Raw genomic sequence first — 72,089 nt, 5'->3', positions numbered from 1 at the left:
AAGAGAATGAATGAATGTTGCACTTCTTCCTTGGTATGATAGGTCCCTGAAATTTCATGGGTCTTATCTCCTACCTGTTGTCATGCAAATATTTTATGAGGGCATAAGATATTCACAATTTTGTCTGGCCTGATGTCATTAATTTAGTGGGCCAGCATGATGTACTGTGAGATTTCTATATGATCAAAGTTCCTACGGATTATATGATGATTGACAGCAGAAGAGTTGAGATAGCTCTGAGGAAAGACAACACAGATATACTGCTTTACATGTCAAGTTAAATTGTACTATTTTTGATAATTCTTGCTGATTTACATGAAGAAAATCTTATTTTCCAGGGAAGGGACTATGTTGATTTGCTAAAGCAAAGATATCCAATCTTCCACAGATGCTACAATTTTTTATAACTTCCTGATTAACTTTGTGGTAATCTATACTCGTTCCACAAGACCTGGAGTGACCTTGACATTAGGTAAGTTAAATGGAAATGGCTCCAATCCCTGCAATTTTTTCCCCAGAGTTGCAGTATTGGTTTTTGTTTATGATTTTGCTATCAAGAAATACTTTCAGGGACTTAACTTAGTCCTTTGTACCATAGTAGCTCCCATTCCATAAGAACCAATGTGCAGTTATGTAAAAGAATATTTCCTCCAGCTACATATTCAAGACCAGTAGAAATAAACACAGAATTAATTTGCGGATAAACTACCCACTATGACATGGATTTGGACTAAACTCTATTTATTAGATGACTTCTATAAGTTTCCAAACTGGCCTTTTAAATCTGTATATTTTCCTTTGTCTAATGCAGGGTCACCCTGGTAAGTAACTGCAGACTCCCTATAGGGAAAAGTGAGAGACCTTTATGCTTCATTTTCGTTCTTTAAAAAAATTTTTTTTTAAAATTTGAATTCAATTTCCAGCACCATTTATTGAAGAGATTGTCTTTTTTCCAGTGGATAGTCTTCCCTCCTTTGTCGAGTATTAGTTGACCATAAAGTTCAGGGTCCACTTCTGGATTCTCTATTCTGTTCCATTGATCTATGTGTCTGCTTTTGTGCCAGTACCACACTGTCTTGATGACCACAGCTTTGTAGTACAACCTGAAATCTGGCATTGTGATGCCCCCAGATATGGTTCTCTTTTTTAAAATTCCCCTGGCTATTCCGGGCTTTTCTGATTCCACACAAATCTTAAGATGATTTGTTCCAACTATTTGAAGAAAGTCCATGGTATTATGATAGGGATTGCATTAAATGTGTAAATTGCCCTGGGTAACATTGACATTTTCACAAGATTAATTCTTCCAACCCATGAGCATGGAATATTTTTCCATCTCTTTGTGTCTTCCTCAGTTTCTTTCAGAAGTGTTCTGTAGTTTTGAGGGTATAGATCCTTTACCTCCTTGGTTAGGTTTATTCCTAGGTATCTTCTGCTTTTGGGTGCAATTGTAAATGGGATTGACTCCTTAATTTCTCTTTCTTCAGTCTCATTGTTAGTGTACAGAAATGCCATTGATTTCTGGGCATTGATTTTGTATCCTGCCACACTGCCGAAATGCTGTATGAGTTCTGGCAATCTTGGGGTGGAGTCTTTTGGGTTTTCTATGTATAGTATCATGTCATCTGCGAAGAGGGAGAGTTTGACTTCTTCTTTGCCAATTTGTATGCCTTTTATTTCTTTTTGTTGTCTGATTGCTGAGGCTAGGACTTCCAGTACTATGTTGAATAGCAGTGGTGAGAGTGGACATCCCTGTCGTGTTCTTGATCTTAGGGGCTTTCCCAGTGCTTCCCCATTGTGAATGATATTTGCTGTGGGCTTTTCGTAGATGGCTTTTAAGATGCCGAGGAATGTTCCCTCTATCCCTATACTCTGAAGAGTTTTGATCAGGAATGGATGCTGTATTTTGTCAAATGCTTTCTCTGCATCTATTGAGGAGATATGGTTCTTGTTTTTTCTCTTGCTGATATGATCAATCACATTGATTGTTTTACGAGTGTTGAACCAGTCTTGCATCCCGGGGATAAATCCCACTTGGTCATGGTGAATAATCTTCTTAATGTATTGTTGGATCCTATTAGCTAGTTTCTTGTTGAGAATTTTTGCATCTGTGTTCATCAGGGATATTGGTCTATAATTCTCCTTTTTGGTGGAGTCTTTGTCTGGTTTTGGAATTAAGGTGATGCTGGCCTCATAGAACAAGTTTGGAAGTACTCCATCTCTTTCTATCTTTCCAAACAGCTTTAGTAGAATAGGTATGGTTTCTTCTTTAAACGTTTGATAGAATTCCCCAGGGAAGCCATCTGGCCCTGGACTTTTGTGTCTTGGCAGGTTTTTGATGACTGGTTCAATTTCCTCCCTGGTTATTGGCCTGTTCAGGTTTTCTATTTCTTCCTGCTTCAGTTTTGGTAATTTGTGGCTTTCCAGAAATGCGTCCATTTCTTCTAGGTTGCCTAGGCATTGGCGTATAGCTGCTCATAATATGTTTGTTTAAAATCATTTGCATGTCTTGGTATTGGTTGTGATCTCTCCTTTTTCATTCATGATTTTATTATTTTGAGTCTTTTCTCTTTTCGTTTTCATAAGACTGGCTAATGGTTTATCTATCTTATTAATTCTTTCAAAGAACCAACTCCCGGTTTTGTTGATCATCCTACAGGTCTTCTGGTCTCTATTACATTGAGTTCTGCTCGAATCTTTATTATATCTCTTCTTCTGCTTGGTGTAGGTTTTATTTGCTGTTCTATCTGCTCTATCTCTTCTTCTGCTTGGTGTAGGTTTATCTGCTGTTCCTTTAGGTGTGAGGTTAGCTAGTATATTTGAGTTTTTTTCCAATTTTTTTAAGGGAGGCTTGTGTTGCAATGTATTTCCCTCTCAGAACTGCCTTTGCTGTATCTCAAAGATTTTGAATGGTTGTATATTCATTTTCATTAATTTCCATGAATCTGAAATTCTTCTCTAATTTCCTGGTTGGCCCTTTCACCTTAGCAGGATGCTCTTTAACTTCCATGTGTTTGAATTTATTCCAAATTTCTTCTTGTGATTGAGCTCTAGTTTCAAAGCATTATGGTCTCAAAATATGCAGGGGACAATCCCAATCTTTTGGTATTGGTTGAGACCTGATTTGTGACCCAGTATGTGGTCTATTCTGGAGAAAGTTTCATGTGCACTGGAGAAGAATGTGTATTCAGTTGCATTCAGATGCAAAGTTCTGTATATATCTGTGATATCCATCTGGTTCAGTGTATCATTTAAAGCTCTTATTTCTTTGGCAATGTTGTGCTTAGAAGATCTGTCCTTTGCAGAAAGTGCAGTGTTGAAGTCTCCTACTATTAGTATATTATTATCTAATAATAATACTGTCTTTACTTTGGTTATTAATTGATATACTCAGCCCTTCTCACATTAGGGGCATAAATATTCATGATTGTTAGGTCTTCTTGTTGGATAGTACCATTCAGTATGATATAGTGTCCCTCTTCATCTCCTACTACGGTCTTTGGATAAAGTTTAATTTATATGATATGAGGATTGCTACCCCAGCTTTCTTTTGAGGACCATTTGAATGGTAAAACCATTCATTTTCAGACTGGAGGTGTCCTTAGGTCCCAAATGAGTCTCTTGTAGACAGCAAATAGATGGGTCTTGATTTTTTATCCAGTCTGAAACCCTGCATCTTTTGATGGGATCATTTAGCCTATTCATGTTCAGAGTAACTATTGAAAGATATGAATTTAGTGTCATCGTAATACCTATTCAGTCCCTGTTTTTGTGGATTATTTCTTTGGGCTTCCTCTTTCTTTTACAGAGTCCCCCTTAATATTTCTTGCAGAGCCAGTTTTGTGGTCACGTATTCTTTCAGTTTCTGCCTATCTTGGAAGCTCTTTATCTTTCCTTCTATTCTGAATGAGAGCCTTGCTGGATAAAGTATTCTTGGCTGCATGTTCTTCTCATTTAGTACCCTGAATATATCCTGCCAGTCCCTTTTGGCCTGTCAGGTCTCTGTGGAGAGGTCTTCTGTTAATCTTATATTTCTCCCCATATAAGATAGGGATCTCTTGTCTCTTGCTGCTTTAAGGATTTTCTCTTTATCTTTGGAATTTGCAAATTTCACTATTAAATGTTGAGGTTTTGAAAGGTTTTTATTGATTTTTTTTTGGGGGGGAATCCCTCTATCTCCTGGATCTGAATGACTACTTTCCTCCCAAATTAGGAAAGTTCTCAGCTATGATTTGTTCAAATATGCTTTCTGGCCCTCTGGCCCTGGTGGCGTTCTCTGGAAACCCAATTATACATAGATTTTTCCTTCTGAGGCTATCATTTATTTCCCTTAACCATTCCTCTTGGTATTTTAGTTGTTTTTCCTCAGATTCTTTCCTTGCCATCAACTTGTCTTCTGTGTCACTCACCCTTTCTTCTACCTCATTAATCCTCTTCATTAGGACCTCCAGTTGGATTGCATCTCATTCAATTGAGTTTTAATTTTGGCTTGATGAGATCTAAATTCTGCAGTCATGAAGTCTCTTAAATCCTTTATACTTTTTTCCAGAGCCACCAGTAGCTTTATAATTGTGCTTCTGAATTGGCTTTCTGACATTGAATTGTAATCCAAATTCTGTAACTCTGTGGCAGAGAGTACTGTTTCTGATTCTTTCTTTTGTGGTGAGTTCTTTATAGTCATTTTGCTCAGTGCAGAGTGGTTGTATGAGCGAGCTGAGTCAAGAATATCAACCATAACCTAAGTAAATTTCACCCTAGATGATTCTGACGAGGTCAGAAACCAAAATTGAAAACAAAGATCAGACCAAAATAAAACAAAAGAATCACTAAAGTGAAAAACAAAGTTTAAAACAAAGTAGAAAGAAATAAAAGGCCAAGGAATCCCAATGAAGAAGAAGAAAAAAAAGACCAAAAAGCAAAAGTAAAGAGGGGGAAAAATAGAAAAAAGAAAAAAAGACAAGGAAAAAAGGGTGGGGAGCCTGGGAGATGGTGGTGGTGACAACATTGTAGTGGAGGGTGGATGTAGTGTACCTGAGGGTTCCTAGACAGTGATCCTCTTGGTTCTGAGTATATTAAGTTCTGTATGTTAGAAGATGCTCAGTCCCAAATTTATATAAACCAGAAAATCTTGTAGAAAGCCCCAACATTGACCACCAAAACATAAATGAGATAAAAGTGGGGGGGGGGGCAGATAGGGAATGAGGAATCTCACAGAATGAACCAGCATGGTATACCACTTGGTTCTGGGTGCACACGGGTCATGTTTTAGAAGGTATTAACTTCCACCATTGTAGAACAAAATGAGGCAGAGAAAACAAAAAAAAAAAACCTCACAAAACAAAAAAAACCCATAAATCTTGTAAATCTCCCAACATTAAGTTGAGTATGTTGAAGGGATTCTAGAAGTGGAAAATATATCTAGGACCTGTAACTGTAGAAATATGAAAGTGAGAAAGGAAAAAACTTACCAATGAAGAGGTGGTAAAATATTGTAGTTAAGGTGTGAAAAGAGGAAAAAAAATTGGAAATTTACAGTCTGATATTGAAACGAATTGTACTGGAAAAAGGAAGAAAAACAGTTGGATGGGTACCCTCTGGTTCTACATACTGTAAATCCCTTGTCTTCCCCTGAAGCTTTCCAGCACTGCTGGGTCAAGAACTTGCTCTTCCCCTGTTCTTCCAGTTGGTCTTCTGGGGGTGTATGCTGTGCTGATTCTAAGGTATGTGTACCTGGCGGAGCTGCCCCACCCTCTGCTGGGCGCTGGGCTCAGTGGGAGCAGTTGACCCCATGAGACCTCTGTTCCCCAGTGGTCTACCTCTCCCAGGTGCAGGGTGACACAAGGAGGAACAACAGCACTGGCGGTGGCCAGGTCTCTAGCCCTGGAGTCATCTCCCCACTAGTAACTAATGGAGTATCCCAATCCACACTGGCCTAGATGCTCCTGGGTGGTGCGGTGCACTGATCTGCACAGCTTGGGGGTGCCCAGTAGCAGGAGAGTCTTTGTTGTCCTGTGCCCTTCCTGTTTCCATCTATACTGGGGAGAGTGCAGGATCGTGGGCTGTGTCCGATTGGCGCCCTGGGATCTGGGGCCCTGTGCTGCTGGAATCGTGCTTCTGGGGCCAGTGCCCCCGAAGTCAGCAGGGCACAGACCCCTCTGTTTGGAGCTGCCCACCTGACAGACCTGGCTCCTCCCTGATGCCCTGCTGGGTGCATGCTCTAACCTTTTACAGAGATTGGCCCACAGTTTGTGGTGTGCTTTCCCCCAGGCGCAGTTCCTCTATTAGCGACTCCAGGAGACTGGAGGCTTCACTGCTCCTCCTGCAATTCTGCCTGATTTCCTTGCTAAGCGTCTTTTCGGCTAGGAAGAATCTGATGCAGATTTTTTTAAGTTCCCGCTTCTCCAGGGCCTGGCTTTCCTGTTCCGGAGGCTTTCTCTGCTGGCCTTAGCCCGGCTTCTAGCAGTGCCCCTCCCCCACTTGATTCATTTTTATTTTTATTTTTTTTCTGACTTCCTACCTTGTTAGAAGTGAAAACCCTTCTCTCTGTAGCGTTCTGGCTGTTCTCTCCTTAAATCTCAGGTCGAATTCATGGTTGTCAGGATGGTTTGAAAGTTATCTAGGTAAGTTGGTGGGGCCAGGTGAGTTGATGACACTACTCCTCTGGCATCTTGCTGGCAGCCTCCAATCCCAATCTTTTCCTATTGGATGAGACCTGATTTATGACCCAGTATGTGGTGTATTCTGGATAAAGTTCCATGTGCACTGGAGAAGAATGTGTATTCAGTTGCGTTCAGATAAAGTTCTGTATATATCTGTGAAATCCATCTGGTCCAATGTAACATTTAAAGCCCTTGTCTCTTTGGTGATGTTGTCCTTAGAACATCTGTCATTTTCAGAAAATGCCATGTTGAAGTCTCCTACTATTAGTGTATTATTATCTAAGCATATCTTTGGTTATTAATTGATTGATATACTTGGAAGCTCCCACATTAGGGGCATAAATACTCATGATTGTTAGGTCTTCTTGTTGGATAGACCCTTTAATTTTGATATAGTGTCCCTATTCATCTCTTACTACAGTCTTTGGTATAAACTTTAATTTATCTGATATGAGGATTGCTACCCCAACTTTCTTTTGAAGACCATTTGAATGGCAAATCGTTCTCCAGCCTTTCATTTTCAGGCTGGATGTGTGCTTAGGTCTAAAGTGAGTCTCTGTGAGTAGACAGCAAATAGATGGGTCTTGATTTTTTTATCCAGTCCAAAACCCTGCATCTTTTGATGGGATCATTTAGCCCATTCATGTTAAGAGTAACTATTGAAAGATATGAATTTAGTGTCATTGTAGAACTTATTCAGTTGCTGTTTTTGTGGATTATTTTTTGGGCTTCCTCTTTCTTTTATAGGGTCCCCCTTAATATCTCTTGCAGATCTGGTTTGGTGGTCACATATTCTTTCAGTTTTTGCCTATCTGGGAAGCTCTTTATCTCTCCTTCTATTCTGAATGAGAGCCTTGCTGGATAAAGTATTCTTCGCTGTATGTTCTTCTCATTTAGTACCTTGAATATATCCTGCCAGCCCTTTCTGTCTTGCCAAGTCTCTTTGGAGAGGTGTGCTGTTAATCTGATATTTCTCCCCATATAAGTTAAGAATCTCTTGTCTCGAGCTACTTTAAGGATTTTATCTTTGGAATTTGCAAGTTTCACTATTAAATATCAAGGTTTTGAGTGGTTTTTATTGATTTTTTTGGGGGGGAACCTCTCTTTGTGTTGGATCTGAATGTCTGTTTCCCTCCCCAAATTAGGGAATTTCTCAGCTATGATTCATTCAAATATACTTTCCGTCCCTCTGTCCCTTTTGGCATCTTATGGAATCCCAATTATATGTAGATTCTTCCTTCTGAGGCTATCATTTTTTTCCCTAAGTCTTTCCTCATGGTCTCTTAATTGTTTTTCTCTTTTTCCCTAAGCTTCCTTCCCTACCATCAACTTGTCTTCTGTGTCAGTCTCTCTTTCTTCCACCTCATTAATCCTGGTCATTAGGACATCCAGTTTGGATTGCATCTAACTTAATTTATTTTTAATTTTGGCCTGATTAGATCTCAACTCAGCAGTAATGAAATATCTAGAGTCCTTTATGCTTTTTTCCAGAGCCACCAGTAGCTTTATAATTGTGCTTTTGAATTGGCTTTCTGACACCGAATTGTAATCCAAATTCTGTAACTCTGAAAAAAAAATTCTGTAACTCTGTGGCAGAGAGTACTGTTTCTGATTCTTTCTTTTGTGGTGAGTTCTTCTTTCTAGCTATTTTGCTCAGTGCAGAGTGTCTGTATGAGTGAGCTGAGTCAAGAGTACCAACTATGACCTAAGTAAATTTCACCCTAGATGATTCTGACGGGGTCAGAGATCAGAAATTGAAAACAAAGATCACATCACTTGCCATCAGGGAAATACAAATCAAAACCACAATGAGATACCACCTCACATCAGTGAGAATGGGGAAAATTAACAAGGTAGGAAACAACAAATGTTGGAGAGGATGTGGAGAAAGGGGAACCCTCTTGCATTGTTGGTGGGAATGTGAACTGGTGCAGCAACTCTGGAAAACTGTGTGGAGTTTCCTCAAAGAGTTAAAAATAGATCTGCCCTATGACCCAGCAATTGGACTGCTGGGGATTTACCCTAAAGATTCAGATGCAGTGAAACGCCGGGACACCTGCACCCCGATGTTTCTAGCAGCAATGTCCACAATAGCCAAACTGTGGAAGGAGCCTCGGTGTCCATCGAAAGATGAATGGATAAAGAAGATGTGGTCTATGTATAGAATGGAATATTACTCAGCCATTAGAAACAACAAATACCCACCATTTGCTTCGACGTGGATGGAACTGGAGGGTATGCTGAGTGAAATAAGTCAATCAGAAAAGGACAAACATTATATGGTCTCATTCATTTGGGGAATATAAAAAATAATGAAAGGGAATAAAGGGGAAAGGAGAAAAAATGAGTGGGAAATATCAGAAAGGGAGACAGAACATGAGAGACACCTAACTCTGGGAAAAGAACAAGGGGTGGTAGAAAGGGAGGTGGGTGGGGGGTGGGGGTGATGGGCACTGAGGGGGGCACTTGACGGGATGAGCACTGGGTGTTATGCTATATGTTGGCAAATTGAACTCCAATAAAAAAAAAAAAGAAAACAAAGATCAGACTGAAGTAAAACAAAAGGACCACTAAAGTGAAAAACAAAGTTTAAAACAAAGTAGGAAGAAATAAAAGGCCAAAGAATCCCAAAGAAGAAGAAAAAAAGATAAAAGTGAAAAAAAATAAGGAAAAAAGGCAAAAGTAAAGAGAAAAAAAAAGAGAGAAGAAAAGAAGGTGGGGAACTGGTAGATGGTGGTGATAACCACGCTGTAGTCTAGGGTGAATGTAGTCTACCTGAGGGGTCCTAGAGGGTAATCCTCTTGGTTCTAAGTATATTAAGTTCTGTATATTAGAAGATGCTCAGTCCCAGATTTATATCAACCAGCAATACTTGTAGAAAGCCCCAACATTGACCACCAAAACATAAACAAGATAAAAGAGGGGGGCAGAATGGGAATGAAGAGAGAATATAATCTCACAGAATGAACCAGCGTGGCATTTCACTTGATTCTGGGTGCATTCTGGTCATGTTTTAGGAGGTATTAACTTCGTCATTGTAGAATAAATGAGGCAGAGTAAACAAAAAACAGAAAACAAAAACCCATATCTCGTATATCTCCCAAAATTAAACTGAATCTGTTGAAGGGAATCCAGAAATGGAAAATATATCTTAAGACATGCAATTGTAGAAACATGAAAGTCAAAAAGGAAGAAACTTAAAAATGAAGATCTGGTAAAATATTGTAGTTAAGGTGGGAAAATAGAAAAATATTGGAAATTTTTAGTCTGATATAAAAAGAGTTGTAATGGAAACAGGGAAAAATATTTTAAAAAGTGGGGGGACCTTTTAGTCCTATATACTATAAATCCCCCGACTTCCCCTGGAGCTTTCCAGTGCTGCTTGGTCAAGAACTTGCTCTTCCTCTGTTCTTCCAGGTGGTCTTCTGGGGGAGGGATCTGTTGTGCTGATTCTCAGGTGTGTGTGCCTGGGGGAGATGCCCCACCCTCTGCCAGGTGCTGGGCTCAGTGTGAGCTGTTTATCCTGTGAAGTCTTTGTTTCCTGGTGGCCCCTCCGTTCCCAGGCACAGGGTGAAACAAGGAGAAAAAACAATGGCAGCATAGATCTCCGTCTCTGGAGTCAGTTCCCCACTAGTAACTAATACAGTCTCCCTGTCTGCACTGGCCTAGATGCTCTTGGCCAAGCAGATGCACTGATCTGCCCAGCTTTCAGGGTGCCCAGGGGCAAGAGAGTTCTCACTTTCCTGTGCCCTCCCCACTTCTGCTTGTTCCAGGAGAAATGCAGGATCATGGGCTTTGTCTGCTTGGCACCCTGGAATCTGGGGCCCTGTGCTGCTGGAACTGCTCTCCTGAGGTCTGAGGTCCTGAAGGCAATGGGGCACAGCCACGTGTGTCCCAAGTGGACCTGCCTAACTGACTGGCTTCTCCCAAATGTCCCGAGGGCTGTGGTCCTCTAGACCTTTACCAAGATCGGTCTGTGGTGTGTGGTGCACTTTCCTCTGGGGCGCACTTCCTCTATTAGAGACTCTGGGAAATCTGGAGGCTTCACTCCTCATGGGGCCCACTTTATACTTTTTTATTTATTTTTTTCTGCCTTCCTATCTTGCTAGAACTGAAAACTTTTCTCTCTGTGGTGTTCCAGCTGTTCTCTCTTTAAATCTCAGGTCAAATTCAGAGGTCTTCAGGGTCTTTTGAAGGTTATTTGGTGGGACCAGATTGAGTTGAGGACTCCTACTTTTCTAGGAAACATTTAAAGAAGAGTAAATTCCTATTCTTTTCAAACCTGTTTAAGAAATAGAAGAGGAGGAAAACTTCCAAATTCATTTTATAAAGCCAGCATTACCCTGATACCAAAATTAGATAAAGACATTAAAAGAGACAGAGAGACAGAGAGAGAGAGAGAGAGAGAGAGAGAGAGATAACTGCAGGCCAATATCTCTGATGAACATAGATGTAAAACTCCTCACAAAATATTAGCAGGCCAAATGTAACAATACATTAAAATATCATTCACTACCATTATGTGAGATTTATTTTCAGATGCAAATGTGGTTCAATGTATGCAACTCATTCAAAATAAATCAAACATGGTATATCACATGAAAAACAGAAAGAGTAAAATCACATGATCCTTTCAATAAATGCAGAAAAAACATCTACAAAGTACAACATGTACTCATATTTAAAAACCCTCTACAAAGCAGGTTTAGAGGGAACAAACCTTAACATTATAAAGCCTATATATGAAAAATTTACAGTGAACATCATACTCAATGGTGAAAACCTGAGTGCATTTCCCCTAAGGTCAGGATTAAGACAAGGATATCCACTCTTACTACATTTATTCAAGATAACACTATAAGTTCTAGCCACAGCAATCAGACAAGAAAAAGGAATGAAAGGCATCCAAACTGGTAATGAACTGCTAGAACTGATCAATAAAATCAGAAATGTTACAGGATACAAAATCAATGTGCAGAAATCCATTGTACTTCTTTTTTTTTAAGCCTTTAAAAAATTTTTTTTATTATTTATGATAGTCACAGAGAGAGAGAGAGAGGCAGAGACACAGGCAGAGAGAGAAGCAGGCTCCATGCACCGGGAGCCCGATGGGGGATTCGATCCCGGGTCTCCAGGATCGCGCCCTGGGCCAAAGGCAGACGCCAAACCGCTGCACCATCCAGGGATCCCAACCCATTGCACTTCTATAAACTAATAATACAGCAGCAGAAAGAGAAATTACAAAAAGCATCCCATTTAAAATTGCACCAAAAATATAACATACCTAGGAACAAACTTAATCAAAGCAGTGAAAGACCTGCATCCTGAAAACTATAAAACATTGATGAAAGACTGAAGATGACACAAACAAATGGAAAGATCTCATGCAGTGGAAGAACAAATATTGTAAAATATCCACACAATGCATAGAACTATACAGATTTAGTGCAATCCCTATCAAAATACCAACAGCAGTTTTCACAGAACTGGAACAAGTAATTCTAAAAGTTGTATGGAACCACAAAGGACCCCAAATAGCTAAAGCCATCCTGAGAAAGGAAAACAAAGCTGGAGGTATCACAATTCCAGATCTCAAGTGATACTTTAAACTGGTAGTAATTAAAACAGTATTGTATTGGCACAAAGATATACACAAGATCAATGGAACAAAACTGAAAGCCCAGAAATAAATCTACATCTATAAGGTACAAGAAAGAAGAGAAGAATATGGAAAGGGTAAAATCAATTTTCCAACAAGTGGTTTTGAGAAAACTGGACAGCTACATGTAAAAGATGTAGCGGGACCACTTTCCACACCATAGCCCCCCCCAAAATCAAAATGGACTAACAACCTAAAAGTGATATCTGAAACCATAAAATTGTTCACATAGGTCTTGTTTCTTCAACTACAAAACAGTTGTTTCTTAAAATGACATGAATAAAAATAATTTTACAGGAGGAGCTTTGAGTGTGCTCATCTATAACAATTATCAAATAGCAAATCAGTATAAGACATTGCATAGGAAATGCTACCATTTTTGTAAAATGAAGAAAATAGATATGTATATTTCTTTACATGTTCATTAAATGGACCTGTAAAGGTGACATAGTCCCTCTTACAGAAACTTGAGGAATGGCCATTGCGTGCATTGTATACATCTTATAGCTCTTGGTTTGTAAACTACATAGTTGATTTCTTTTCAACACATACAGGAAAAAAATAAATAAATTGCTTAGAATGTTTCACACGATCAGGAAAGGGTTATACTTACAAGTATAGTTTTATTTAAAAGGATAGAGACACATAGGATGGGTCTGGGAGGGAGTACACAGCTTTCATGCCTGTCTCCAGGGAGCCAGAGCACACCACTATCCTGGAACATCAACCAGGAAGCCCACTGAGCCTTGGTGGTCAGAGTTTTGCTTGAGGTTTCATCACAAAGACATGATTGCTCAAGTAATTGGCTACTTGATTGAGCTTAATCTTCAATCTCCCTTCTCCTCCCCAGAGGTCCAGCTGGCCCAAAGTCCCCATCCTCTAAACATGGTTGGTCTTCCTGGTGGCCAGCCACTGACCTGAAGCTACCTAGGATCCCACCTGGAATCAACTCATTAGCATAACAAGGTCAACTTCTTTCACTCAGGAAATTCCCAGGGTTTCTGAAGCTGTGCCAGGAACCAGGGACAAGGACTAGATACACTGTTTATTAGACTTCACCCCCAGGGAGTTTGGGCTGTCCAAGGTTAACGGGGGGTGGGGGGGGTGGGGGGGTGGGCATGAGAGTCATTTTCCAGGACTCAGCCTGTGTTCTCTGATTCCAGATTCAGATTCTGCCTGGCCTGGAGCCTGGGGCCTGGTTAGAGTGTCCTCTTGGGGGTCGCTGAGAAGCCCCCTGCCTGGGATCCTGTGCCTTCCTCTCACTCATGTTGCCAAAACACACAAAATCACTGTCCATGGTGCCTTTCAGTTTCACTTCCTGGCAATGCCTGTGTTTCTCAGAAAAGGAGCCCTCAGAACTTTCCTTTCACTTTCTGTTCCTGGAAATGCAGGGCTCTACAATGTGCTGGCTGCCTCTTTACTATTGGCCAAATTCCTGTGAGGGTGGAACAGAGGCCAGAGATTATTTAAATCCCGCCAGCTCCTCACACACAGTTTAGACATTGCAAGCGACAGCTCTTTTATCTCTGCAGAGTGACCACACCAGCACACAGGACCTGTTCCAGTGCGAGGCCAGTCTGTGCAGAGGAGTGTTTCTGCCCTGGGCTGCAGGGAGCACTTCATCCAGGCTCTGCATTTCCTGCCCTGCCAGAGGACACATTCAGAGCTCAACCCTGACACGAGAAGTCTCTTTTCTTTCAGGAGCTGGTAAGCAAGAGGCTACTTTGGATTGTGTGGAGATCTAAAAATAGAATCATAGATCTGTAGGTCTAAGGGTGGGAGAGACTGGATGCTCCATTTTGGGTGCTGTGGACTTGGTAGACTGAGGGCAGGATGTCTGGTGGATGAAGCAGTTAACTATTTGGGACATTTTCAGAGAGCAGCTTCAGAACACACTTTATTCATAAGAACTGCAGAAGGATCACGTGAATGTCAGGGCTCTCAGTGCATAGGGCCTTTTCCCTAAGAGCTTCTGGATCGGACACTTCCCATCTCTTGCCTAAATACCTTTCCCTGGGGAGATGATGCATATTAATCTGTTGAAAAAATTCAAATCAATAAATTTTAATGAGCTAATCAGCTTTATTAAATGATTCATGGATTAGGCAGCATCTTATCTAGCAAATAGAAAGGAGATCCATGGGACCCCTGGGTGGCTCAGTGGTTGAGAGTCTGCCTTTGGCTCAGGGCATGATCCCAGTGTCCTGGGATCAAGTCCTACATCAGGCTTCCTGCGTGGAGCCTGCTTCTCCCTCTGCTTATGTCCCTGCTTCTCTCTCTGTGTGTGTCTTTCATGAATAAATAAATAAATAAAATCTTAAAAAAAAAAAGAAAGAAAAGAAAGGAGTTCCATTGAGCTGTAGGAAAGGAAATGTTTTTAAACTAAGAGAAGTAGAGAAAAAGAAAGAAGTCATTAACAATTCCTTTGCCACTGTGAGGGCATCAGCCGTGCAGCAGAGCTTCAAGCTAACTGGAAAACACACACAAAGAACATACTGATAACCAGTGCTAGGTGACACTAGGATAAAGATGAGCTGTGGGTATACAACTGTCTCAGAAGAGGAGGTGTGAAGCCTCTAGGGCAAAAGTAATTTTTCCGGGATAATGGGCCTGACAAGTCAGACATTGCTGGTAGACTGTTTCCACAATTTTATAGAAGTCCCCCTTCCAATGTCTAGCCATAGTTTGAGTCATTTTAAATGCATATGATGGGAGAAGGAATGAAAAAACAACAACAAAAAGGAGCTGCTAGTGAGCCAAGAAAAACAAAGCAGCTGTTTTGGGTTTCCCAAAAAGCCCTGACTGTTCAAGTTACAGCCATTGTTTATCTATCTTATTTTCTCTGGGTCAGAAGCAGAGTGTTGCCATGATAGCCTGACATCAGAATGGCAAAAATCTCTGAGGCAATGAGGGACATTTTTGCAGCAGCAGAATGGATTTTGTCCACATGTGCCACAGTCTTTATAGATTCTTTTGGGGGCTGCCTTCGCATGAATGTCAGCTGGAGCATTTTCCTGATATTCTGGGGTAGTTCTTTCAGTGTGAGCCTCAGTTTTGATGACAGCAATTGCAGAAGGTAGGAGAGTAATTACAAGTGATAACATTATACTAGGACATATCAAATTTCCAGGAATTTCACAAGATCTAGAACAATTATACACTTATGCAAATGCATCATATAACAGGATCTTTGTTTTCTAAGAAGATCCCTTAAATGGTAAGGGAACATTCACAACCTATTACCAAAGGTGGATCAAATGTTTAAAACAAACAAATCTTTGCATTTTAATAGATAGGAAACCAAGTTCTAGTTTTGCACCAGTTTATTTTTGTATGAGAACATTCATTGCAATGTTAGTCAGTCCTGACCTTGAATAAATTCCCTTCCAGAGATTCCTTTTTCATAATCTTTTTACAACTTTCTTTTACCTCAAAAAAAAAAAAAATGTTTCTCCAGTCCATATACTTTTTTTTAACCAAAAATACATATCCCAGTTTTCTTTCTTTCAGATATGTTTCCTTTTTAATGTTTTTTAAAAAAGATTTTATTTAAATATTCATGAGAGACACAGAGAGAGGCAGAGACAGGCACAATGCAGGGAGCCTGATGTGGGACTCCATTCTGGGACTCGATTCCGGGACTCCAGGATCACACCCTGGGCTGAAGGCAGGCGCTAACCCACTGAGCCACTCAGGGATCCCCTCCTTTTTAAACTTTTAGTAGCTTTAACAACACACATTATTTAGTGTTCTTAACCCTTAGAAACTTTATTTTTTAGTGAAAATTAAGTAGTGGGCACTTGTTAACTGTGTTAGACCAGTGTTCTTGAAATGAAAAGTTTATAAATACACTTTATAACTTCTAGAAACATGTGCTTTTTATAGTACAATTTTTCTATACAGTATACCAGAAAAGTTTACCAACAGACTTACATTTATCTTTAGTTTCTCAGGAATAAAGAAGCCAAATTAGAGATATGAAAGTCTAATTATTAATGTTTTATAATTTTATGTATTTGCATATGATCTAGAAATTTAACGAAATTAGCTTAAATCATTACTTAATCTAACTCAGCAAAATTAAGTTTTAGTTTTTCAAAAAGATTTCAGAAATGATTTAAATATTTATCTAATTTTAAAAAATTTATTTTAGATCTAAAAAATTAATTTACATCTATTTACTTGTTTTTAACACTTATGCTTAGATTACTCATGAGCAAAGATCATGAGACGTCAAAGTCAATTATTCTCCCAAGCTATTTTTATTTTATTATTTTTATCAAGTTTTTAAATTCCAGTATAGTTAACATACAGTGTTAAATTAGTTTCAGGTATATAATAGTGATTCAAGAGTTCTATACATAGCTCTGCTCATCATGTTAACTGCACTTTTTCATCCCCATCATCAGTTTCACCCATCCCCCGTCATCCCCTCTGAGAACCATCAGTTTATTTCCTATAGTTGAATTTGTTTCTTGGTTTGTCTCTCTCTTTTTTATTCCCTTTGCTCATTTGTTTTTGTTTCTCAAAGTCCACATATAAGTAAAATCACATGGTGTTTGTCTTTCACTAACTGACTTGTTTCCCTTAGCATTATACTCTCTATTTCTATGTCATTGCAAATGACAGGATTTAATTCTTTTTTTAATGCCTGAAAAATATTCCATTCTATGTATATATCATATCTTCTTCACCCATTCATCTATTGATGGTCACTTGGGCTGCCTCCATTATTTGGCTCTTGTAAATAATGCTGCTTATCCACAGAGTACATGTATCCCTTTGAATTAGTGTTTGTGTATTTTTTCAGTACATATTGGATGGTAGGATATTTCTATTTTTAACTTTTTGAGGAATCTCTATACAGTTTTGCAGAGTGACTATACCAGTTTACTTCCCCATCAACTGTGAGAGAGGGTTCCTTTTTCTCCACATCCTTGCCAACACTTTTGGTTTTTTTGTGATTTTGTTTTAGCCATTCTGACAGGTATGAGGTAATATCTTATTGTGGTTTTGGTTTCCATTTCCCTGATGATAAATGGTGTTGAGCATCTTTTCATGTGTCTGTTGTCTATCTGGATGTCTTCTTTGGAAAAATGCTTATTCATGCTTTTGCCCATTTCTTAACTGGATTATTTGTTTTTTGAGTATTGAGTTATATCAGTTTTTCATGCATTTTGGATACTAACCCTTTATTGAAAATGTCATTTGCTAGCATCTTCTCCCATTAAGTAGGCTTTCTTTTAGTTTTGAATAGTTTCCTACACTGTGCATAAGCTTTTTATTTTGATGTAATCCCAATAGTTTATTTTTGCTTTTATCTCTTTTGCTTCAGAAGACATATATAGAAAATGTTGCTATATTTTTCAATTCTCAAAAATAGCATAAGGTGTTATCTGCTTCAGATCCCATACACTACTGGTATCTCTTAGAGGAAGCAAAAACATTGCTCTACCCAAATTTTAGTTCAACTGACATGGCAGCAAGCTCTCTGCTTCTCATATCCTCCCCTTCACCACCTTGAATCTGGTCTCACCTTAGTGACTTGGACTATGTTCTAGGAATTCTGAGAGTGGAGCATAAAAGCCTTGTAGCTTCCACTTAGATCTCTCAATAGTCTTTCTAGGAACCCTTCTCTGCCATGTGGGAGGTTTTGAAGAAGCCACATATTGCCTTATGTTTGCAGTGCTGGCTGAGTTAAGTCATCTGGTCATGCCAGCCAAGGAGCCAGACACATAAGTGAAAGCATCCTGGATCTGAACACCACCTGCTGACTGCCATTGATGCCACATGGAGCAGTGCAGTCCTGCTTGAGTTCCTGACCCATGAAATTATAAGATGTTCTGACCTGTTCCTATTTTTAAGCCACTAAGTTTTGAGGTAGTTTGTTTTGCAGAAATAGGTCATATCAAATACTCTGTAGGCTGTAGATGGTAAGTTCATGTGACAAAAAGAACCTCCTATCCACTGCTTTTCATTCTATAACTGGAAGAGTCCTCTTGAGAACAAGGCCTGCCTCCCACTGGTCTGGGTGAAGGAGAAAGAAGAGAGATACTAAGTCCCAAGAACTCAAGGCCTTTGATTTGATACTTTACCCAATAGATAATCAGAACTAATGACTGCCACCCTCCAATTATCTTCATGGAAGGAAGGTGGGTCAGTACATAGAAGGGAAACCCCCCCCCCCACTTTGTGCCACCAGAATTGTGGGGAGAAGTTGCCCCATCGTGCCACATTATTTATCAAAAGAATTTTCTGAAGTTACAACTTGGATCTGACAGGCCTGCAAAATACCGTATTTATAAACTTTAGTTATTATTTTTTTAAATTTTCTTTGTATTTATTTTGTACAGAACTTACTCCTGTCCATAAGCTTTCGTTTCTTCATTTTCTTCTGGGATATCTTTTTCTTCTGTGTAACACCCTCTTCTAGTTTAAAGACAATTTGCTCTTTTTCAGTAAGGATCATCTCAATGTGGCAGGGAGAGCTCATGTATGGGTAATGTGACTGTGAAGCCTGTAAGTCCTATGCCCCATCTTGGGGCCTTTGTTCACCTGGGTGTGCTCAATTACCAGAGGTTGTACATATAAACCCTTAAGTTCAGCACTAATTTCTGCATCTTTAAATATGTGTAGTAAAAATTCAGTGCTCTTTTTTTGGCTGCTCACCCTGTGTCCAGATGCACTATTTGGCCTGGGCAACTTACCAATTCCACCATTGTAGTGACAGGAATGGCACAAATCGTTTCTGCAAAGTGACATCCTACAGACACTTGATGACTTTATGGACATGCCTACACCTGATGGCCTGGACAGTTTCACTTGTGTTCTTAAAGTGAAAACAAAGATTTAAAACTCTTACTGTGAAAGATTTTATAGGGTTTTCTGGGTCAACTGAATAATGAACCATTTTCAGATATCACCTCTGGCCATTTATGAAGAGCTTTATTATTTTTTTCTTTTTTTAAAAAATTTTTTATTTATGATAGTCACACACACAGAGAGAGGCAGAGACATAGGCAGAAGGAGAAGCAGGCTCCATGCACCGAGAGCCCGATGTGGGATTCGATCCCAGGTCTCCAGGATCGCGCCCTGGGCTAAAGGCAGGCGCCAAACCGCTGCGCCACCCAGGGATCCCCTTTTATGAAGAGCTTTAAACTTTATTTTTGCCTTTTGAAGGAGTGCCTCATTTTCTAAGCCTTGTACTATTTCTCCCACACCCCTCCCCAATTCTCACATTTTATGTTTTCAAGAATTTTTTCTATTCTCTTCATTTTCCTTATTTATGGCCTCTGATTTTTGTGGATACAGTTTTTAACCAGCTAGTACTTACTGAGTGACTATTATGTGCCAGAAAATGACTTAATGTGGGGATAGTGTAGTAATTTCTTATCTCTCTGACATTAATGAGAGGTTGGTTTTCCTCCTTCTCCCTCATTTGCCTCTGATATCTCTGAGTTGCAACAGCCTTTCAGTCTGTATTGCTGCCTCAATCAAAGGTTGTGATCCTTGACTGCCATTTCCTATATATACATATAAAGCCATTCCAAATAGTGATACATACACACACTCTCCAGAGGAGAAAGCAGCAAAGGACAAGAGGGAAACTGGGAAGTAGATGAATGAATGGTAAAGGATTTAGTGGACACAAGAAAGCAAAACCTTAAGGTGACAAGGAGGTAAGTAACCCCATTTGTTCCTCCTCTGTGCTCTAGGCTGGTGGAGTTACCTGAAAGCTATTCTGGGCTGAATTGTGTCCCCACTCCCACCTTAATTCCTTTGATAAAGATCTAACCCTCAATAAGTCACAATGTAACTATATTTGGAGATAAGGGCTTCAAAGAGACAATGAAGTTAAAATGAGACCTTTAGGATGGGCCCTAATCCATTATGATTCCTTTTAAGCAGAGGAAAGTGTGACACAAACAAGCAGGTACACAGAGGAAAGACCATGTGTACAAAAGATTCTGCAAACCAAAGATAGAAGCCTCAGAAGAAACCAATCCTGAAAACACTTTGATATATGACTTCTAGACCCAGAACTGTGAGAAAATCAACTTCTTTTGTTTAAGCTACCCAAACTGTGGAATTTTGTTATGGCAGCCTGAACAAAGCTCTTGCAACAGAAATAATACTGACAAAAGCACTAGTGCTGATACCTGGTGTTCAGGCCCAGGTGAACCCATTTTGTAAGAGTGAAACTAGCTAATACCATGTCTACACAAGGACACAGGATTTTTGGAGTCAACTGAGTAAGGAGGAATGGAATTGGAGGTGGTCTTAGTGCTGCTTGTAACAGAAGGGGGATTGTTGTCATCACTACCTGCCCCCTTAGAGTTGACCTTAGGAAGGAGGCTGCTCGGTCTGAAGCAGACCTCTGGACTCAGAGACTTGAGAGGACATTTCACATCAGTCCTTGTGACTCTGCATGGGACAACTGTAAAGTGTCAGATCCCCAAGGGCAGCTGAATTCCTTGACTGAGTCAAACCTGCTGTCAGCAAGTCTATACTTAGGTGGGCAGGGAAACTGTGCTTCCAAGAGTCACAAAACCAAAAAACATTGATTCAAAAGGAGTCTTCAAATAGCTTAGTCCTCCTGTTCCTTGTTTTACATATGTGGAATGAGGTCCAGGGTTATGTTGTGACTGGCCTGGTCAGTAGTCTGGTTCTAGAGGAAAGAGAGTAATAGGCAGCCACTTTTTGGGTAGCCAGGATGCCTCTAGGTACTACATTAATTAGTGGATTGATCACTGTAGAGAGCAGGGAAGGAGACAGGTTTCATCTTGATTCCTCATATCCACAATGCCAGGCCTTCTCTCATTTCATTCTTTTAATGATAACTCCTGGGATATTATATATATATATAATATATGTATTATATATTATATATATATATATAATTGAAGTATATTTGACACACATTGTTACATTAGCTTCATATGAACAACATAATGAATCAACAACTCTGTATGTTCTTCTGTGCTCACCCCAAATGTAGCTACCAGATTACACCATACACCACTACTATAATCTCATTGACCATATTTCCTACACTGCAACTACTATTAGTCCTGGGATAGTCTTTACCTGAGAGACACTTTGCTTTGCTCCCTGCACAGCAGAGTTTGCTTTGAGTAACTTCATTCTAAATGTTTTGCCTACATTTCTATTGTCTGCTTCTTCCCACTGGCCTCTGAGAAAAATGACAACATGAAACACTTCCATTGCCACCATCTTCTCTAATAAGGAGGTGCTGAGCATCACAGTCACATGCTGGTCTATGAAATGAAGGCACATGTGTGGTGGAAAGGAAGTTCCACCCAAACTTTAGTGAGGATAGGAAACATTTCTACTTCACCAGCCTGGACACCCATCTTGCAACCAGATAGCCTGAATTTCTTTGTCTCTGATCGATGATACTAGAAGCACAGCATCAACATTTGCTTTTGTGGGCTTCTTGAGTCATTTAAATTCCTTCTCAACAGTCATTTTCTTATCACTGATTTCATGGGACTTTTCACTGTATGTTTAGATTTGAAAATGGCACTGTGTGTTTAGATTTGCAAATGGCACTAAATATAAGTCATAAGATATATGTCATATCTTTTGGGTAGTCAACTTTTGATCTTCTTAAGTGGTCAGGAAGCAAAAGGCCAAAAATATATTTTATAGTTCATGAAACATAAAATATCTCTCTAGTTGAATTCAGTGAGAGGAACCATGGTCAGGGAAGTCTTCATTCACTTTGCTCCCAGGAAAAGGCTGGGACATGAACTCAGCCTTGTGTCCTCAGCATTCAGAGCACACTCAGGGTCTCAGTGGGCCACTCTGGCTCTCTCATGCACTGTAGCCCAATCAGTGTTGTGTGGTTATGATGAAGGAATGATGATAGAGACTCTGTGGCAGATTGGATGGAGGCCAGCCAGGAGTCACTTGGACCCATGGATCCAGGTGAACAGCTCCCCATAGCTGGCCATGGTGCTGGCAGAAAGAAGAGAGTTTTCAAGGCCTCAGTGACAAAAGGGAATTAATTATTATTTTTTTTTAATTCTTAGGAGTCCTTTTTTTATTATAAATTTATTTTTTATTGGTGTTCAATTCTTAAGAGTCCTTTCAAACCTAATTAAAAGCAGACTTCCAATCCAATGAAGAGAAACTGAGGGGTTGAATTGGAATAAAAATCTATTGGGAATCATATCAGATTCTGGAAACAGCTCTCAGGAGGTTCATTTGATAAGGTTACCATAATAAAATATCATGGACTGGGGGGCTTAGCAACATAAATTAATTTTCTCACTCTTAGGGAGGCTGGAAGTCTAAGATCAAGGTGCCAATAGGTTTTGCTTCTCCTGAAGCTTCTCTCCTTGGCTTGCAGATGGCCACCTTCTGCTGTGTCGTCATATGGACTTTCTCTGTGTGTGTGCACCTATGGTGTCTCTTCCTCTAAGGACACAAGTCCTATTGGATCAGGGTCCCACCCATCTAAGCTCAGTTAACCTTCATTACCTCCTTAAAGAACTTCCTTCAATACAGTCACAATAGAGGTTAGGGCTTCAATATAGGAACTTGGGGATACATACTTCAGTCCAGAACAGACTTAAGTCTAAAAAATTTTTAGTAGCAGTACTCCTTGTGTAATGTTAGAGTTGTACTAGATAATGTTGTGGATATGTTTGAGAACACTGGCTGCCTAGGGGAAGTTCATTAAGAGGAAAATCCAGGAAGATGAGCCAGCAGCTCCTCTAGAGCTTAAAGGACATGATTCAGGAAGCTGCTTCAGATACAGAGGTGGTCTGATATCATGTAATCTCCTCTAGAAAGAAATGGGTGGTCATAGACACCAAGTTGCAAGTTTACTCCACACTTGAGTGTAAGGGCAGGCAGGTCCTTCTCAACTGTCTAGTAGCACTAGAAATACAGAAAATATCTGAATGATGGGAAATTTGATACTGCTTGATAAGTAACACATTCTCTTCCTTTTGTGAAATGTGTAAGTATCCATATATTATGATCCAGAAAGTCCACTCCTATTTCTGGAGAAAGTTCTGCACAGGTGTACCAGAAACATATGTAAGATGTTTATAGCAGAACTGTGTAGAAGAGAAAGAAACAACTTTAAAGAACCCCAAACTCAAATTTCCATTTGCAGGGAAAAGAGAGATTACATGTGCTTTCTTGGCAAAATGGAAACACATGTGATAGAAACAATTAAAAATGAAAAGCAGCTTATAGAAGATGGCACACAAAATAATTATATTTTTCTGAGACACTCCCCAAAGAAAGATAAATGATATATTTTTTAAAGATTTTATTTATTTATTCATGAGAGACACACACACACAGAAGCAGAGATATAGGCAGAGACAGAAGCAGGCTCCAGGCAGGGAGCCCGATGTGGGATTCAATCCTGGGACTCCAGGATCACGCCCTGAGCTGACAGCAGATGCTCAACTACTGAGCCACCCAGGTGTCCGGCCAAATGATATATATTATGAGGAAGTATACATCTATGGTAAAAATTGAGGGAAGCAAAAAATGATAAACTCAAAATGGGAAGGTGCTATATGTCTGAAAAGATACAGAGAGAGACATGATATGGGGTGAAGGGTGTAGGAATATTCAGTTATACAAGAAACCTTCTAGTTCTTAATTTTGGGAGTTGAGTTCACAGGTATTTATATCTTTTTTTATATTGTATATCTTTTTTAAAGATTTATTTATTTATTTTAGACAGAAAGAGTGTCTGCAAGCAGGGGAGGAGTAGAGAGAGAGGGAAAAAATCCTCAAGCAGACTCCCCAGTGAGCCAGAAGCCCAATGTTGGCCTCTATCCCAAGACCCTGAGATCTTGACCTGAGCCAAAACCAAGAGTCCGACACCTAACCACCCTGGTGTCTCTGTATATGTTGCTTTATGCTGTGTGTATGTATGTATGTAATATCATATATATCCTACAGCAGCAAGCTGCTGAACACATACAACACTTAGAAAATGTAATAAAGCACAAAGCCAAGGGTGAAGAATGATGTCAGCAGACATTATCTTTTTCAATAGACTATATCTCAAAGCAGTTTTACTGTCACGGCAAAATGGAGCAGAAGGTACAGAGGGTTCCCATGTATCCCCTGCCCTCACACACCTATAGCCCCCACTATCAACAACTCACATCATTCATTGTACAATTCATGAACCCAAACTGATCCATCTTTCTGGGGTCACTCTTGGTGCTGTGTATTCTATGGGTTTTAACAAAAGTATAATTTAACCACCGTTGTCATATCACACAGACTGGTTTCACTGCCCTAAACGGCCTCTATGCTCCATCAACTTATCCCTACCTCCTCTGAACCTTTGGGAACTACTGGTCTTTTTATTGACTCTACAGTTTTGCCTTTTTTAGAATGTTATGCCTTTGGAATCGTGCAGTATTTATCCTTTCCAGATTGGTTTCTCTCACTTGGTAATATGCATTTCAGTTTCCTCTATGTCTTTTCACACCAGCTGTCCTTTATTTATTTTTTATTTTTTTAAGATTTATTTATTTATTTATTCGAGAGAGAGAGAGAGAGAGAGAGAGAGAGGCAGAGACACAGGCAGAGGGAGAAGCAGGTTCCATGCAGGGAGCCGGCCGCGGGACTCGATCCTGGGACTCCAGGATCGCGCCCTGGGCCAAAGGCAGGCGCTAAACTGCTGAGCCACCCAGGGATCCCCGTCAGCTGTCATTTAAAGAGCCTTCTGAATACTGAGTGGTAAGTGGAAGTACTCCAGGTCACTAGTGCCTGGTGACACTACTGAACCCCAGGGATGAATTTTCCCTGGAGACAAACAGGTGACCATCCAAGGAATAAGTATGGAATTGGCATTGGGCTTTTTACTGGCAACAAGGCATGCTTGAAGAAGATAGATCTTTAGAGTTCTAAGAGAAAATGTTGTTGTATCTAGAATTCAGAACTCAGTTAAACTATTGAGAGTGATCACAAAATAAAGGCATTAATTCAAAATGTGAAGACTCAAGTATACCACACAGAGGACTTTTTCTGTTCTCTTTATCTAGGATATTGTTTTAGGGTTTTGTTTTGTTTTGGTTTTTAGATTCCACAAATGGTGAGATCAAATGTTATTTGTCATTCTCTGAATTATTTTACTTAGTTAAAGCCTTCAAGTTCTACCCATGTTGTAGCAAGTAGCAAGATTTCAAGATTTTATTCTTTTTTATAACTGAATAACATTACATTATGTATATCACTATTATATATAAATTTATATGTCACAATTATATGTTTACCACATATTTTATATATACATTTATTTTATAAATATATAAATATTATAAATATATAAATGATTATAACTCACATTTTCTTTTTTTTAATAATAAATTTATTTTTTATTGGTGTTCAATTTTCCAACATACAGAATAATACCCAGTGCTCATCCCGACAAGTGCCCCCCTCAGTGCCCATCACCCATTCACCCCCGCCCTCCTCCCCTTCCACCACCCCTAGTTCATTTCCCAGTTAGGAGTCTTCATGTTCTGTCTCCCTTTCTGATATTTCCTACACATTTCTTCTCCCTTCCCTTCTATTCCCTTTCACTATTATTTATATTCCCCAAATGAATGAGACCATATAATGTTTGTCCTTCTCCGATTGACTCATTTCACTCAGCATAATACCCTCCAGTTCCATCCACGTCGAAGCAAATGGTGGGTATTTGTCATTTCTAATGGCTGAGTGATATTCCATTGTATACCTAGACCACATCTTCTTTATCCATTCATCTTTTGATGGACACCGAGGCTCCTTCCACAGTTTGGCTGTTGTGGACATTGCTGCTAGAAACATCGGGGTGCAGGTGTCCCGGTGTTTCATTGCATCTCACATTTTCTTTGTCCATTGATTTCTTAATCCATTGATTTTCTTTGTCCATTGATTTCTTAATCCATTGATTAACATTTAAAGGTGTTTTCATATCTTGGCTACTATAAATAATGATGCAGTGAACATGGGGGTGCATATATCTCTTCAAATTAGTGTTTTTCATTACCTTTGGTTGAATACTCAGAAGGGGAGTCGTGGATCATATGGTAGTTTTATTCTCAAATTTTAAAGGAAATTCTATACTGTTTTCCATAGTGGCTGTAACAATTCACATTCCCATTAACAGTGCATAAAGATTCCCTTTCCTAGGGATGTCTGGGTTGGCTCAGTAGTTGAATGTCTGCCTTTGGCTCAGGTCATGATTCTGGGGTCCTGGGATCAAGTGCCAGATTGGGCTCCCTGCCGGAGCCTACTTCTCCCTCTGCCTACGTCTCTGTATCTCTCATGAATAAATACATTTTTAAAAATCTTAAAAAAATATATTCCCTTTCCTCCACATCTTTGTCAGTACTTATTATTTCTAGTCTTTTGAGGATAGTCATTCTAACAAGTGCGAGGTTATGTATCATTGTGGTTTTGATGAGCATTTCCATGAAGACAAGGATGTTGAGGATCTTTTCATTTACCTTTAAGTCATCTGTATAATTGTTCTTTGGAAAAATATGTAGTCATATACTCTGTGCATCTTTTAATCATATGTATTTTTCTTTTTTGCTACTGAGTTGTATGAGTTTTTTTAATACCTTTTGGATATTAACCCCTTTTCAGATGTGACTTACAAATAGTTTCTCCCATATAGTAAATTGCTTTTTCTTTTTTTCAATGATTCCTTCTGCTATGCTGAAGCTTTCTAATTTGACTTGATTTCATCCCACTTGTTTATTTTTGCTTTTGTTGCCTTGTTTTTGGAGTCAGATCCAGAAAATCATAGCCAAGATTGATGTCAAGGGGTTTACCAAATATATATTTTCTTCTAGGAGTTTTATAGTTTCAGGTGTTAAACTCAAGTATTTGATCCATTTTGTCCTAGTGTTTGTGATGTATAATTGTCCAGTTTCATTCTCTTGCATGAGGCTGTCCTGTTTATTCAACACTATTTATTAAAGGGACTGTCCTTACCCCTTTTTTATATTCTTATATTCTTTGTCATAAATAAATTGATTATATAGACTTGGGTTTATTTCTAGGTACTTATGTTTCATAGGTCTGTGTCTGTTGTCATGCCAATACCTTACTGTTTTGATTACCATAGCTTTGCAATGTAATTTTAAATCAGGAAGTGTGATACATCCAGTTTATTCTTTGTTAAGATTGGCTTGACTATGCAGGTTCTTCTGTGGTTCCATAAAAATCTTAGGATCATTTGTTCTATTTTTGTGAAAAATTCAGGGATCAAATAGAACCTGTAGTTTGCTCTAGGTAATATGGACATTTTAACAATATCGTTTCTTCCAGTCCACAAGTGCAAACACATTTATTTGTGTCTTTTTCACTTTCTTACATCAATGTCTTAGAATTTTCAGTACACATGTCTCTCACCTTCTTGGTTAGATTTATTCCTAAGTATTTTATTCTTTTATTTCTTTTTTATTGAAATGCAAACAAATGACTTTTGCTACTATAACAGATGTATGATATTTTTATTGAAGCATAATTAATATATAGTTATTTTGTTTCAGGTGTAGAATATAGTGTGTGAACAAATCTATAAATTACTCAGTGCTCATCACCAAAAATGTGCTCCTAATCTTCTTTTTTTTAACATAACTAGTTTATTTTTTATTTTATTTTTTTAATAAAATAATTTTTATTGGTGTTCAATTTACCAACATACAGAATAACACCCAGTGCTCATCCCGACAAGTGCCCCCCTCAGTGCCCGTCAACCATTCACCCCCACCCCCCGCCCTCCTCCCCTTCCATCACCCCTAGTTTGTTTCCCAGAGTTAGGAGTCTTTATGTTCTGTCTCCCTTTCTGATATTTCCCACACATTTCTTCTCCCTTCCCTTATATTCCCTTTCACTATTACTTATATTCCCCAAATGAATGAGAACATACACTGTTTGTCCTTCTCTGATTGACTTACTTCACTCAGCATAATACCCTCCAGTTTCATCCACGTCGAAGCAAATGGTGGGTATTTGTCATTTCTAATGGCTGAGTAATATTCCATTGTATACATAAACCACATCTTCTTTATCCATTCATCTTTCGATGGACACCGAGGCTCCTTCCACAGTTTGGCTGTTGTGGACATTGCTGCTAGAAACATCGGGGTGCAGGTGTCCCGGCGTTTCATTGCATCTGAATCTTTGGGGTAAATCCCCAACAGTGCAATTGCTGGGTTGTAGGGCAGTTCTATTTTTAACTCTTTGAGGAACCTCCACACAGTTTTCCAGAGTGGCTGCACCAGTTCACATTCCCACCAACAGTGTAAGAGGGTTCCCTTTTCTCCACAACCTCTCCAACATTTGTGGTTTCCTGCCTTGTTAATTTTCCCCATTCTCACTGGTGTGAGGTGGTATCTCATTGTGGTTTTGATTTGTATTTCCCTGATGGCAAGTGATGCAGAGCATTTTCTCATATGCATGTTGGCCGTGTCTGTGTCTTCCTCTGTGAGATTTCTCTTCATGTCTTTTGCCCATTTCATGATTGGATTGTTTGTTTCTTTGGTGTTAAGTTTAATAAGTTCTTTATAGATCTTGGAAACTAGCCCTTTATCTGATATGTCATTTGCAAATATCTTCTCCCATTCTGTAGGTTGTCTTTGAGTTTTGTTGACTGTATCCTTTGCTGTGCAAAAGCTTCTTATCTTGATGAAGTCCCAATAGTTCATTTTTGCATTTTTTTCTTATGCCTTCGTGGATGTATCTTGCAAGAAGTTACTGTGGCCGAATTCAAAAAGGGTGTTGCCTGTGTTCTCCTCTAGGATTTTGATGGACTCTTGTCTCACATTTAGATCTTTCATCCATTTTGAATTTATCTTTGTGTATGGTGAAAGAGAGTGGTCTAGTTTCATTCTTCTGCATGTGGATGTCCAATTTTCCCAGCACCATTTATTGAAGAGACTGTCTTTCTTCCAGTGGATAGTCTTTCCTCCTTTATCGAATATTAGTTGGCCATAAAGCTGAGGGTCCACTTCTGGGTTCTCTATTCTGTTCCATTGATCTATGTGTCTGTTTTTGTGCCAGTACCACACTGTCTTGATGACCACAGCTTTGTAGTACAACCTGAAATCTGGCATTGTGATGCCCCCAGATATGGTTTGATCCTAATCTTCTTTACCTGTTTTACCAATAACCCCACCCATCCACCTCCCCTCTGGCAACCACCAGTTGTGTTCTGTGTTTCAGGATCTCTCTTTTTTTCCTACTTTTTTTCTTTGTTTCTTTTGTTTCTTAAATTCCACATATGAGTGAAATCATGTGATATTTGTCTTACTCTGATGGACTTCTTTCACCTAGCATTTTATTCTCTAAATCTATTCACGTTGTTGTTGCAAATGGCAAGACCTTCTTCTTTTTTATGGCTGAGTAATATTTACTTTATAAATATATTATATATACATATAAATTTTATATTTTATATCTACATATATAATTCATTCACCTATGGATGGAATTTAATTTTATTACTTGGTGCTTTTGGAATTTTCTTAACTTGTGTTTCAGCTAGTTCATTTTTAGTGTCCAGAAGTGCAACAGATTTTTGTATACTCAGTTTGGATCTTGAAACTTTACTAAATTTGTTGATTAGTTTTAACAGTTTTTGGTGAAATCCTTGGGTTTACTTCTTCCTTTGTGGCATAGATGACTTTTATATCTTTTTTTTTTTCCTGATTGCTATGGCTAGAACTTACAGTACCATTTTGCATAGAATTGGTGTGACTAAGTATCTTTGTTTTGTTCCTGATATTAGAGGAAAAGATTTCTACTTTTCACTGTTGAGTTTGTTGTTAGCTGGGAACCTGCCTATATGGCATTTATTATGTTGACTTACCTTCCTGCTGTACACAATTTGCTGAACATTTTATTTATGAAAAGGCATTTAATTTTGTCAAAAAGTTTTTTTGCTTCAACTGAGTTGACCATATAGTTTTTTTTATCTTATTCCTTTTATGTGGTATATTGTATACATTGATTTGCTCATGTGAAATTATGCTTGGGTTCTAGGGATAAATCCCATTTATTCTTTTATTCTGATGTATGATTCTTGTGATATTATGTTGAATTTTGTTGAAAAAAATTGCATCTATTCTCACTAAGGACTGGCTTGGAGAGAGGAAGAATGCAGTGGAGTTGGAGGACCCTAGGTTCCTCTTGTCCCACAAACCCAACTAGATAATTATAAAATCATCCTGAATACTTCAGAAATTGACCAGAAGACTGACAGAACAAGCTGTACAATTAAAGGGAGAGAAAAAGTCACATTGAAGAAGGTAGGAAGTGTGGAGTCATGGTTTAGAGGAGAAAGGGATGTTGGGTGCTGCAGAACTGAAGGAAGCCAGGGATATGGAGAAGGTGAGAGAGAGAGAGAGAGAGAGAATGAGAGAAGCACATGGGGGAACACACTAGGAGAACATTTCCCCAAAGCCATTGACTTGGAAAACAAGAGGGACTAAATATGAGTTCTTGCAACCAGCTGAGCTTAATGCCTGGAGTTTTAGAGGTCAGAATACTTGGCTGTGCTGCTTCTGGAAAGAAGGCAGGCAAACAGCTCAGGTGAGGCAGCTTGGGATCAGGGATCTGAAGAATGATTGAGGTACACAGGAGAGAGATTATTTACTCTTCTTGGAGCATGATCTTGTAAAGAAGCATTCACATAGATGCCTCTCCTGGAACAATTCGTTTGCCTTGCACCATTTCCCTCCCATACATTTTAGCTCCAACTGCTGGAAGCAGCACAAGGCTAATATTGTCAGCCTAACTTGTTTACACCAAGCCTCAGTCCTCTACACTGGTGAGACTGCCGTTCTAAATCAGCTAGCCTCAGTCTCGGTATGAGAGGCCCTTCCCATGAAGACTAGAACAAACCCCTGCCCATACTATGTGGCCAGACAAAAGTGTTTAATTTTTTTATTTTTAAAATTTTATTTTATTTTATTTTGGAAGAGAGAGAGTACATGCTCAGTGCAGAGACCTACCAGGGCTTGATCTCAGGACCCTAAAATCATGATCTGACCTGAAATCAAGAGTCAGACATTTAACCAACTGAGCCAACCAGATTCCCCTAGACCAAAGAGTTTTGAGTGCAAAGGAGAGACCAAAACTGACAAAGGCAAGAAAGAAACAGAAAATCTCCAGAAACAATGATGAGCATGTTATAAAATGGTACTAAATACATATCTATGAATAATTACTTTGAATGTAAATGGACTACACACTCATCAAAAGACACAGGTTATCAGAATGGATTAAAAAATCTACAAGAGACTATTTTATTTTATTATAAAGATTGAATTTATTTATTCATTTGAGAGAGAGAGCACAAGCAGGGGGAGCAGCAGCAGAGAGAGAGAGGGAGAAGCATATTTCCTATGGAGCAGGGAGCCTGATATGCAGCTTGATCCCAGGACCTTGAGATCATGACCCAAGTCAAAGGCAACTTCTTAACTGACTGAGCCACCTAGACACCCAGAGAGACTCATTTTAGACTTAAAGGCGTTTTCTAATTAAAAGTGAAGGAATGGGTGGGGAAATACAAATTAAAACTACAATGAGGTATCACCTCACACCTGTCAGAATGGCTAAAATCAAGAAGACAAGAAACAAGAGTTGACAAGGATGTGGAGAAAGGGGAACCTTCTTGCACAGTTGGTGGGAAGGCAAACTAGTGTAGCCAGTATACTGGAAAAACAGTATGGAGTTTGCTCAAAAAGTTAAAAATAGAACTACCTTATGATCCAGCAATTGCACTACTAGGTAACTTTTTTTTTGCACTGCTAGGTATTTACCCCAAATATACAGATATATTGATTTGAAAGAATACATACACCCCTATGTTTACAGCAGCATTATCCATAATTTCCTATTGTACATAATGTTGCTATAAACACTGGGAGAACAAACTAATGTTTACCAAAGGGGGAAGGGGTCAGGGGATGGGCGAAACCAGTGAGGAGGATTAAGGAGTGCACATGGCTGTATGAGCACCAAGTGTTGCATGTAAGTGTTGAATCACTATATTGTACACCTGAAAATAATATTATGCTGTATATTAGCTAACTAAAATTTAAATAAAAACTTTAAAAAATTGTATACAGGAGACATGTAGATGTGTGCTCCTAGCGGCAGTCTTCATAACTGAGAAAAAGGAGAGAATAGGCACTGACAGAGAATGGATAAATAAGTTGAGATAAAATAAACGGCTTTGCATGAACCATAGCTATTTAGAGATGAATTAATCTTTTTAAAAGATTATTTATTTGAAATAGAGAGCATGAGAGGGGAGCGGTGATATGGCACAGAGAGAGGGAGAAGCAGGCTCCCTGCTCAGTGGGGAGCCCGATGCAGGGCTGGATTCCAGGACCCCAGGATCTCAGTTCTTTTTTTTAAATAATAAATTTATTTTTTATTGGTGTTCAATTTAACAACATACAGAATTACACCCAGTGCTCATCCCGTCAAGTGCCCCCCTCAGTGCCCGTCACCCATTCACCCCCACCCCCCGCCCTCCTCCCCTTCCACCACCCCTAGTTCGTTTCCCAGAGTTAGGAGTCTTCATGTTCTGTCTCCTTTCTGATATTTCCCACACATTTCTTCTCCCTTCCCTTATATTCCCTTTCACTATTACTTATATTCCCCAAATGAATGAGAACGTACACTGTTTGTCCTTCTCCGATTGACTTACTTCACTCAGCATAATACCCTCCAGTTCCATCCACGTTGAAGCAAATAGTGGGTATTTGTCGTTTCTAATGGCTGAGTAATATTCCATTGTATACATAAACCTTTATCCATTCATCTTTCGATGGACACCGAGGCTCCTTCCACAGTTTGGCTGTTGTGGACATTGCTGCTAGAAACATCGGGGTGCAGGTGTCCCGGCGTATCATTGCATCTGAAACTTTGGGGTAAACCTCCAACAGTGCAATTGCTGGGTCGAAGGGCAAGCCTATTTTGAACTCTTTGAGGAACCTCCACACAGTTTTCCAGAGTGGCTGCACCAGTTCACATTCCCACCAACAGTGTAAGAGGGTTCCCTTTTCTCCGCATCCTCTCCAACATTTGTGGTTTCCTGCCTTGTTAATTTTCCCCATTCTCACTGGTGTGAGGTGGTATCTCATTGTGGTTTTGATTTGTATTTCCCTGATGGCAAGTGATGCAGCATTTTCTCATGTGCTTGTTGGCCGTGTCTATGTCTTCCTCTGTGAGATTTCTCTTCATGTCTTTTGCCCATTTCATGATTGGATTGTTTGTTTCTTTGGTGTTGAGTTTTAGAAGTTCTTTATAGATCTTGGAAACTAGCCCTTTATCTGATATGTCATTTGCAAATATCTTCTCCCATTCTGTAGGTTGTCTTTTAGTTTTGTTGACTGTATCCTTTGCTGTGCAAAAGCTTCTTATCTTGATGAAGCTCCAATAGTTCATTTTTGCTTTTGTTTCTTTTGCCTTCGTGGATGTATCTTGCAAGAAGTTACTGTGGCCGAGTTCAAAAAGGGTGTTGCCTGTGTTCTCCTCTAGGATTTTGATGGACTCTTGTCTCACATTTAGATCTTTCTCCATTTTGAGTTTATCTTTGTGTATGGTGAAAGACAGTGGTCTAGTACAACCTGAAATCTGGCATTGTGATGCCCCCAGCTATGGTTTTCTTTTTTAAAATTCCCCTGGCTAATTGGGGTCTTTTCTGATTCCACACAAATCTTAAAATAATTTGTTCCAACTCTCTGAAGAAAGTCCATGGTATTTTGATAGGGATTGCATTAAACGTGTAAATTGCCCTGGGTAACATTGACATTTTCACAATATTAATTCTGCCAATCCATGAGCATGGAATATTTTTCTATCTCTTTGTGTCTTCCTCAGTTTCTTTCAGAAGTGTTCTATAGTTTTTAGGGTATAGATCCTTTACCTCTTATGTTAGGTTTATTCCTAGGTATCTTCTGCTTTTGGGTGCAATTGTAAATGGGTTTGACTCCTTAACTTCTCTTTCTTCAGTCTCAGTGTTAGTGTATAGAAATGCCACTGATTTCTGGGCATTGATTTTGTATCCTGCCACACTGCCAAATTGCTGTATGAGTTCTGGCAATCTTGGGGTGGAGGCTTTTGGGTTTTCTATGTAGAGTATCATGCCATTGGCGAAGAGGGAGAGTTTGACTTCTTCTTTGCCAATTTGAATGCCATTGATTTATTTATTTGTGTTGTCTGATTGCTGAGGCTAGGACTTCCAGTACTGTGTTGAATAGCAGTGGTGAGAGTGGACATCCCTGTCTTGTTCCTGATCTTAGGGGAAAGGCTCCCAGTGCTTCCCCATTGAGAATGATATTTGCTGTGGGCTTTTCATAGATGGCTTTTAAGATGTCGAGAAATGTTCCCTCTATCCCTACACTCTGAAGAGTTTTGATCAGGAATGGATGCTGTATTTTGTCAAATGCTTTCTCTGCATCCAATGAGAGGATCATATGGTTCTTGGTTTTTCTCTTGCTGATATGATGAATCACATTGATTGTTTTATAGGTGTTGAACCAGCCTTGTGTCCCAGGGATAAATCCTACTTGGTCATGGTGAATAATTTTCTTAATGTACTGTTGGATTCTATTGGCCAGTATTGTGTTGAGAATTTTTGCATCCATGTTCATCAGGGATATTGGTCTGTAATTCTTCTTTTTGGTGGGGCCTTTGTCTGGTTTTGGAATTAAGGTGATGCTGGCCTCATAGAACGAATTTGGAAGTACTCCATCTCTTTCTATCTTTCCAAACAGCTTTAGGAGAATAGGTATGGTTTCTTCTTTAAACGTTTGATAGAATTCCCCAGGGAAGCCATCTGGCCCTGGACTTTTGTGTCTTGGGAGGATTTTGATGTCTGCTTCAATTTCCTCCCTGGTTATTGGCCTATTCAGGTTTTCTATTTCTTCCTTTTCCAGTTTTGGTACTCCGTGGCTTTCCAGGAATGCGTCCATTTCTTGTAGATTGCCTAATTTATTGGCATATAGCTGTTCTTAATATGTTTTTAAAATCATTTGTATTTCCTTGGTGTTGGTAGTGATCTCTCCTTTCTCATTCATGATTTTATTAATTTGAGTCTTCTCTCTCTTCTTTTTAATAACGCTGGCTAATGGTTTATCTATCTTATTAATTCTTTCAAAGAACCAACTCCTGGTTTTGTTGATCTGTTCCACAGTTCTTCTGGTCTCGATTTCATTGAGTTCTGTTCGAATCTTAATTAACTCTCTTCTTCTGCTGGGTGTAGGATCTATCTGCTGTTTTTTCTCTAGCTCCTTTATGTGTAAGGTTAGTTTTTGTATTTGAGTTCTTTCCAGTTTTTGAATGGATGCTTGTATTGCGATGTATTTCCCCCTCAGGACTGCTTTTGCTGCATCCCAAAGATTTTGAACGGTTGTATCATCATTCTCATTAGTTTCCATGAATCTTTTTTAATTCTTCCTTAATTTCCTGGTTGACCCTTTCATCTTTTAGCAGGATGTTCCTTCACCTCCACGTGTTTGAGGTCCTTCCAAACTTCTTGTTATGATTTAGTTCTAATATCAAGGCATTATGGTCTGAGAATATGCAGGGGACGATCCCAATCTTTTGGTCTGTTCAGACCCGATTTGTGACACCGTATGTGGTCTATTCTGGAGAAAGTTCCATGTGCACTTGAGAAGAATGTGTATTCAGTTGAGTTTGGATGTAAAGTTCTGTAGATATCTGTGAAATCCATCTGGTCCAGTGTATCATTAAAGCGCTCGTTTCTTTGGAGATGTTGTGCTTAGAAGACCTATCGAGTGTAGAAAGAGCTAGATTGAAGTCACCGAGTATAAGTGTATTATTATCTAAGTATTTCTTCTCTTTGGTTATTAATTGATTTAAATATTTGGCAGCTCCCACATTCGGGGCATATATATTGAGGATTGTTAAGTCCTCTTGTTGGATAGATCCTTTAAGTATGATATAGTGTCCCTCTTCATCTCTCACTACAGTCTTCGGGGTAAATTTTAGTTTATCTGATATGAGGATGGCTACCCCTGCTTTCTTTTGAGGACAATTGGAATGATAAATGGTTCTCCAACCTTTTATTTTCAGGTTGTAGGTGTCCTTCTGTCTAAAATGAGTCTCTTGTAGATAGCAAATAGATGGGTCCTGCTTTTTTATCCAGTCTGAAACCCTGCGCCTTTTGATGGGGTCATTAAGCCCGTTCACGTTCAGAGTTACTACTGAGAGATATGAGTTTAGTGTCATCATGATATCTATTCAGTCCTTGTTTTTGTGGATTGTTGCACTGAACTTCTTCTTAAAGGGGAATTTTAAGAGTCCCCCTTAAAATTTCTTGCAGAGCTGGTTTGGAGGTCACATATTCTTTCAGTTCCTGCCTGTCTTGGAAGCTCTTTATCTCTCCTTCCATTTTGAATGAGAGCCTTGCTGGATAAAGTATTCTTGGTTGCATGTTCTTCTCATTTAGGACCCTGAATATATCCTGCCAGCCTTTTCTGGCCTGCCAGGTCTCTGTGGAGAGGTCTGCTGTTACCCTAATACTTCTCCCCATAAAAGTCAGAGATTTCTTGTCTCTTGCTGCTTTAAGGATCTTCTCTTTATCTTTGGAATTTCAAGCTTCACTATTAGATGTCGAGGTGTTGAACGGTTTTTATTGATTTTAGGGGGGGATCTCTCTATTTCCTGGATCTGAATGTTTGTTTCCCTTCCCAGATTAGGAAAGTTTTCAGCTAGAATTTGTTCAAATACATATCCTGGCCCTCTGTCCCTTCGGCGCCCTCGGGAACCCCATTTAAACATAGGTTTTTCTTCCTCAGGCTGTCGTTTATTTCCCTTAATCTATCCTCATGGTCTTTTAATTGTTTGTCTCTTTTTTCCTCAGTTTCCCTCTTTGCTATCAACTTGTCTTCTATGTCACTCACTCGTTCTTGCACCTCGTTAACCCTCGTCGTTAGGACTTCTAGTTTGGATTGCATCTCATTCAATTGATTTTTAATTTCTGCCTGATTGGATCTAAATTCTGCAGTCACGAAGTCTCTTGAGTCCTTTATGCTTTTTTCTAGAACCACCGTGGCTTTATAATAATGCTTCTGAATTGTCTTTCTGACATTGAATTGTAATCCAGATTTTGTAACTCTGTGGGAGAGAGGACTGTTTCTGATTCTTCTTTTTGAGGTGAAGTTTTCCTTCTAGTCATTTTGCTCAGTGCAGAGTGGCCAAAAACAAGTTGTATTGGAAAAAGGAGAAAAAGAGAGGAGAGAAAGAAGGAAAGAAAAGAGAAAAAGAAAAAAGAAAAAAGGAAAAAAGAGAAAAAGAGAAAGAAAAACCCACGGGGGAGTATCTTCTGATTCTGTATACTTTAAGTCCCTTGACTTCCCCTGGAACTTGTCAGTCTAGCTGGTCTTCTGGGGGAGGGGCCTGTTGTGCTGATTTTGAGGTGTTAGCACTTGGGGGAGCCGCTCTGCCCCCTGCCTGGTGCAGGGCTCAGTGGGGGTTGTTTACTCCGTGAGGCCCCAGGAGGAACAACCCCAGTGGCGGGGCAGCTCTGCAGCCCTGGAGTCAGCCCCCGCAGTAACTGTGGAGCTCACGGTCTGCAGGGCCTGGAGGTTCCGGGGTGGGGCCGCTGATCTGCTCATCTCGGGGCAGGAGCGTCCTTGCTGTCTTGTGCCCTCTTGGCCTCTGCCTGTCCCGGGGGAGGCAGGATCCTGGGCTGTGTCCCGGCGCCCTGTGCTCCGGGGCCTGCGCTGGTGGATTCGCGCTCCCGGGCCGCCGCCCCGCAGCCCCCTCCGCGGAGCCGCCCCCGAGCGCCCCCGCAGCTGCTCCCGCCCCGCAGCCCCCTCCGCGGAGCCGCCCCCGAGCCCCTCCGAGCTGCTCCCGCCCCGCAGCCCCCTCCGCGGAGCCGCCCCCGAGCCCCTCCGAGCTGCTCCGGGTCCCGCCGTGCGCGCTGCAGCCCTTAGGGAGCTCGGCGCACTCTCCCGGGGGCGCAGGTGTCTGTTAGTGTCCCCGGGAGCCCAGGGCATCCCCGCCCTCCTGGGTCCTGCTCCAGCTCCCTGCGAGCCCCTTTCCACCCGGGAAGGTCGGTGCAGCTCCTGCGTCTCCGGGACGGGGCTCTCCTGTCCTGGGGACCCTCGCCCCGGCCTCAGCCCGGCTCCTCTCGGCCCCTCCCCCTTGGAGGCCTTTTGTTTCTTTATTTCTTTTTCCCCGTCTTCCTACCTGATAGAAGCGCGAACTCTTCTCACTGTAGTATTCCAGCTGTTCTCTCTTTAATTTTTTTTTTTTTTATTTATTTATGATAGGCACACAGTGAGAGAGAGAGAGGCAGAGACACAGGCAGAGGGAGAAGCAGGCTCCATGCACCGGGAGCCCGACGCGGGATTCGATCCCGGGTCTCCAGGATCGCGCCCTGGGCCAAAGGCAGGCGCCAAACCGCTGCGCCACCCAGGGATCCCCCAGCTGTTCTCTCTTTAAATCTCAGGCCGAGGGGATCCCTGGGTGGCGCAGCGGTTTGGTGCCTGCCTTTGGCCCAGGGCGCGATCCTGGAGACCCAGGATCGAATCCCACATCGGGCTCCCGGTGCATGGAGCCTGCTTCTCACTCTGCCTGTGTCTCTGCCTCTCTCTCTCTCTCTCTCTGTGACTATCATAAATAAATAAAAATTGAAAAAAAAAATAAATCTCAGGCCGAATTCGTAGATTTTCAGCATGATTTGAAGGTTATCTAGGTAATTTGGTGGGGACAGGTGATTTGGGGACCCTACTCTTCCGCCATCTTTCCCTTCCCCCAGGATCTCAGTTCTTATTGGATTGTTATTCTCTCCATCCTATCCTATTTTAGGGACATCAGAGAAATACTCCATCTGACATACAGAGACAAGCACTGCTATGATGGGAGAAAGACTGAGAAATGATTCAGGGAGCAGTAGGAGGATAAGGCAAACTGTTGGTAAGAGCCTGAAATTCCAGATAGAAAAAACTGCAAGGCAAAGATGCAAGTTCACACATGAACTTGACAAATAGCTGTGGATGCAGAGGAGCACACACACACACACACACACACACACACACACAATTACAGTTCTCAGTATTAAGGTAGGAAATAATCCTGAGACTCAGATACCCTGGTGGCAATGGGGCCTTTGTAGTGGGTGACAGAAAGCTCCCACTCGGGGTCTCCCCAGGGCTGGGCTGCTCCCCAGCGGTGTGTGAGAATCACTCTGGGTCTGGTGCTGTTTGGTTGGCTCTGGTCTGCAGTGTCCTCAGAACTCAGTGGGCTGGAGCCTAATGCCCCAGTATGCCCACCTCAGGGTCCAGAGTCAGACTTGCTGCTCCTAAGTCAACACTAGGAAATCAGGAAGTATGATTTATAAGTATATTGTTACATTTCTCTGTTCAGAAAGGGGAATACATTCTTCTTAATGAATGGCTTAGGAAATTCCCTCTTTCCTGGTTCCACTCAGATGAGTAGAGGTCCAATCAGTGTAACATACAGCCTCAAGGCTCTTGTACAGTAGAAATCTTCCCTTCCCTGGTTCAACCTCACCTCCAACTGAGTGAGACACCTGCAGTAGGGACAGGAAAGTGTCGATTTATCTCCTCTTTCTTCCTCCCACTGCCTCCATTACATAGAGGAGCATGGCGTAGGGGAACTACAAAATAGGAAAGGACTCACTCAGGACATTTGCAATCCAGCTGAATGTCCCTCATAGGAGTATCCAATGAAGGCCCATGTTGATATCTCCATTGGGATGTTGGAGCAGGCATAGTCCAGGCCTTCTAGGCTTCTACCTCCTCTGTGGTAGAGCAGGAACAGAAAGGCAGCTCCACCTCTTTCTCCTCATCCTACCCAGGAAGACCATATGCAGCCCTCATTGTTTGGCATGTCCCTTGTAACAGGCTCATTAAAATGATCCTTGCTTTCCCTTTCCTCGACCTGTCAGCTGTCCTTTCCTGACCCAGGATGGGAATCCAGGATGGCAATGGTATATTAATAATATCTTAGCCACAGAAGGATTTCATAACTTGTTATGGACATTTGAAATCTTGGCAGAAATTTGTAAAACAGACCTTCTCTATCACCCTGTTGCAGTCACACAGCACCCTCCCTGGGGCCTCTTGTGACCACAGTCACCCTGGGTTGCTTTTCCTTCTGCTCTCTCATGAGAATGAGAACATGACAATCACTGAAAGGTTAAGCAGCTGCCCAGAGTCAACCAGATGTAGTGAGCAGTGCTAGGCTCAGATACCTGGTTGGGGCAGATGCATTGACTCTACGTGAGGTCACAGCTGGGGTCAGGAAGTGAAATCCACAGTGAACGTAGCTTCTGCACTCTGATCTCCATGGGTGGAAGTGAGTTAGCCCCTGAGCTGGGCACATTGCGCAGCCTCAAGTAGTAACTTTGCAGGCAGTGTCTGCACCTATCTGAAAGCCAGCCTCACAAGGGGCTGAATGTGGACTTCTCACTAGTCTGGGTGCTGACATTAGAAGAACAAACTCAGGTAGGATGCAGCAGGGCTGGTCTGAGAACGCCCCTACCCTTCCCTGGGATTCTGGGCTGAAGATGCTTAAATAATCTTGCATAAGCTTCAAGCAAATGCTGTAGGAGTCCCACCCTCTGGAATGGAGAAAGTGAAGCTGGTTCTCCCCCTTTTTGAGATTTCCAAGAATAGAAACTGAAAGCCACCCTTGCTTAATTCCCTCCAGCTTGGGCTGGGAGCCTGCCACCACCTTTATCCAGAAATTATACAACTCTGAGCAGAAAAGGCACTGAAACAGAAAACCCTGCAATTTTGTACTTCCTAACTCCTTTTCTTTCCTTCTCTCTAGGCTCTTCCTAGGACACCCCAACCCAACACAATTCCATTCCTTCCTTACAGAGTATCCTGGATCTGAAACCAGTTTTGGATGGTCCCAGAGGAAACTGTCTCTGCTTAATGGCTGGACCCCCCCACCCCGCCCATGATGGCTAATTTCCAGGAAGACCACTGATTTCTGCATGATCACAGTCACCTGCTGCTTCTTGGAGCAGGAAAGTGAGAGAACTCCTACTGTTCAGCTTGGCTAATAAGCCTGCTAGTGTGAAGACATGAAAGGTGGAGTCTGAGTTCAGGGCAGGAGAGCTTGGGAACTGGTTTATCCATTTCAGTGAATATTCACAGCAGGGCTCCTCTCTAGCATTCTTCAGGGACAAAACTTGGCACCCAAACTCTTTGTCTGCTTCAAACCCATTCAGCCCTCCAGTATGGAGGCAATGAGCCTACCACCTCTAGGTTCATAGCATTGAGGGTCTTCTGATGGGTATAGGGTTGGAAAATGACAGCAAGTTTTGCCATTCATATTCTCATAGAATCTAAGTAGGATGTAAGACAATGACAATTTCTAGGGTAGCCTGGGATTGGGACAGTCTGTCTGGAGCACCAGCTGGACCTTCTGTGGGTTAGGGACTGGGGGTGGGGTTTCAGGGACAAGCTGCCTAACAGACCTTAGACAAAGTATAACAATGCGCATGTATATCTGCGTTGGAGAAACTGTCCCTGTTGCTGGACACGAGTTCCATCGTTCACAGATGAAGTCAGTGAAGTGGACTCTTGAATACTCTCTTCCTAGAGAGGTCCTTTTGTACTTCATGCCCATTGGTGATTATTAAACTTTCCTGGAACAAATCAATATGTAGATTTTTTCCCTCACCCCTTCCCTATGATGATAAAATGGGGGAAATGTGGGTCTTGGTCCACATTGGGTTCAAAATCACGGAAGTCCTTGCTACCTTGGATTTCTAGTCTGGTCCATGGTTGATCCCTGCTTCATGGCTCAAGATGATTGGGCATGACATGAACTCTAAAGGATCCTGCATGGGAAATCCACTAATGAGTGCTTTTCATTCTGCTTCTTAGTTTATGAAGTCTATTAGGTCCATTATAACAAGAGTTCAAAAAAGTTACCCAAAGGAATAGAATACAATAGATTAAAATGAAGGGAAGGCAAACTGTTGGTAAACTCTTTCTTCAGGTGTATGCATGTGTGTTGAGTATGTACTTAGTTCCTATGTGGAATGCATCTCTCACTGCCAGTGTCCTTCAGAAAACTTTGAAAGATCTGCATATAAGGTCTGATTATCTTTGCAAACACAACTGCTGAGCTCCCTCCATAAAGGCCTATGTATCTTTGCTCAGGGACTTTCAAACTCTGTTTGGAGAGGGAAGATCAGAGGCACAACATGAGTAGGATCTACAGAAAGGGAGATTGGGCTTGCATTGGGCTGGTCTCGGCTTCTCAACTTCTGGGTCAGTAATCTGAGCCTCATGTCCTACAGACACATGTGCACTGACCATTCCTGGAAGACTTGCAAATTCTCATGGAGTTACCCTTGTCCCAACCTGGCCTGGCACTGTCACATGGGCAGTACTGCCTAAAAGGATTCTGAGAGGATCCCATGTGCAAGGTTGTATAGAATCAGGTGCAAGACAGGAACCAGATGAGCAGGTAGTGGGGGACAGGGAGCTGTGGTTAGTGCTATGGGGCCTCAGTCACCCCTCCAATAGAGTCTAGCACAGGTGCTCAGGTGAGCAGATATGTGAAAAGTCCACAGTTGGGTCAGATATGGTCACAGAAATAGTCTGGAAGAGGGTAGGTTTATGCTCACCTCCCACACCTACTTTGGGATGGGGGGAGGTCATACTTTTCCCCAGCCTCTACTTGTTTTCCAAAGGGCTGTGGCAGAACTGGCTACAACATTTCAGATGACAGATTAAGGAAGAAAAGTTAATTTATCCATCAGCCAGTAAGTGGGAGATATGCAATGGTACATTGTGCTTCATTCATCTAATAGAAATGTGTCCCACACCTGCTGGCCACTAGGCAGAGCCTAGGGAATTATTTACTGTAAGTACCAAGACCTGCATATATATTATTATGATATCAAGTATTTAACATGGGATAACACAGTTACTTTCAGGGACTTTAACTTTTTGAAGAGAGCAGGGTTTTTTTTTTTTAATTGATCTAACACACAAGAAGTTAAGGTGAGACGGGTGCATATGGAGGTTGTGATGGGGTTTAGACAAACCAGGGAAAGGATTGAAGGGCTCTAGCTCAGTTCTTATGTTCTAGCTCTCCTAGGCCTCAAAGGACCTCTGATAAGGACATCTAGCCTTCCCCATCCCATAGTAGGGGCAAACTTACAGGTAAACAGAATCCATACCCTTGTCCCATGCTCAGGAGCAGAAGAAAGCCCTTCATACAATCAAGTCAGTGAGCCTGGAATTCACCAAGGAGATTGTTTCCCTGGAGCCATGATGACAGTTCAGGCTTCCAGGAACCTCTATGTACCCCATAAATAAGAATCCAGGTTATTCTGAATAATAGTCAAGAGAGCCCTTAAAGAAGGCTTTGAGTACAAGGTCAAAGGAGGGCTAATCTTAGATATTCTCATTCCAGACTGTTCCTTCAGCTTGAGCCAGCCCAGACCTCCATCTTTCTGACTTCTATCCAGCTTTGGCCATATGTGCTTTGCCCAACCACCATGTCATTCACACCCTCACCTGCCTCAGGGCATTTCCACTCCTTGCAGGAGGAGGCACCATCCTTGTTGACTATTGCACTTCTCTTGGTGAAGGACCCTGAAGACTTTGTGGGCACAGGCCTCGGAAGATTCTGGTCCTTAAGCAGATGCGATGGTGATCACATCATAATCCATAGCTTCCTTCCCTCTGAACTCCCAGCATCTCCTGATCATTTCATTAGGCATCTCTATCTCCCAATGGGGGTCAAGTTCACTGCAACATTTTCTGAGAAGTGGGAACACATTGTGGGTTTTCCCTTCACACTTGGAAATCAGTGAGTTTTCTGTAATGTGTAGTGAGGATGGGAGTTGAGAGAGGACTGTGATTTCCATTCTCTCCACAAATTAGTAAGGGTGTATCCAGGAGGAAGTAAATGGCAGTTAACAGCAACAAATGGACCCACATCCCCAAGAGAAGCATCTTAGCATCCAGCCATTCCTTGGCCTCTGGAACTGGAGATTCAGCATTAAGTAGGATCATCCTCCCCTCCTGTCCAGACAGAAACAGAGAATCACACTGTGGGTTTAAATCTTGGGTCCCAGGTCATTGCTATGCCATTTAAGGCTTGTTTCTCATCTGTGAGACACTGTTTCTTCATCTGTGACCAGGAATAATACTATTTCTTGTCTAACAGAGCTTGGAGAAGATTAATCAAGAAAAGGCATGCAGAAGATCCTGCCCAGACAGACTCACAGATCAGAATCTTCATACACTGCAGTAAGAGTTGGAGGGAGTAAGAAGAACCAGAGAAAAGTCTTCCTCAGAGATCCTAATAAGACCAGAGAAGATTCACCAAGAGGTTACTGGGAGGCCTGCCCAGAGCTCCACTCGGACCTTAGCATGAAATCCTCACTGGAGACATGTGAGGTAGGTAGCATAGCTTCCTGGCTTGCACAAGACAGAACACCAGGGACCAGTTTTCAGTGTGAAAACATTCACATTACCATGGGCCCAGCTTGTCTGCAAACTCTGTCAGGGCTCTTGGCAGTTTCCTCATTGGCAGGGTGTGTCTAGGCCTAATGCTGGATGAAAGTATTCAGAGAAGACTGGGGGGCAGTGATGCTAGCAGGACCCACCAGTGGAGAGGAAAGCCAGTGTGATAGGTAAAGTGTGCACCATGGGACCTGCAACTCAATATGAAATTTGTTCTACAGATGAGACTGCAGTCCTTTTGAGCAGAAACCTGAACATTTGGGTGTGAGTTCTCATCTTCAGAAGCATCTGAAGACCCCATATATGGCTCTGGGAGGGAAGAAGCCCTCATGCAATAGAAGGCCTCATGGCCTCACAGGGAAACTCCTCAGCAAAGAGTCAATCTTGAATTAGAAAATGTTTTAAAATTTGTATTGGTGCACATAGAGATAGTAGATGTCTTTTTTTTTAAATAAATTTATTTATGAAAGATACAATGAGACAGAGAGAGAGAGAGAGAGAGAGAGAGAGAGAGAAGCAGAGACACAGGCCGAGGGAGAAGCAGGCTCCAGGCAGGGACCCCGAGGTGGGACTCCATCCGGGGTCTCCAGGATCACGCCCTGGGCTGAAGGCGGCGCTAAACCACTGAGCCACTGGGCTGCCCTAAGAGAAAGTTTATAGGAGAATTTAAATACTTATAATCACAATAGTGACAAAGATAAACAATCAAGTACAAAAATAAGTACTGACTTAAAAAATCAGTAGGATATCATTTGGAAAATTACAACTTAATTATTGAAGTGGATGAGGGCCTGGGATTTCTTAGGTATGCGATTAGTGGTGAAATATATGGAAAATGGGGGAAAATGCACTTTTCACTGTTGTTAAAAATAATTAAATTGTTCTTGACTCTGAAGACATAAGTATTGAGAATGGGTGAGTCCTCAGGATTGAAAGGTATGGAGAGTTGGAACAAGTTTGCTTCTGCCCTGTAGACCTTCTTAGTGGGACATACTGCTCACCCAGTCAGGGAGGAGATGTACCTATTACCTGCCTGACTGAGCAACCCTCATTATGCTCTTCTGCTCAAGCCCACTTCATCCATAGACTGCTTATGAGCTGACTATTGGTACCACAGCTGCTATGCATTCCTCAGCAGTCTCTGAACCCCTAACATGTGCACATCTCCTGAATGAATACCTCTGCTGCTTTTCTTTTCAACAACTTTATTGGGATATAATTTACACATTCTGTGATTCATCTCTTTTAAGTTTTCAGTAGTTTTGAATATATTCACAATGCTGTACCCCTGTCACAACCAAATTTAGAACATTTTCATTATCCAGAAGATATCCTGTACCTCTTGACTGTTGGCTTTTTTTTCCCTTATGCCATCTGCACTTCAAATCTAGGAAATCCCCAATATATTTCATAGAATACATGGTCTGATGTGATGTCTGCTTTCACTGAGTATAATGTTTTGGGGTTCATTCATGTTGTGGCAAGTATCATACTTCATTTTTTTTCTTTCCCAATGCTGTTCTCTTGTATGGAAAGATCATTTTTGTTTATCCATTGAACAGTGGGTGGGCAACTGTGTTAATTCCCTTTGAAGGCTACTGTTAATAATGCTGCTGTGAACATCTGCATGCAGGTTTTACGTAGATGTATGTTTTCACCCCTCTTATGTATACACCTAGGAATGTAACTGCTGGGTCATTTGGTGACTCCATTTAAGTTATTTTATTAGTTTTATTGAAAAATAACTGGCATACCTCACTGTATGAGTTGAAGGCATATAGCATGATGATTTGATATCAGTGATGTCAAATAGGCATATACAGGATGTATTGACACAGTAAATTAACATATATTATGACGTAATTCCTGCAATAGGTTAAGCTAAAATCCATCATCTCAATAAAAGGAAAAGAAAGAAGAAAAAAGAGAAAAATTCTCTTGTTATGAGAACTCTTAGGATATTTTATCTTGACAACTTTCTTATGAATCATACAGCAGTGTTATCTATCGTCATCAGGTTGTACATTACATCCCTAGTGCTTACTTATAACTGAAATCTTGTACCTTTTGAACATTTCCTCCAACCTCCTCTCTCTCATGTCATGACTCTGCTGTTTCCTAAGTCTGTTCTCTTTTTCTATGAATTTATTTTCTTTTTAAATTCCACACATCAGATTATGTAGTGTTTGCCTGATTTATTTTACTTAGCATAATGCTTTCAAGGTACATCCATGTTGTTACAAACGGTAGGATTTCCTCATTTTTAATGGTTAAATATGTGTAAATTTTTGACAAACTATCAAACATTTTTTGCAGAGGCCTGCTGTTTCTCATCTAAATGCCTTTGCAGGGAGTTGATTGTGGATCTGACACCCTCAGTTTGGGATACCAGATCTGATGATACCTCTGCCATCCTGTGTGCCTGGCCCTCCTAACTCCACTGCTTTTTCCCACTTCTGCAGGTCACTCCACTGCTCAGCGATGTGACACAGCCCACCCACTCTCTTCACACACCATTACTTACATCCTCCAACTATGATATGCCATACAATATGGGCTGGAGTAGCTTATCTAAGGAGACTGCCATAAACATTGAAAAGGCCTTGGGAGGAAGGAAGTTGCTGGAGGTGGTCCCTATGGTCAGGGAGACCCTGGAGAGAGCATCCAGTGTCCCATTGAGAATTGCTGTGACTGGGGACTCTGGCAATGGCATGTCTTCTTTCATCAATGCACTGCGGGGAATTGGGCATGATGAGGAGGATTCAGCTCCCACAGGGGTGGTAAAAACCACCCAGATTCCCACTTGCTACTCTTACCCCCACTTTCCCAATGTGGAACTGTGGGACCTACCTGGAACAGGGGCAGGCACCCAAAGTCTGGAGAACTACCTGGAGGAGATGAAATTTAGCTGGTATGACCTCTTCATCATTATTGCATCTGAACAGTTCAGCATGAATCTTGTGAAGCTTGCCAAGGCCATCCAGGTCCTGGGAAAGAGATTCTACATTGTCTGGACCAAGCTGGACAGGGACCTCAGCACAAGTGCTCTCTTGAAAGAACGTCTCCTGCAGAATATTCAGGAGAATATTCAGGAAAATCTCCAGAAGGAGAGGGTTTTCGAACCCATCATATTCCTGGTCTCCAGCTTTGAGCCCTTATTGCATGACTTCCCAGAGCTTAGGAACACCTTGAACAGGGACATTTCTGATATCAGGTACTGTGGTCCCCTAAAGAATCTGTCCCACACTTATGAGAAGGTCATTAGTGACAAAGTGACCATGTTCAGGGGGAAAATAGCCTCAAAGTCTTTTGACACCCTTGGCATTTGGAATGCAGATGATCTTGGGGAGTGTCTGATAGCCTACCACTTGTTCTTTGGTGTGGATGATGAGTCTCTCCAACAGATAGCTCAGAGTATGGGGAAACCCATGGAGGAGTACAGGGCCATTATGAAGTCTCGGGATCTGCACACTATCATTAGAGGGGACTGGGCAGTATCTTGCATGAATTGTAATACATCCTCTTGCTTATATACAATTCTGAGGTACATCCCACTGTTAGGCGACTTTATTATCAACTTTCTGAGAAAGTGGAAACACAGACGCCTCCTGGAAATAGTGGCTGAGGACACCAGAACCATCTTGAAGAAAATCCTGAAAGACTCCATCATCTGAAGAGTTGATGTCATCAGGAACCTTCTAGAGGGAAGTCAGAACATCTGGTATCCTATATTCACACTGTACCCTTTCTGAATTCCCAATCAAGATCACTTACTTCCACTTTTATTGAATCTAAGTTTCTTGAGGTAAATGAGCTGACTTGCTCATTTTGAACCCATGTCACGAAATTCCCAAATATGTTCTACTTCTTGCCATTTGTTAAATGAGCCTGGATCCAAAGGTGGAAGAAAAGATTTGCTCAGTGTGACACACAGTCTTATTGTGACATCCACCCCTTAACGCCATTTATCTGATGCCCATGTTCTTTCACCTCTCACCTCACATTCTGTGGACTCATACAATCTTGACCTGCCCCTAGGTCAGTGGTAGACACTCTAAGATGGCCTCCAACATTTTCTCCTGTTTTTAGGGCTATGTTTAATCCCTTCCCCTAGAATGACTAATAGAGTATGACAGCAATAATAAAATGTCCATAAATTCCAAAATTTTGTTATGAAAAGCCTGCAGCTCTGTCTTATAAACACTCTGCTCACTGGATCTCTCTTGCTCCTGCTCCAGCTCTCTGTCTCCCTCCTACTCTCCCTCTCCTTTTTTCCCCTCTCTGCCTAGAAACCATAGAAAGTTTATACTAACCTGCTGGAGAGGCTCTGAAGCATCAGAGGCAGCCTGCACTAACTGCCAGCCATGTAAATAAGTCATCTTGGGAGTAAATCCTTCACCCTAGCAAGATTTCAGAAGAGGCAACTCAGCTGATAGCTTGACTACCACCTCAGGAGAGACCCTTATCCAGAGCTACACAACTAAAACTGCTCCTAGATTACTGACCCCCAGAAACTGTCAGCAAATAAACACTAGTTTTAAGTCACTAAGTTTCAGAGTAGTTGTTCCACAGTAACAGAAAAAACAATACCAACAAGAAGCTCCTTACAGAACTAGTAGTTGTGAGTGACCTCTTCCCTCTGTGATTCTCACTCCTGCATGGACCCAGCACAAAGGAGCTGTACCCTCTCCAATCACAGCCCTTCCCTCCTTGGCCTCTGGATGTGCATTTCCCTGCATTCGACTGAAGGACCAGCTGCTGTCAACATTCACAGGTCATTTCATCAAGCCTCAGGCCACACAGAGTCATCCTGTTTGGGGCTCTATATTTAAGAAGAAAAAGCAGGGAAAAAAAGAAGTAGCTAGACAGAGCAATGCTCAGTGGTGAGAAAGAGAGGAAATGACAGTAGAATGGGACTACTCCCCTGAGGAAGAGCAGGCTAGGGATCTCTCTGAAGGTGTTCTATACAATACTTTTAAATTCTCATTATCACTTGCACTAGTTGCTCTCCCAACCTGGAGCACAGGGCTCACTCTTATCTGTCCATTATGTTGGTGGTGCTGGTGCTTCTTGGATTTCCTCTTGCCTGGTCATTTACATTGAGTCCATTCTCAAAGTGAGAAAAAAGTTCTCTGTGTGGTATACTTTCTGAGTCTTCACGTTTTGAATTAATGCCTTTATTTTGTGATCACTCTCAATAGTTTAACTGAGTTCTGAATTCTAGATACAACAACATTTTCTCTTAGAACTCTAAAGATCTATCTTCTTCAAGCATGCCTTGTTGCCAGTAAAAAGCCCAATGCCAATTCCATACTTATTCCTTGGATGGTCACCTGTTTGTCTCCAGGGAAAATTCATCCCTGGGGTTCAGTAGTGTCACCAGGCACTAGTGACCTGGAGTACTTCCACTTACCACTCAGTATTCAGAAGGCTCTTTAAATGACAGCTGACGTGAAAAGACATGGAGGAAACTGAAATGCATATTACCAAGTGAGAGAAACCAATCTGGAAAGGATAAATACTGCACAATTCCAAAGGCATAACATTCTAAAAAAGGCAAAACTGTAGAGTCAATAAAAAGACCAGTGGTTTCCAAGTGTTCAGAGGAGGTAGGGATAAGTTGATGGAGCATAGAGGCCAGTGAAACCAGTCTGTGTGATATGACAATGGTGGATCAGTGATGGATAAATTATACTTTTGTCAAAACCCATAGAATACATAGCACCAAGAGTGACCCCAATGTAAACCATGGATGTGGAGGGAGAAAGATGGATCAGTTTGGGTTCATGAATTGTACAATGAATGATGTGAGTTGTTGATAGTGGGGGCTATAGGTGTGTGAGGGCAGGGGATACATGGGAGCCTTCTGTACCTTCTTCTCCATTTTGCCATGACAGTAAAACTGTTTTGAGATATAGTCTATTGAAAAAGATAATGTCTGCTGACATCATTCTTCACCCTTGGCTTTGTCCTTTATTGCATTTTCTAAGTGTTACATGTATTCAGCTGCTCATTACAGTAGAATATATATGATACTACTTACACACATACATATACACAATGTAAAGCAAAACATAAATACCTGTGAACTCAGCTCCCAAATTTAAAGCTAGAATGTTTCTTATATCATTGAATATTTCCACCCACTTCACCCCATATCCTGTCTCTCTGCATCTCTTCTCAGACATACAGCACCTTCAAATTTTGTTTTTAAAAACATGTTTTTTTTTTAACATTTTTTGCTTCCTTCAGTTTTTACCATAGATGTGTGTTAACTTAGATGATGTATTATTTAGTTTTCCTTGTTTGGATGTCTTAGAAAAACATGATTATTTTGTGTGCCATCTTCTATAAGCTTCTTTTAATTGTTTCTATCAGAGGTGTTTCTGTTTTGCCAAGAGAGCATATATAATCTCTCTTTTCCCTGTAAATGGAAATTTGAGTTTGGGGTTCTTTAAAGTTGTTTCTCTTCAACACAGTTCTGCTATAAACATCTTACACATGTTTCTGGTACACCTATGTAGAACTTCCTCCAGAAATAGGAGTGGAAGTTCTGGGTCATAACATATGGATTCTTACACATTTCACAAAAGGAAGAGAATGTGTTACTTACCAAACAGTATCAAATTTCCCATCATTTAGGTATTACCTGTATTTCTATCACTACTGGATATTGAGAAGGATCTCATACCCACAAAAGCCCACAAAAGCAAGTGTTGACACTGTGCTTCTAGTATCATCAACTGGAGAATGTTGCGCGCTCTGCGGCAACACGATCAGGGTCCCGAGGGTAAGGGGATGAGGAAAATAAAAGAAAAGTAAAGAGATGGGGACAGAAGGGACACGGTGGATGATGTCCAAGCAGTGCCAGCTTTATTCAAGGTTCTACAACATTTTATAGCATGAGCAAAACAAAGCTAAGAAGGTATCTATTTTTAGCATGTTTGTGAAACCCTCCAAAGTTTCCCTTTCTCAGCATGCAAGACAGACCCACTGGTGCCAGAAGACCTTGGTAAATAGATAAGCTTGTTGCTCCAGATGTGCATACTTGAAAGAAATATTAGATATGGTTAACAGACCAGCAAGGACAGCACAGACCCTTATTTACATTTATGACCAGGCCAGAATAAGTTGTATCTATTGTGTTATGTGGGCGATCACGTACAAGTGAGCCCTGAGAACCATTGCTCAAGCCCTTTCTCAAGCGTCAACCAATTATCCACCCTTCAGGCTCCTGAGCTTTTCGAGTGAATGAGGGATGCAAGCCCGGGCCTGGTTTGGTTCAGTTACTCCAGCTAGTCCGTGGTCGCCCACAGGAGTATCTGAGATTTAGGCTGTCTGGTTGCAAAATGGGCATCCTTCCTTGTGGAGTCTGTTTCCTATCTTCACTAGGTCTGGGTAGACCTTCTTTTGAGACCACCACATTTGCCTTTATTTCATAAACCAGCATGTGACTGTGACCTTCAGAGCCTCCTTATTCTTTTTTGTATAATTTTTTATTGGAGTTTGATTTGCCAACATATAGTATAACACTCAGTGCTCATCCTGTCAAGTGCCCCCGTGAGTGCCCATCACCCAGTCACCCCCACCCCCGCCCTCCTCCCCTTCCACTACCTCTTGTTCGTTTCCCAGAGTTAGGAGTCTCTCATGTTCTTTCACCTTCTCTGATATTTCCTACTCATTTTGTCTCCTTTCCCCTTTAATCCCTTTCACTATTTTTTTATATTCCCTGAATGTATGAAATCATATAATGTTTGTCTTTCTCTGATTGACTTACTTCACTCAGCATAATACCCTCCAGTTCTATTCACATTAATCAAATGTGGGTATTATCATTTCAAATGGCTGGGTAATATTCCATTGTATACATAAACCACATGTTCTTTATCCATTCATCTGTCGATGGACACCGAGGCTCCTTCCACAGTTTGGCTATTGTGGACATTGCTGCTAGAAACATTGGGGTGCAGGTGTCTCTGTTATGCACAGCATCTGTATCTTTGGGGCAAATCCCCAGCAATGCAATTGCTGGATCATAGGGTAGCTCAATTTTTAACTCTTTAGGAATCACCACACAGTTTTCCAGAGTGGCTGCACCAGTTCACATTCCTACCAACAGTGTAAGAGGGTTCCCTTTTCACCGCATCCTCTCCAACATTTGTTGTTTCCTGTCTTGTTAATTTTCCCCATTCTCACTGGTGTGAGGTGGTATCTCATTGTGGTTTTGACTTGTATCTCCCTGATGGCAAGTGATGAGAAGCATTTTTTCATGTGCTTATTGGCCATGTGTATGTCTTCTTTGATGAAATTTCTGTTCCTGTCTTCTGTCCGTTTCATGACTGGATTGTTTGTTTCTTTGCTGTTGAGTTTAATAAGTTCTTTATAGATCTTGGATACTAGCCCTTTATCTGATAGGTCATTTGCAAATATCTTCTCCCGTTCTGTAGGTTGTCTTTTAGTTTTGTTGACTGTTTCTTTGGCTGTGCAGAAGCTTTTATCTTGATGAAGTCCCAAGAATTCATTTTTGCTTTTGTTTCCCTTGCCTTCCTAGATGTTTCTTGCAAGAAGTTGCTGTGCCCAAGTTCAAAAAGGGTGTTGTCTGTGTTCTTCTCTAGGATTTTGATGGATTCCTGTCTCACATTTAGATCTTTCATTCATTTTGAGTTGATCTTTGTGTAGCTGTAAGAGAATGGTCCAGTTTCATTCTTCTTCACATGGCTGTCCAATTTTCCCAGCACCATTTATTGAAGAGACTGTCCTTTTTCCAGTGGATAGTCTTTCCTGCTTTGTCAAGTATTAGTTGACCATAGAGCTGAGGGCCCATTTCTGGGTTCTCTATTGTGTTCCATTGATCTATGTGTCTGTTTTTGTGCCAGTACCACACTGTCTTGATGATCACAGCTTTGTAGTACAACCTGAAATCCAGCCTTGTGATGCTCCTGGCTTTAGTTTTTTTATTTTTTCTTCAATATTCCCTAGGCTATTTAGGGTCTTTTCTGAGTCCAGACAAATCTTAAGATGATTTGTACCAACTCTCTGAAGAAAGTCCATGGTATTTTGATAGGGATTGCATTGAATGTGTAAATTGCCCTGGGTAGCATAGATATTTTCATAATATTAATTTTTCCAATCCATGAACATGGAATATTTTTCCATCTCTTTGTGTCTTCCTCAATTTCTTTCAGAACTGTTATGTAGTTTTTAGGGTATAGATCCTTTCCCTCTTTGGTTAGGTTTATTCCTAGGTAACTTATGCTTTTGCATGCAAATGTAAATGGGATTGACTCCTTAATTTCTCTTTCTTCAGTCTCATTGTTCGTGTATGGAAATGCCACTGACTTCTGGGCATTGATTTTGTATCCTGCCACACTGCTGAATTGCTGTATGAGTTCTAGCAATCTTGGGGTGGAGTCTTTTGGGTTTTCTACGTACAGTATCATGCCATCTGCGAAGAGGGAGAGTTTGACTTCTTCTTTGCCAATTTGAATGCTATTTATTTATTTATTTATTTATTTATTTATTTATGTTGCTTGATTGCTGAGACTAGGACTTCTAGTACTACGTTGAAGAGCAGTGGTAAGAGTGGACATCCCTGTCATGTTCCTTATCTTAGGGGAAAAGCTCCCAGTGCTTCCCCATTGAGAATGATATTTGCTGTAGGCTTTTCGTAGATGGCTTTTAAGATGTCGAGGAAAATTCCCTCTATCCTTACACTCTGAAGAGTTTTGATCAGGAATGGATGCTGTACTTGGTCAAATGCTTTCTCTGCATCTATTGAGAGGATCATATGGTTCTTGTTTTTTCTCTCGTTGATATGATCTATCACGTTGATTGCTTTAGAAGTGTTGAACCAACCTTGCATCCTGGGGATAAATTCCACTTGGTCATGCTGAATAATCTTCTTAATGTACTTAATGTTGGATCCTATTGGCTAGTATCTTGTTGAGAATTTTTGCATCTGTGTTCATCAGGGATATTGGGCTATAATTCTCCTTTATGGTGGGGTCTTTGGTTTTGGAATTAAGGTGATGCTGGCTTCATAAAATGGGTTTGGAAGTATTCCATCCCTTTCTATCTTTTAGAACAGCTTTAGTGGAATTGGTATTGTTTCTTTCTTAAATGTTTGAGAGAATTCCCCTTGGAAGCCATCTGACCCTGTACTTTTGTGTCTTGGGAGGTTTTGGATGACTGCTTCAATTTCCTCCCTGGTTATTGGCCTGTTTAGGTTTTCTATTTCTTCCTGGTCCAGTTTTGGTAATTTGTGGTTTTCCAGAAATGTGTCCATTTCTTCTAGATTGCTTGATTTATTGGCATATAGCTGCTCATAATATGTTTTTAAAATAGTTTGTATTTCCTTAGTATTGGTTGTGATCTCTCCTTTTTCTTTTTTTTTATCTCTCCTTTTTCATTTGTGATTTTATTAATTTCCGTATTTTCTCTTTTGTTTTTCATAAGGCTGGCTAATGGTTTATCTATCTTATTAATTCTTTCAAAGAACCAATTCCTGGCTTTGTTGATCTGTTCCCCAGTTCTTCTGGTCTTTATTACATTGAGTTCTGCTCAGACCTTTATTAACTCTCTTCTTATGCTTGGTGTAGGTTTTATTTGCTGTTCTTTCTCCCATTCCCTTAGGTATAAGGTTAGCTTGTGTATTTGAGTTTTTCCAGTTTTTTTGAGGGATGCTTGTATTGTGATGTATTTCCCTCTCAAGACTGCTTTTGCTGTATCCCAGAGATTTTAAATGGTTTTATCTTCATCTTCATTAGTTTCCAGTTATCTTTTAAATTTTTCTCTAATTTCCTGGTTGACTCTTTCATCTTTTAGCAGGATGCTCTTTAACCTCCATGTGTTTAAATTTCTTCCAAATTTCTTCTTGGGATTGAGTTCTAATTTCAAAGCTATAAATCTGAATATATGCAGGGGACAATCCCAATCTTTTGGTATCAGTTAAGGCCTGATTTGTGATCCAGTATGTGGTCTATTCTGGAGAATGTTCCATGTGCACTTGAGAAGAATGTGTATTTAGTTGAGTTTGGATGTAAAGTTCTGTAAATATCTGTGAAATCCATCTGGTCCAGTGTATCATTTAAAGCCCTTGTTTCTTTGGAAATGTTGTGCTTAGAACATCTGTCATTTGCAGAAAGTGCTGTGTTGAAGTTTCCCAGTATTAGTGTATTATTATCTAAGTATGTCTTTACTTTGGTTATTAATTGATTGATATACTTGGCAGCTCCCACATTAGGGGCATAAATATTCATGATTGTTAAGTCCTCTTGTTGGATAGATCCTTTAAGTATGATATAGTGTCCCTCTTCATCTCTTACTACAGTCTTTGGGATAAATTTTAATTTATCTGATATGGGGATTGTGACCCCAGCTTTCTTTTGAGGACCACTTGAATGGTAAATTGTTCTCCAACCTTTCATTTTCAGGCTGTAGGTATCCTTAAGTCTCAAATGGGTCTCTTGTAGACAGCAAATAGATGGGTCTTGCATTTTTTCCAGTCTGAAACCCTGCATCTTCTGATGGAATCATTTAGCCCTTTCATGGTCAGAGTTACTATTGAAAGACATGAATTTAGTGTCATCATAATACCTATTCAGTCCCTGTTTTTGTGGATTGTTTCTTTGGGCTTCCTCTTTCTTTTACAGAGTCCCCCTTAATATCTCTTGCAGAACTGGTTTGGTGGTCATGTATTCTTTCAGTTTCTGCCTATCTTGGAAGGTCTTTATCTCTCCTTCTATTCTGAATGAGAGCCTTGCTGGATAAAGTATTCTTGGCTGCATGTTCTTCTCATTTAGTACTCTGAATCTATCCTGCCAGTCCTTTCTGACCTGTCAGATCTCTGTGGAGAGGTCTGCTGTTAATCTAATATTTCTCCCCATATAAGTTAGGGATCTCTTGTGTCTCACTGCTTTAAGGATTTTCTCTTTATCTTTGGAATTTGCAAGTTTCACTATTAAATGTTGAGGTGTTGAATGTTTTTTGTTGAGTTTGGGGGGGGAACCTCTCTATCTCCTGGATCCAAATGCCTGTTTCCTTCCCCAAATTAGGGAGCTCTCAGGTATGATTTGTTCAAATATGCTTTCTGGCCCCCTGGCCCTTTCGGCGCCCTCTGGAACCCCAATATATGTATATTTTTTCCTTCTGAGGCTATCATTATTTCCCTTAACCTTTTCTCATGGTCTTTTCATTGTTTTTCTCTTTTTTCCTAATCTTCCTTCCTTGCCATCAACTTGTCTTCTATGTCACTCACTCATGAGTGACATAACCCTCATCATTATGACCTCCAGTTTGGATTGCATCTCATTTAATTGATTTTTAATTTCAGCCTGATTAGATCTAAATTCTGTAGTCATGAATTCTCTTGATTCCTTTATTCTTTTTTTCCGGAGCCACCAGTAGCTTTATAATTGTGCTTCTGAATTTGCTTTCTGAGATAGAATTGTAATCTAAATTCTGTAACTCTGTGCCAGAGAGTACTGCTTCTGATTCTTTCTTTTGTGGTGAGTTCTTATTTATAGTCATTTTGCTCAGTGCAGAGTGGCTGTGTGAGTGAGCTGAGTCAAAAATTTTACCACGACCTATGTAAATTTCACCCTAGGTGATTCTGCTGAGGTCAGAGCCCAGAAATTGAAAACAAAGATCAGAATAAAATAAAACAAAAGGATCACTAAAGTGAAAAACAAATTTTCAAACAAAGTAGTAAAAATAAAAGGCCAAAAATCCCAAAGAAAAGAGAAAAAGAAAAAAAGAGAGAGAAGAAAAAAAGTGGGGGACTAGGAGCTGGTGGTGGTGAAGAAGTTGTAGTGGAGGGAGAATGTAGTCTACCTAAGGGTTTTTTAGAGGGTGATCCTCTTGGTTCTGAGTATATTAAGTTCTGCCTGTTAGAAGAAGCTCAGTCCCAAATTAATATAAACCAGAAATACTTGTAGAAGGGCCCAACATTGACCACCAAAGCATAAATGAGATAAAAGAGGGGGATAGGATGGGAATGAGGAATCTCAGAATCAACCAACACTGTATACCACTTGGTTCTGGGTGCATGCTGGTCATGTTTTAGAAGGTATTAACTTCCGCTATTGTAGAACAAAATGAGGCAGAGAAAAGAAGAAACACAATACAAGAAAAGCATATCTTATATATCTCCCAAAATTAAGTTGAGTATGTTGAGGGGAATCTAGAAGTGTAAAATATATCTAGGACCTGTAATTGTAGAAATATGAAAGTCAAAAAGGAAGACTCCTAAAAATGAAGAAGTGGCAAAATATTGTAGTTAAGGTTGGTAAAGAAAAAAATTGGAAATTTACAGTCTGATATAAAAATGAGTTGTACTTGAAAAAGGAAGGAAAAAAATCGGAGGAGTACCCTCTGTCTTTATATACTGTAAATCCCTCAAATTCCCCTGGAGCTTTCCAGAACTGCTGGTTCAAGAACTTTCTCTTCCTTTGTTCTTCCAGCTGGTCTTCTGGGGGAGGGGCCTGCTGTACTGTCTCTCAAGTGTGTGTACCAGGGGGAGATTCCCTGTTTCCTCCTGGGTTCCAGGCTCAGTGGGATTTGTTTACCCCATGAGGCCTCTGTTCCCTGGTAGCCCCGCCTCTCCAAGGCACAAGGTGAAACAAGGAGGAACACCACCAGTGGCAGCGACCAGGTCTTCAGCTCTGGAGTCAGCTGCCGGCAGTAACTAACGCAGTCTCCCAGTCCGCACTGGCCTAGATACTCCCGGGGTGGCTCTCCTGCGCTGATCCGCACAGCTTGTAGGGTGCCCAGCAGCAGGAAAGTCCTTGCTGTCCTGTGGTCTCCTGACCTCTGCCTGTCCCAAGGAGAGTGTAGGATTGTGGGCTGTGTCCCCTGGGTGCCCTAGGATCCCGGGCCTTATGCTGCTGGAATCGCACTCCCGAGGCCATGGCTCCCGAAGTCAGCAGGGCACAGACCCCTCCATCTGGGACCGCCCGCCTAACCGACTGGCTTCTCCAGGATGCCCACTGAGTGCACGCTCCAGCCCTTTACCAAGAAAGGCCCACAGTTTGTGGCACTCTTTTCCCCGGGGCACACTTCCTCTATTAGTGACTCTGGGAAACTGGAGGCTCCACTGCCCCTCCTGGGATTCTGCTGGATTTCCCTGCTAAACGCCTTTCTGTCCAGGAAGAGTCCCATGTGGATTTTTTAAAGTTCCTGCTTCTCAGGGGCTGGGCTTTCCTGTCCTGGAGGCTTTCACTGCCCGGCTTTAGCCTAGCTCCTCGTGGGGACCCTCCCCCACTCGATCCTTTTTAATTTTTTTCCGCCGTCCTACCTTGTAAGAAGCGAAAACCTTTCTCTCTGTAGCTTTCCAACTGTTCTCTCTTTAAATCTCAGGTTGAATTTGTAGGTTTTCAGGATGGTTTGAAAGTTATTTAGGTAAGTTGGTGGGGCCCGGTGGGTTGAGGACCCCTACTCCTCTCCCATCTTGCCTGCTTGTTCAACACCTCCTTATTAAGGAAGATGATAGCAATGGAGATGTTTCCTCCTCTAGTATTCTCAGAGGCCAGTGGGAAGAGGCAGACAATAGAGAATGGGCGAAACATATAGAATGACATTACCCAAAGCAAACTCTGCCGTACAGGGGAAGATGTGTTTTTCAGGGAAATGCTGTCCCCAGACTAATAGAAAGTGCAGTGTAGGTAATATGATCAATGGTATTGTAGTAGCATTGTATGGTAACAGAAGGTATTTATGCTGGTGAGCACAGCATAATTTATACATTTGCCAACTCATTATTCATTGCACATCTGAAGCTACTGTAAATTGTGCATCAACTATCTTTCAATTTAAAAAAAAAGGTATCCTAGGACTTCTAATTAAGTTGCAATGAAGGGATGACTTCTCCCTGCACCTCTAGCAGCATGAAATTGGGTTTCCATGCACCCTCCTTTGTGCTTATCCACTCCTTCCTCCTTCCATGGAAGATGTTTAGAGGACAACAGCCACTGGTTCTCATTATCTATTGGGAAGAGCTTTGAATCAAGGACTTGAGTTCATGGGACTTTGTGTCTGTCTTCTTTCTCCTTCACCCAAACCAACAAGTCTTGATCTCAAGAAGACTTTTGCAGTTATAGACTGGGAAGCAGTGGATAGTAAGTTCTTTTTGATTCTCACATGAATTTACCATCTACAGCCTACTCAGTATCTACAATTTCTTCAATGACCTATTTCTGCAAAACAAATTACTCCACAACTTAGTGGTTTACAACAAGGAATAGGTCACTACATCTTATAATTTCATGAGTCCAGAACTCAAACAGGGCTGAGCTGCTTCATGCAGCATCAATGGCAGTCATCAGGCATTCAGTTGCAAATGTTTGTCACTTTGCCTGGCATGACTGGAAGGCTAAATGCAGCAAGTACTGCCAACTGAAGAATCTACAAGTGGCCTCTCTTAAATCTCCAGCATGGCAGAGCAGGGCTTCTAGCATGACTGTGCAAGAGATCCAGGTGGAGGCCTCAAGACTTTAATGCTTCAACCTCAGAAGTCCCAGAACATCATTGACAGCTCAAGCCACTAAGATGAGATCAGATTCAAGGTAGTAAAAGGAGTGAAGTGAGATTCAAAGAACTTGCTGCCATGTCAGTTGGACCTATTTTGGATAGAGTAGTGTCTTTGCTTCTTCTCAGAGATCCCAATAGAGTAGATGGGATCTAATGCAGGTAATAAACTATGCTTTTCTGGTGAATTAAAAAATATATTCCACAATCATACAATGCAGATGTCAAGAATATCTGATTACAGAAGAAAAGGATTTGCATTCAGTGTTTTAAAATGAATATGGTATAACCACATCTCTTATTTTGAGTTATATAGCTTGCATTTGACGCTAAGATTTAAGGAATTCCCTGATTACACAGTTAATAGTAACAGTGATTACAATAAGTTCAAATGGTTACTCAATGATCTTACCACAAAATTTGGGAGAAGATGAAAATTTCTCTCACACTTCACTTTATTACTTTAAATAAACTACTAAAATTTACCCAAAACTTGAATTAATGCAAAAAGATACTATCATGCTTTTTCAATATCTTGCTAGAGTCATCTGAATTCAGAAAATAATTTTCACACTTAATTAGTGCTCAGTCATTTTATGATTCAGTAAAACTGATGAGAGACAATAAACATTGATAAGGAATACATTTTCTTTACATCCAATTAAATCTGTAGCAATCAAAAGAGTAACAAACTATAGAAATGATCCCTGAAAGTACAAAGAGTATTGTAGTGACAGAAAAATAGGCACATAGATCAACAGAACAGAATAGAAAAATCAGAAGTAAGCCCACCATTATATGTACAATTAATCTGAGGGAATGCAGGAAAGGATATTAAATGGAGGAATAGCGTTGGAAAAATTGGACAGCAACATTCAAAAGAAATAAATTGGACCATTTTCTTACACTACACACCAAAAAACTCAAAATGGAATAAAGATCTGTGAGACCTGAAACCATAATTATCTTAGGAGAGAACACAGACAGTAATGTTTCTGACATAGGCCATAATAATTTCTAGATAGGGAAGAGAAACTATAGCAAAAATAAGCTATTGGGACTACATGAAAATAAAAAGCTGCAGAACAAAGAAAATGTGTGTCCAACAAATGTGTGTCCAACACACACATTAAAAGATGTTCAACATCACTCACCACTCACTGCAGGGAAAAGCAAATCAAAACTACAATGAGATATCACTGCACACCTCTCAGAATGGCTAAAATCAATAGCAAAGAAACAAAAAGATTTGGCAAGGATGTAGAGAAAAAGGAGCATTCTTACATTGTTGGTGAGAATCAAAGTGGTGCAGCCACCATGAAAAATGGTATGGAGGTTCCTTAAAAAAGTTTTAAAAAGACCTACCCACCATCCAGCAACTGCACTACTGGATATTTACCTAAAGAATACAGAAACACTAATTCAATGGGATACATGTATCCTTGTGTCTATGGTAGCATTATTTACAGTGAGAAATTATAAAAGCAGTCCAAGTGTCCATTGATAGATGACTGAACAATGAAGATGTGGTACATATACAATGGAATATTCTCAGCCATCAAGAGAGTTAAACCTCCAACATGCCATTGGAAATGACATGAATTTGAAATGACATTAAGATTATAATGCTAACCAAAATAAGTCATTTGGAGAAAGACAAATGCCATATGATTTCACTCATGTGGAATTTAAGAAATAAAATAAATGAGTAAAGGGAAAAAAGAGACAGAAATGAACTAAGAAATAGACTGTTAACTATAGAGAAAAAAACTGATGATTACTGAGGGGAGGTGAGTGGGGAGATGGGTGAAAGAGGTGATGGGATTAAGGAGGGCACTTGTGATGAGCACTGGGTGATGTATAGAGGTGTTGAATCACTAGATTGTACACCTGAAACTAATATAACAGTGTATGTTTACTATACAGTAGTAGTAGTAGTAGTAGTAGTAGTAGTAACAATAATAGAAGACAGGATGGTCCTTGGCCCATATTTAATCAGAATTATACTTAGTTTAATAAAGATGGGGCATGGATACTATTCTGATACCAGAAGAACTTGGGCTGAGTGACATCTGTCCATTATACTCTGATAGACACTGAGTATACAAATTAGTTAACTCAAGGTCTCTTATTTCATTGAGATATAACTTAGTAGAGCAATTTTAATTCTCAAAGGGATTGTGTCAGTTTATTCCTCCAATGTTCTCTTAAAATGAATATTTTATGCTTGCAATCTTTATATTTAACTGATTAAATTGGAGTGTTTTAAAGATTATGGATTATTAATTTCATACAAAGTAACACTATTTCTTCTGTGTGCAGGAAACGATCTTATTCAAATTTTATTTTCCCATGAAATATCAGATAATTTAACAAGGTGCCTGGCACCCAACCTAAAAAGTCTATTCAATCCTATTGCTACACATCCCTACTTTCAAGTGTGCAGGTCTTCCTGCCTCCTCCTGAAATTCCATTTCTCCCCTCCACTATGGGGAGACACTGGTAGGGAGTCTCCCTATCCTCCTCTCCTCTCCTGTCCTGAACACTAACAGGTTTCAGGGAGGGGAGCACCTTCTGGTGGCAAGTGGGGAGTGCAGTTGAAGAAACTTGTGTTGAGTGCTTGTGATGTGCCTGCTGTTGCCAACGGCTCTGGGATAGAGATAGAAACAAGATAGTTACAAATCTGAGTCCATCTTCTTAGATGTGTGAAGCAGGTTGAGTCACTATTGTTTCATTATTGACTTTAATTTGTATTCTGAGTCCACATTCCATACAGGAATTCTGGGTAATCTCAGCATATTCAGACTTTTCCCTTTCCTAATCTCAGGATTGGGTCTAAGTCTTGTATAATGTCGTGATATTGGCCACTCTGATCCCAGGTGTTGTTACCTGTCCACACCTGCATCTGCCAACATGTGCATTGTTGTGTCAAACATAAACCCAGACCACACAGGAGATAGGCCACCACCCCTAATTTCAGAATGAAAGTCCTTATCTCAGCTACTAATGTACTTCCCTGGAGGGCACATTGGCAATTAGGCTGTCATCTCAAGACATTCTGGAATCTTGAGAAACAAGACAATCCTAGGCTACTTCCATGCTGCACTGTATCTTCCTTTCATGCCATGGCATACTCCCAAATTCCCAAAACTGTGTTGAGAATCATTATTTTCCCTTTCAAACTGGACTTGGAAGGAGTTTTCAGAGTAGGACACCAGCCTTTATTCATGGAGTCACCCGTGTCTCTGCTCTCAGAAGATTAGTCAGATGCTCAGAATTGCCCACTTGGTTAGTTTCACTATCATGTCATAGAAAGGGTTTTGAGCTGGGGAACAAGCCAGAGCTCCAGGGTCCTGTCTGGGTTACCATGAAAGGATTTCATGGAGGAAATGAGGTCTAAGTGAGGCTTGAAGGATGAGTTGGAAGGAGCTGGGCAAATGGAAGAGGGAAGCCTCCTCCAAGTTAAAAGGAGATCATGAATAAAGCTACAAAGGAATGAAGCAGCTAAGTACACCTGGGAACTGCAAGTAGACCTGCTGCTGGAACTAAAAAGGCAAGCTCAGAAGTGGTAGGAAATAAGGGACAGGATTGGATGGGATCCACTGATTCTTGAATAATCCATTGAGCTAAAGGCACTTTGCCATTGGGGGCACTAAGGAAGGGAGTGGAGCTTATACGGAGACCACAAAATTTATCATCCAAAGGATGACACTGTGGAAAGAGAAACCTGGGACTGTCCTAGCCCTTCCAGAATGTTTGGTCACCCTCCCTAGATGAGGGTTAATTAAACCAGTCTGTGAGTGGTATGGGGATGAGTTGTATGGATGTGAGGAAACAGGCAACTGCAACAGTCCAGGTGAGAGATAGTGAACAGGGGAGGGATATACGTGTGATACAGCAACATGTTGATCTGAGAGGACTGGGATATTTTGGGGTGTTTTAAGAATGAGAAAGATGGATAAATCAATCTTTGTCCTGGTCCCTTGATCAATGGATTATCTATAATAGGGCTGGTGGGGAAGGAGGTTTGGGATCTGTGAGTATATGGTTCAGTGATGAGTAGTTTAGCCTTAAACAATAGGATAACCACCCCTAATTCAAGTATATGTCTGTAAAGTGTATGAAAGGAACAACCTGGATGATGAGCATTGTTTTGTGATTATGTAAGAACTGTCCAGAATTCATTAGGATCAGACCTTTGCCATTTCCTGTGCTGATGGCATTAGCATATACTGGCTTTTCCGTTATTTTCAATATGCTCTTATCCTGACCATCTCTTTCCTCTCCAGATCCACTCTCTGCCCTTCTCAACCCTGTTAGGCATTCTAAATACCTAACCTAATGGACTGTTTTCTGTGAGCCTCTCACCCTCTAGATGCTGTTGAAATTTGGCAGATGGACAGCACTGGCAGGGGGTTGAAGGGGAGAAGAATGAAGACAAGGTTTGACCTTCTCTGGGCTGCTAGGTTTTTTCCCTCTAGTGCAGCTACTGCTGTCAGACAGCCTGCTGTGTTTAGCTGTCATTGCCAAGGGCCAACAACCTGCCCCTCTACCTGCACTTTCAGGCCTTATGGGAATCACTCTCCTACTGTTGCTTGCTGAGATGTCAACACTTTCTCTTGGTGTTCTCCCTGCACTCTACCCATACCTTTGAAAGCAGTCTCCTTATTATATTCTCCTAATTTAACTCAGCTTGAGGTTCCAGGGTGTCAATTAAAATTGCTTTCAAGGAACTAAGTAACACTCTTAGAAATAGAATAAAATGCTAGGTTAAAGCTCTTCATTTCTTTTTTTTTTAATTCAATTAGCCAACGTATACTACATCAATAGTTTCAGATGTAATGTTCAATAATTTATCCGTTGTGTATAACACCCAGTGCTCATCACATCATGTGCCCTCCTTAATGCCCATCACCTTATTTCCCCACCAGCCTCCACTTCAACAACCCTCAGTTTGTTTCCTATAGTTAAGAGTTTCTCATGGTTTTTCTCCCTCTCTGATGGCTTCCCATTCAGTTTGAGAAAAAGATACCCTATTTGGAAGAAGACTCCAAGGCGATCTGACTTCCACTTGAGAACAAGCCTGGACTACTCCCAAGTCAGTTTTCACAGGAGGAAAGGATTTGGATGGTGTTTGCTTCCTTGGCATATAACTCAAGGAAACATCTTTGCTTCATCCACCTGAAGCAGAGAATGGCATGATCACCCATGAACTGGATATAGCTAGGGCAGCTGAGGAATGCATCATAACTGAACAAGTCATGAAAACCAATCTCCAGTTCACTATTTTTGGAGCCTGTACAGATCCAGGGACTTCATCATGGCTCCTGTACTCCCCCACAGTTATCCCCATACTCTGGACCACCTGCTAGAGAGGTTCATCACCCATTCTAAAGAGACAACAGTAGGTGTTCAGATGGTACTCTAAACCATCTTTATCCTGGATGCCAATGGTGTCCTGAAAGCACTATAAAGCTATTCTTTCCTGCAGGGAGGTTGCCTTGTCATTCATGATCTTCTCACAGGTGTGGACAGGTTTCCCAGGAGACCATGGTATCAGATGTTGGATAGGTCCCTCTGCAAGTTTTTCCTATGTTCAGAGACGTCATGCAATAAGTGATCAAACCAACCTAGAGACCCTTAGAATATGATAGGTTCACATGCCTACTGCTTCTGGGGTGAATTCCAGATTTTCTCCTGTTCATTCTGCAGGAGTGATTTCATTCTTCTGAGGTGGCACTTGTGCCAATTGTCCAGCTTGGTCCAGATTATGGAGAACCTCTTTCCCTGGCCCCGAATGGTTTTGGCAAGCTTCACAAGTTTTGTGCTGAACTTGTGCAGTGGTGATGAAGATAGTCATACTGGCTAAATTGCATCTCCTCCATATTTTTCTCCAGGCTTTTGGTGGTCCCTGTGCCTGGCAGGTCCTACAGCATCATGTTGGGACAGTAGGAAGAAGAATAGCAGGTTGAAATATAGGTGTCCTTACCATCCTGGTAGGAGCTGAGGCCTCTTTCTCATGTCCAGTTCCCTGAAGTGCATTGATGAAGGAGGGCATGCTGTTTACAGAGTCCCAGTCACTTCACTTCTCATAGGGGCACTGGACACTGTCTCTAGGGTCCTCCTAACCACAGAGACCACCTCCAGTAACTTCCTTCCCCCTTGGCCTTTTTAATGTTCATGGCACCCACCTCACATAAAATAATCTAGCTCATATTGTATTGCACAGCAGAGATGAAGGATGTAGGTATTTGGGGTTTGAAGAGATAGGGCTGGATACATCACACTGCTGACTAGTAGATTAACCTGAAGAAGAAGGAAGAGCAAAGGAGTTAGGAGGGTTGGGTGCACAGAGCAACAGAAGAATCATCAGACTTGGCATCAAGCCTGGGTCATCAGATCCAAATCCAAGCTGCTAATAAAGATGTTTTCTTTACAAAGTGAGCAAAACCCTCATTCAGGAATATGCACACTCTTGAGGGTTAGAGGACACCTTTGAGGACTACTCTGCAGCTGTGGTGCAACTGGTTAGTACCAAAGCAAGTTATGGACATGAGTGGACTTGAGCTACAAAGCATCATGAGGGTCACTCAGGAGCCAAAAACCTGAACATCCCTCCTCCACGAGGGATGCTTATAGGGCATGGGTGAGCTCATGTCCACTCTCCATATCCTTCATTCCCACTCTTGTGGGATGCCTGGGTGACTCAGCAGTTGGGCATCTGCCTTTGGCTCAGGGCACTGTCCTGCATCAGGCTCCCTGTATGGAACCTACTTCTCCCACTGCCTGTGTTTCTATCTCTCTCTCTCTCTCTCTCTCTCTCTCTCTCTTTCTCTGTGTGTGTGTGTCTCATGAATAAATAAATTCTTAAATAGAAAAGAAGTACACTTGTTATGAGTACTGGGTGTTGAATCACTAAATTGCACACCTCAAACTAATATTACGTTATATGTTAACTGGAATACAAGTAAACATTTTTAAAGAGAATAATTTATTTTTATTAAATTTGAGAAGTATATTTTCTTTCCTCTCAAGCCATTTCTTCATAAAAAAAGTCTGGTATATACATAAACTATGTATCTAAGGAATGCCTGTGTCTCTTCAATTTGAATATTTAAGTCACCACAAATTTCTGAATAATTTCCTACCAATTTTAAGTCAGCACTTACGTTTGTACATAGTTGTTTATCATTGTCATTGTGGTTGTTACAAGCTTTTAAGCTGCTCTGTGAATTTAGATTTCTCTTGCAGGCTGAACCCTGCAGTGAGATTGTAGGCATTTTAGGGGACAGGATTAGGAAAGAAAATTAACTAGGATTACCTCATTAACTCTCCTCCTGCTTACTACACACATAGTACTTTTGATTGTTGGGCTTTCACAATACCATAAGTTATGAGTGACTACTTTTTATTTCCTTTAAAAATCTGCTACTTTTATATGCATGAATGTAAATTTTAAAAATTCAAGATCATCTCTTTGACTGAGGAATTACCCTGACAGCCCCATGAGGCCCTTCTGCCAGACCAACCTATTGAGTCCTAAGAAGCTGGGGACTCATCCTCACATCTACTTGCCATGTTTCTGCTCCAGAAGGCCCACTGTCCCCTCTGTGGTTGAAGTTTCACATCCATCTATGGGCCTCATAGTGCAGCTTCACACTCTTCTCCTTTGGGCACCCAAGCTTGCTTCTCCTGGTTTGGGTCATGCATGAATCAAAGCATCCCAGAATTCTTTGGCTGCAACCACCTCCAAGGTCTGGACTCACCATTACCATCAAGGAAATGGTGTTTACCATTTCCGAGTCTACCAAGAGACAAACTCTGCCTGAGGCACCATGAAGGTTTTCACATTGAAAACTGAGCCTCAATACTCTTCCCTGTGCAACAGGGAAGCCATGCTACCCATTTCACAGGACTCCAGTAAGGATTTCATGGTATGATTCAGGCAGAGCTTTTGGCAGGCCTCCCAGCAACCTTTTATGAATCCATTCCCATCTCTTTGTGTCTTCCTCAATTTCTTTCATAGGTGTTCTGTAGTTTTTAGAGTACAGGTCCTTTACCTCTCTCATTTGGTTTATTCCTAGGTATCTTATGGTTTTGGGTGCAATTGTACATGGGATTGATTCCTTAATTTCTGTTTCTTCAACCTCATAACAATGAGTGTATAGAAATGCATGTGATTTCTGTGCATTGATTTTGTATACTGTCACTGTGTTGAATTCCTGTATTCAACTTCTAGCAATTTTGGGGTGGTATTTTTTGTTTTTTTGACTTATAATATCATGTCATCTATGAAGAGTGAGAGTTTGACTTCTTTGCCAATTCGAATGCCTTTTATTTCTTTCTGTTGTCTGATTGCTGAGGCTAGGACTTCTAGTACTATGTTGAACAACAGGGGTAAGGGTCAACATTCCTGTCATGTTCCTGACGCTCTCAGTTTTTCCCATTGAGAATGATATTCATTGTTGGCTTTTCATAGAGGGCTTTTATGGCATAGAGGTATGTTCCCCCTATCCCTACAATTTGAAGAATTTTAATCAAGAAAGGATGCTTTATTTTGTCAAGTGCTTTTTCTCCATTGATGGAGAGGTTCTTGTCTTTTCTTTTATTAATGTGATGTATCACATTGACTGATTTGGTAATGCTGAACCACCCATGTAGCCCAGGAATGAATTCCACTTGGTTGTGGTGAATAATCCTTTTAATGTACTGTTGGATTCTATTGGTTAGTATATACTGAGTATTTTGCCATTCATGTTCATCAGGGATATTGGTCTGTAATTCTCCTTTTTGATGAGGTCTTTGTCTGGTTTTGAGATAAAGATAATGCTGGCCTCATAGAGTGAGTTTCGAAGTTTTCATTCCATTCCTATTTTTTGAAACAGCTTCAGAGGAATAGGTATTATTTCTTTTTAAAATGTCTGGTAGAATTTCCCTGCAAAGCCATCTGGCCCTGGCTCTTGGTTTTTGGGAGGTTTTTGATGATTGCTTCAATTTTCTTGCTGGTTATTGTTCTGTTCAGATTTTCTGTTTCTTCTTGTTTCAGTTTTGGTAATTTATACATTTCCAGGAATGCATCTATTTCTTCCAGATTGCCTAGTTTGTTCATATAGTTGCTCATAATGTGTTCTTAAAATTGTTTGTATTCCCTTGATGTTGATCATGATCTCTCCTCTTTCATTCATGATTTTATTAACTTAGGTCCTTTCTCCTTCTTTTTGAGAAATTTGGTTAGGGATTTATCTATCTTATTAATTCTTTCAAAGAACCAGCTCCTAGTTTCATTGATCTGTTATACTGTGCTTCTGGTTTCTATTTCACTGATTTCTGCTTTAATCTTTATTATTTCTCTTCTCCTGCTTGGTTTAGGCTCTTTGCTGTTCTTTCCAGCTCCTTTAGGTGTAATGTTAGCTTGTGCATTTGAGATTTTTCTAATTTTTTGAGATAGGCTTTTTTTTTTTTGAAATGTACTTCCCTCTTAAGATCACCTTTGCTGTATCCCAAAGGTTTTGAACAGTTGTGCTTTCATTTTCATTAGTTTGCATGAATATTTTAAATTCTTCCTTAATTTCCTGATTGATTCATTCATTCTTTACTAGGATGCTCTCTATTTCCCAAATGTTTGAGTTCATTACAAATTCCTTCTTCTGACTGAGTTCTAGTTTCAAAGCATTATGGTCTGAAAATGTGCAGAGAATACTCTTAATCTTTTGGTACCAGTTGAGACCCGATTTGTGACCCAGTATGTAGTCTATTCTGGAGAACATTTCATGTGCAGTTGAGAAAAATGTGTATTCTGTTGCATTGTATGGAATGTTCTGTATATACCTGTGAAGTTCATCTTGTCCAGTGAGTCATCCAAAGCCCTTGTTTCTTTGTTGATCTCCTGCTTACATGATGTCTCTATTGCTATAAGTGGGGTGTTAAAGTCTCCTGCTATTATTGCATTATTATCAATGTGTTTCTTTACTTTGGATATTAATTGGTTGATATAACTGGCTGCTTCCAAGTCAGGGGCATGAGTATTTATAATTGTTAGATCTTCTTGTTGGGTAGACTCTTTAAGTATGATATAGTGCCCCCCCCCATCTCTCAGTACAGTCTTTGCTTTAAAATCTAATTTATCTGATATGAAGATTGCTACACCAGCGTTGTTTTGATGTCCATTTACATGGTAAATGGTTCTCCACAACTTCATTTTCATTCTGAAGGTGCTTTTAGGTGTATAATGTGTCTTTCATAGGCAGCATATAGATAGATCTTTATTTTTTTTACCCAATCTGATACTCTGTGTCTTTTTGTTGTTGTTGTATATATTTTTTTATTGGAGTTCAATTTGCCAACATATAGCATAACACCCAGTGCTCATCCCGTCACGTGCCCCCCTCAATGCCCGTCACCCAGTCACCCCATCTATAAAGAACTTATTAAACTCAACAGCAAAGAAACAAACAATCCAATCATGAAATGGGCAAAAGACATGAACAGAAATTTTACCCTGTACCTTTTGTTTGGAGAAATTAGCCAATTTACATTCAGAGTAACTATTGAAAGATATAATTTAGTGCCATTATATTCCCTCTAAAGTCCATGTTTCTATAGATTGCCTCTGTTATTTTCTGGTCTATGTTACTCTTACACTCTTTTTGCTTACAGGATCCCCTTTCATAATTCTTTCAGGGATGGGTTAGCATATTCTTTCAGTTTCTGTCTGTCCTGGGAACTCTTTATCTCTCCTTCCATTCTGAATGACAGCCTTGCTGGAGAAAGTATTCTTGGCTACATGTTTTTCTTGCTTATATCATGAATATATCATGCCAACTCTTTCTGGTCTGGATAGGTCTGCTGTCAATCTAGTATTTCTCCCTCTATATGTTAAGCATCTCGTGTTTTGAGCTTCTTTCAGGATTTTCTCTTTATCTCTGAAATTTCAATCTTCACTACTATATGTTGAGTTGCAATCTTCACTACTATATGTTGAGTTGTTGATCTATTTTTATTGATTTGGGGAGGAATCTTCCCTACCTTTTGGATCTGAATGCCTGTTTCCTTCCCCAGATTAGGGAAGTTCTCAGTTCTGATTTACTCAAATATACCTTCTAGCCCTCTCTCTGCACCCTCAGGCACTCCCAATAATTCTGATGCGGTTTCTTTTCATGGCATGATTCATCGCTCAAAGCCTCTCCTCATGGGCTGTTAATTGCTTTTCTCTCTTTTCCTCAACATCCTTTCCATCAGCTTCCTTTCTTTTTTTTTTTTTTTATGGCTTCCTTTCTTTTTTAAAGATTTATTTATTTATTTATTTATTTATTTATTTATTTATTCGGAGAGAGCGAAAGAAAGGCAGAGACACAGGCAGAGAGAGAAGCAGGCTCCATGCGGGGAGCCCGACATGGGATTCGATCCCGGGTCTCCAGGATCACACCCCGGGCTGCAGGCGGCGCTAAACCGCTGCGCCACCGGGGCTGCCCTCCATCAACTTTCTTTGTCACTTACTCTCTTCTGCCTCATTTACCTTAACATTTACTGCATCTCAGTGAGAGTATTTTTAATTTTGGCCTGATTATTTCTCATTTCTGAGCTCAGATATTCTTTAGAGTTTTTAATGTTTTTTTAAAGCCCAGCTAGTAAATTTATAATGTTACTTAAATCCATACTGATTAATTCTACAGCAGAGAGTATTATCTTGGTTTCTTTCTTTTGTTGTGAATTCCTCCTTCTGGTCATTTT

The 72,089-nt window shown here is 40.7% G+C and overlaps 1 protein-coding gene across 5 annotated transcripts; it reads left to right on the top strand.

Annotated features, from left to right (window-relative positions):
• The first annotated feature begins 13,719 nt into the window (after positions 1-13,719).
• LOC140641095 (immunity-related GTPase family M protein 1-like) lies at positions 13,720-50,794 on the top strand. Of its 5 annotated transcripts, none has more exons than XM_072840407.1 (4): positions 13,720-14,025; positions 41,220-41,375; positions 44,539-44,771; positions 47,300-50,794. In XM_072840407.1, the coding sequence occupies exons 3-4, from the start codon at positions 44,568-44,570 to the stop codon at positions 48,509-48,511; spliced, it is 1,416 nt and encodes a 471-aa protein (XP_072696508.1). In that variant the 5' UTR covers positions 13,720-14,025; positions 41,220-41,375; positions 44,539-44,567; the 3' UTR covers positions 48,512-50,794. The 5 variants fall into 5 exon arrangements, with proteins under 5 accessions (XP_072696508.1, XP_072696507.1, XP_072696505.1 ...); XM_072840406.1 differs by having other exon boundaries at positions 41,220-41,435; XM_072840404.1 differs by having other exon boundaries at positions 41,170-41,375.
• The last annotated feature ends 21,295 nt before the right edge of the window (positions 50,795-72,089 follow it).

Source organism: Canis lupus, chromosome 10, assembly GCF_048164855.1.
Source record: "Canis lupus baileyi chromosome 10, mCanLup2.hap1, whole genome shotgun sequence".
Taxonomy (NCBI): domain Eukaryota; kingdom Metazoa; phylum Chordata; class Mammalia; order Carnivora; family Canidae; genus Canis; species Canis lupus.
Note: the sequence above shows the minus strand (reverse complement) of the source record. Positions and strands in the feature narration are given on the sequence as shown.

Excerpts from the sequence above, each read along its gene's own strand:
- LOC140641095 (XM_072840407.1), top strand. The coding sequence starts at position 44,568 with ATGCAGAAGATCCTGCCCAGACAGACTCACAGATCAGAATCTTCATAC. Across the intron at positions 44,772-47,299 it reads CCTCACTGGAGACATGTGAG|GTCACTCCACTGCTCAGCGA; the intron begins GTAGGTAGCATA and ends CCACTTCTGCAG.